This window comes from Oncorhynchus mykiss, chromosome 7 (genome assembly GCF_057628025.1).
Source record: "Oncorhynchus mykiss isolate SJ-2025 chromosome 7, ASM5762802v1, whole genome shotgun sequence".
NCBI lineage: Eukaryota > Metazoa > Chordata > Actinopteri > Salmoniformes > Salmonidae > Oncorhynchus > Oncorhynchus mykiss.
The window spans coordinates 24,600,943-24,672,497 of record NC_143028.1 but is presented as its reverse complement, the minus strand read 5'-3'; the positions used below and the strand labels follow the sequence as shown (position 1 = coordinate 24,672,497).

The 71,555-nt window shown below is 41.6% G+C and overlaps 3 protein-coding genes across 3 annotated transcripts in view; all 3 read left to right on the top strand.

Moving 5' to 3' along the window:
* LOC149982482 (uncharacterized) overlaps positions 1-2,008 on the top strand; it is an 11,857-nt gene extending 9,849 nt beyond the window's left edge. Inside the window, exon 2 of the mRNA XM_021609029.3 lies at positions 1-2,008. This exon is cut by the window's left edge and continues 798 nt beyond it. Within this exon, the coding sequence (XP_021464704.1) occupies positions 1-80 (80 nt within the window). The 3' untranslated portion in view covers positions 81-2,008.
* A 31,081-nt stretch (positions 2,009-33,089) lies between these two features.
* Positions 33,090-38,209, top strand: LOC118965278 (uncharacterized). The gene is made up of 2 exons (XM_036983135.2): positions 33,090-33,576; positions 36,221-38,209. Exons 1-2 carry the CDS (start codon positions 33,342-33,344, stop codon positions 37,036-37,038), a joined length of 1,053 nt encoding a protein of 350 aa, XP_036839030.1. The 5' UTR covers positions 33,090-33,341; the 3' UTR covers positions 37,039-38,209.
* A 2,670-nt stretch (positions 38,210-40,879) lies between these two features.
* On the top strand, positions 40,880-56,034 carry LOC118965281 (uncharacterized). The gene is made up of 2 exons (XM_090240567.1): positions 40,880-41,291; positions 51,980-56,034. The coding sequence occupies exon 2, from the start codon at positions 53,728-53,730 to the stop codon at positions 54,916-54,918; it is 1,191 nt and encodes a 396-aa protein (XP_090096693.1). The 5' UTR covers positions 40,880-41,291; positions 51,980-53,727; the 3' UTR covers positions 54,919-56,034.
* The last annotated feature ends 15,521 nt before the right edge of the window (positions 56,035-71,555 follow it).

Here is a 71,555-nt window from a genome sequence, read left to right as displayed (position 1 = left end):
AACCCCATAGCTGTGATCAATGTGACAAGAGGTACTCTGATAAAAGATCTCTGATCAAACATCAGAAAATACATACATGAAGGAGTTGTTTCATGATATCAATGAAATAAAATCTCAGTGTAGAATGTTTAAACATTGTAGTAGGAGTATTTGAATAACGTATAACCCAAATTGTTTGCCTCCTGTTCTATTGATTTCAGCATGATATGGGTATTAGCCTCATCAATGGAAATTGTTTTGTACTTTGCTGCATTCATCTTTCCCTTAATCTTGATCAGTCTGCCAGTCCCTGCCATTGAAACATATCCCCACTGCATGATGCTGCCAACAACATGCTTCACCGTAGGGATTGGGCCTGGTTTCCTCCAGACGTGACGCTTGACATTCAGGCCAAGAGTTCAATCTTGGTTTCATCAGACCAGAGAATCTTGTTTCTCATGGTCTGAGAGGCCTTTTGGCAAACTCCAAGTGGGCTGTCATGTGACTTTTTTATTGAGGAGTGGCTTCCGTCTAGCCACTCTATCGTAAAGGTCTGATTGTTGGAGGGCTGTATAGATGGTTGTCCTTCTGGAAGGTTCTCCCATCTCCACAGAGGAACTCTGGAGCTCTGTCAGTGACCAGTGGCTTCTTGGTCACCTCCCTGACCAAGGCCCTTCTCCCCTGATTGTTCTGTTTGAAATGGATGCCAGCTCTAGGAAGAGTCTTGGTGGTTTCAACCGTCTTACATTTTAGAATGGAGGCCACTATGTTCTTAGGGACCTTCAATACTGCAGAAATGTTTTGGTACCCTTCCCCAGATCTGTGCTTTGACACAATCCTGTCTCGAAGCTCTACGGACAATTCCTTCGACCGCATGGCTTGGTTTTTTCTCTGACATGAATTTATGGCAGGTGGGCTCCAATGAAGTTGTAGAAACATCTCAAGGATGATTAATGGAAACAGAATGCACCTGAGCTCAATTTTGAGTCTCATAGCAAAGGGTCTAAATATGGTATTTCTGTTTTTCACTTTGTCATTATCGGGTATTGTGATGTCATTATGGGGTATTGTGTGTAGGTTGATGAAAATATTTTTTAATCCATTTTAGAATAAGGCTGTAACGTAACAAAATGTGGAAAAAGTCAAGTGGTCTGAATACTTTCTGAATGTTCTGAATATGCTGTTGGTTTACTGTTAGAATAAGTTGTATGACTACACCAATACTGTTAAAGCAACGATGCAGAGACCTAGAAAATACATGGCCAACCTTGCTGCTAGAGATCTAGCTACTGGGTGTGCAGGTTTCTGTTCCAGCCCTGCACTGACAGCTGACATTGTGCTGATTATTTGGATTAGACACTATTCAACTATTCAATCATGTCTTGTTTTGGAGTCAGATGGATGTCTATACCCACTGCCCATTTCCACAGGTGTTCTTTATGATAGGAAATAAAGGGCTGATTCACAGAATTAACTATAGTGTCTTTTTGAGTCATTGAACATTCCCTGTTTGTCCGGTTTATTGAGTTACTCTAATTTAGTCTGATATTGTACAATCATTATTTAATTCTGCTACATTTAAAAATTATTACATTATTTTAAGCTTTATTTAGCTAGGCAAGACAGTTTAAGAAACAATTCTTATTTACAATGATGGCCTACCGGGGAATATTGGGTTAACTGCCTTGTTCAGGGGCATAACGACAGATTTTTACCTTGTCAGCTCGGGGTTTCTGGCCCAATGCTCTAACCACTAGGCTACCTGCCGGCCCATAGGCGTGTCCAATGCAGACATGATGGATTAGTATTGACCTCATAGACATGTCCAATGCACTTGTTCATGTGGTTTGTAGTTTCGAAACTGAAACAGGATTTGCTAATCCTCCCACATTGTTTCCATGTTGCTGAGATGTTTTCTCCATTTGAAATTATACTGTTAGAAATAGGTAAAGCACTCACACATCTGAGAACTTGTGTGTGTTCATCATTAGTTAATAACTTGAAAGAAAATAAAATGCTGATTGATACTGATCAGTGTGTGGGTTTTCTTTTTCATCAGACAATTGAGGCTCATATTGACCATGTTGAAGGAGACCAGATTATACTCGTGATCAGTGGTGGAAAAAGTACCCAATTGTCATACTTGAGTAAAAGTATAGATACCTTCATAGAAAGTTACCCAGTAAAATACTACTTGAGTGAAAGTCTAAAAGTATTTGGTTTTAAATATACTTAAGTATCAACAGTAAAAGTATGAATCATTTCAAATCCCTTATATTAAGCAAACCAGACGGCAACATTTTCTTGTTTTTTTATTTACGGATAGCCAGGGAAACACTCCATCACTCAGACATCATTTACATCCGAAGCATTTGTGTTTAGTGAGTCCGTCAGATCAGAGGCAGTAGGGATAACCAGTGATGTTCTCTGTTTAGTGAGTCCGCCAGACTATAGGCATTCGGGATGACCAGGGATGTTCTCTTGATAAGTGCTGAATTGGACCATTTTTCTGTCCTGCTAAGCATTCAAAATGTATTAAAAAGTACATTATTTTCATTTAGAAATGTAGTGAAGTAAAAGTACATGTTGTCAAAAATAAAAATAGTAAGTACAGATTCCCCAAAACAACTACTTCAGTAGTACTTGAAATAACTTTTACTTAAGTACTTTACACCACTGGTACTGTGTTACAGCTGCTCTCTCCTCTTCAATGTCATGAACTAGACCAGGTACTGTGTTACAGCTGCTCTCTCCTCAGTGTCATGAACTAGACCATGTACTGTGTGACAGCTCCTGCTCATTGCCATAAAATTAGGTCCAAAGCCCTCTCCTCCATGGTTTCCCCAACCTAAACTCACTGAGATGAGGTCCAAAGCCCTCTCCTCCATGGTTTCCCCAACCTAAACTCACTGAGATGAGGTCCAAGGAGGTGAAGTCTATTAGAGGTGGTTTGGTTAACCACATTAGTTACTTTGCCTAAAAACTTATTAGGTTCCCAAGCACTTTAATTTGGCATCCATGTTTCATGGAAAGAGACTAAGTTTAGCCCAGAGTGTACCAGGTGGACATTGGGTTTGATTCAGACCCTGCCAGTGTGCCAGGTGGACATTGGGTTTGATTCAGACCCTGCCAGTGTGCCAGGTGGACATTGGGTTTGATTCAGACCCTGCCAGTGTGCCAGGTGGACATTGGGTTTGATTCAGACCCTGCCAGCATGGCCAGAAATGTATTCTAAGGTCAGTAACTTATAACCATAGAACCACCACAGACCTTTCATGCATGACTAAAAACACCTAAGTATTCGATTTACTGCCATGGTCTAGTATGTCACTGCATCAGACACCATTCACAATGCTGGCTGAGGTACGAGTAAAACATGACATATTATTTCCTAACCATTCACAATGCTGGCTGAGGTACAAGTAAAACATGACATATTATTTCCTAACCATTCACAATGCTGGCTGAGGTACAAGTAAAACATGACATATTATTTCCTAACCATTCACAATGCTGGCTGAGGTACAAGTAAAACATGACATATTATTTCCTAACCATTCACAATGCTGGCTGAGGTATGAGTAAAACATGACATATTATTTACTAGTCATTCACAATGCTGGCTGAGGTATGAGTAAAACATGACATTATTTCCTAACTGTAAAAAACTCCCCACTCCTTAATCAACTAGTCTCCCAGTGTTTAACCAGAATAACATGAGTTGTGTCCTTCAAACTGTTAGTCCATAATCATATTCAGCTACTTAGATGTCATGTATTGTCATGTTATGTTCTCTATAATGAAACATCACCAAGTGAAATAAAGTTGATAAGATACTCTTAATAAACATTAAATAAAAAATGGTTGTTCAGAAAACATTCATTATCTTGTTCTCTCATGAAATGTACAAAATATTTGACTATTTGCAAGGAACATTGCACATGGACCGTAAGAAATCCTGAATGTATTGAAATGCCTGGAGGGGATGTGTTAATTCATAACCCATCATTTATACCTGGGGTGGCAGGGTAGCCTAGTGGTTAGAGCGTTAGACTAGTAACCGGAAGGTTGCAAGTTCAAACCCCTGAGCTGACAAGGTACAAATCTGTCATTCTGCCCCAGAACAGTTCAGTTCACTGTTCCTAGGCCATCATTGAAAATAAGCATTTGTTCTTAACTGACTTCCCTAGGTAAAATAAATAAAAAACCTGTTCATAACCCATCATTTATACCTGTTAATTCATAACCCATCATTTATACATTTTGCTGGAAAGGGGCGTTTCAGGCAGGCTGGCACCCGCAATAACATCTGCTAAACACGTGTATGTTACCAAAAATAAGTGATTTTGATTTGAAATAAACATCCTATTTATCAAAGGTGCTATTGGCTGGGGTCAAAATTACTCCAAAGGATTTTAATTTGTTAAAAGTCCATTTTGATACAGAAACCCTAAACCATGATTTAGATTTATTCAGAACAAGTTGATTGACAAAGTCATGAAAAATTGAATAAACCACATTTTGGCTATGATAAAAGATATGCCTCTGTGGTCAAAATGATCCATGTCAGAAGTATGGTTCAAAGTTTGTTTTAAATTCTCCCTCGTTAAACACGAATCAATCAACACATGCTTCTCTTTGAACGACTTAATATTATATTACACTTTTATGAAATAAATAATAATTTTGCACGCCCAATTTTTCAGTTTTTGATTTGTTAAAAAAGTTTGAAATATCCAATAAATGTCGTTCCACTTCATGATTGTGTCCCACTTGTTGTTGATTCTTCACAAAAAAATACAGTTTTATATCTTTATGTTTGAAGCCTGAAATGTGGCAAAGGGTCGCAAAGTTCAAGGGGGCCGAATACTTTCGCAAGGCACTGTATATTATAGTTGAAAATATGTATTTTCGGTTCATTTTTTCAATGACTTGAAAACAACCTAATTTCAATTTACTTGCAGTTAGCCTTGTGGTTAGAGCGTTGGGCATTGTAAATCAGAATTTGATCTTAACTGATGTCGTGTCTTTTGCTATGCCGGATCAAGTGATATGACATGCTATTCTATAAAATCACTTCTCTGTAATTAATATTACCTGACTAAGCTAATCAGGTAAATGTAATTAACTAGAAAGTCGGGGCACCACGAAAGAGTGTTAATAGAGCTGTTATCTTCTGAATAAACACTTAATGACCTAGTAATATCTTACATCAATAGCAGTCAATATTTAATCCTCACCTTATTCAGTCTCATCTAAAAGTTGTAAATTCTTGGTTATCTTCACGAACCCTGGCTAACAAGTTGAATCAGCGATACAAAATTTGGTTTAATGATTTATTTACTAAATACCTAAATAATCACACAGAATTACACATACACAAATCAAATCAAATCAAATCAAATTTTATTTGTCACAGACACATGGTTAGCAGATGTTAATGCGAGTGTAGCGAAATGCTTGTGCTTCTAGTTCCGACAATGCAGTAATAACCAACAAGTAATCTAACTAACAATTCCAAAACTACTGTCTTGTACACAGTGTGAGGGGATAAAGAATATGTACATAAGGATATATGAATGAGTGATGGTACAGAGCAGCATAGGCAAGATACAGTAGATGGTATCGAGTACAGTATATACATATGAGATGAGTATGTGAACAAAGTGGCATAGTTAAAGTGGCTAGTGATACATGTATTACATAAGGATACAGTCGATGATATAGAGTACAGTATATACGTATGCATATGAGATGAATAATGTAGGGTAAGTAACATTATATAAGGTAGCATTGTTTAAAGTGGCTAGTGATATATTTCCCATCAATTCCCATTATTAAAGTGGCTGGAGTTGAGTCAGTGTCAGTGTGTTGGCAGCAGCCACTCAATGTTAGTGGTGGCTGTTGAACAGTCTGATGGCCTTGAGATAGAAGCTGTTTTTCAGTCTCTCGGTCCCAGCTTTGATGCACCTGTACTGACCTCGCCTTCTGGATGATAGCGGGGTGAACAGGCAGTGGCTCGGGTGGTTGATGTCCTTGATGATCTTTATGGCCTTCCTGTGACATCGGGTGGTGTAGGTGTCCTGGAGGGCAGGTAGTTTGCCCCCGGTGATGCGTTGTGCAGACCTCACTACCCTCTGGAGAGCCTTACGGTTGAGGGCGGAGCAGTTGCCGTACCAGGCGGTGATACAGCCCGCCAGGATGCTCTCGATTGTGCATCTGTAGAAGTTTGTGAGTGCTTTTGGTGACAAGCCGAATTTCTTCAGCCTCCTGAGGTTGAAGAGGCGCTGCTGCGCCTTCTTCACAATGCTGTCTGTGTGAGTTGACCAATTCAGTTTGTCTGCGATGTGTATGCCGAGGAACTTAAAACTTGCTACCCTCTCCACTACTGTTCCATTGATGTGGATAGGGGGGTGTTCCCTCTGCTGTTTCCTGAAGTCCACAATCATCTCCTTAGTTTTGTTGACGTTGAGTGTGAGGTTATTTTCCTGACACCACACTCCGAGGGCCCTCACCTCCTCCCTGTAGGCCGTCTCGTCGTTGTTGGTAATCAAGCCTACCACTGTTGTGTCGTCCGCAAACTTGATGATTGAGTTGGAGGCGTGCGGGCCACGCAGTCGTGGGTGAACAGGGAGTACAGGAGAGGGCTCAGAACGCACCCTTGTGGGGCCCCAGTGTTGAGGATCAGCGGGGAGGAGATGTTGTTGCCTACCCTCACCACCTGGGGGCGGCCCGTCAGGAAGTCCAGTACCCAGTTGCACAGGCCGGGGTCGAGACCCAGGGTCTCGAGCTTGATGACGAGCTTGGAGGGTACTATGGTGTTGAATGTCGAGCTGTAGTCAATGAACAGCATTCTCACATAGGTATTCCTCTTGTCCAGATGGGTTAGGGCAGTGTGCAGTGTGGTTGAGATTGCATCGTCTGTGGACCTATTTGGGCGGTAAGCAAATTGGAGTGGGTCTAGTGTGTCAGGTAGGGTGGAGGTGATATGGTCCTTGACTAGTCTCTCAAAGCACTTCATGATGACGGAAGTGAGTGCTACGGGGCGGTAGTCGTTTAGCTCAGTTACCTTAGCTTTCTTGGGAACAGGAACAATGGTGGCCCTCTTGAAGCATGTGGGAACAGCAGACTGGTATAGGGATTGATTGAATATGTCCGTAAACACACCGGCCAGCTGGTCTGCGCATGCTCTGAGGGCGCGGCTGGGGATGCCGTCTGGGCCTGCAGCCTTGCGAGGGTTAACACGTTTAAATGTCTTACTCACCTCGGCTGCAGTGAAGGAGAGGCCGCAAGTTTTCGTTGCAGGCCGTGTCAGTGGCACTGTATTGTCCTCAAAGCGGGCAAAAAAGTTATTTAGTCTGCCTGGGAGCAGGACATCCTGGTCCGTGACAGGGCTGGATTTCTTCCTGTAGTCCGTGATTGACTGTAGACCCTGCCACATGCCTCTTGTGTCTGAGCCATTGAATTGAGAGTCTACTTTGTCTCTGTACTGACGCTTAGCTTGTTTGATAGCCTTGCGGAGGGAATAGCTGCACTGTTTGTATTCGGTCATGTTACCAGACACCTTGCCCTGATTAAAAGCAGTGGTTCGCGCTTTCAGTTTCACACGAATGCTGCCATCAATCCACGGTTTCTGGTTAAGGAATGTTTTAATCGTTGCTATGGGAACGACATCTTCAACGCACGTTCTAATGAACTCGCACACCGAATCAGCGTATTCGTCAATGTTGTTGTCTGACGCAATACGAAACATGTCCCAGTCCACGTGATGGAAGCAGTCTTGGAGTGTGGAGTCAGCTTGGTCGGACCAGCGTTGGACAGACCTCAGCGTGGGAGCCTCTTGTTTTAGTTTCTGTCTGTAGGCAGGGATCAACAAAATGGAGTCGTGGTCAGCTTTTCCGAAAGGGGGGCGGGGCAGGGCCTTATATGCGTCGCGGAAGTTAGAGTAACAATGATCCAAGGTCTTTCCACCCCTGGTTGCGCAATCGATATGCTGATAAAATTTAGGGAGTCTTGTTTTCAGATTAGCCTTGTTAAAATCCCCAGCTACAATGAATGCAGCCTCCGGATAAATGGTTTCCAGTTTGCAAAGAGTCAAATAAAGTTCATTCAGAGCCAACGATCTGCAAACGTCTGCTTGGGGGGGATATATACGGCTGTGATTATAATCGAAGAGAATTCTCTTGGTAAATAATGCGGTCTACAATTTATTGTGAGGAATTCTAAATCAGGTGAACAGAAGGATTTGAGTTCCTGTATGTTTCTTTCAACACACCATGTCACGTTAGTCATAAGGCATACGCCCCCGCCCCTCTTCTTACCAGAAATATGTTTGTTTCTGTCAGCGCGATGCGTGGAGAAACCTGTTGGCTGCACCGCCTCGGATAGCGTCTCTCCAGTAAGCCACGTTTCCGTGAAGCAAAGAACGTTACAGTCTCTGATGTCCCTCTGGAATGCTACCCTTGCTCGGATTTCATCAACCTTGTTGTCAAGAGACTGGACATTGGCAAGAAGAATGCTAGGGAATGGTGCACGGTGTGCCCGTCTCCGGAGTCTGACCAGAAGACCGCCTCGTTTCCCTCTTTTTCGGAGTCGTTTTTTTTGGGTCGCTGCATGGGATCCACTCCGTTGTCCTGTTTGTAAGGCAGAACACAGGATCTGCGTCGCGAAAAACATATTCATATTCTTGGTCGTACTGATGGTGAATTGACGCTGATCTTATATTCAGTAGTTCTTCTCGACTGTATGTAATGAAACCTAAGATGACCTGGGGTACTAATGTAAGAAATAACACGTAAAAAAACAAAAAACTGCATAGTTTCCTAGGAACGCGAAGCGAGGCGGCCATCTCTGTCGGCGCCGGAAGTCGGCGCCGGAAGTCAATCAGATCTACACAGAATAGATCATACATTGAATACTAATTGTCATAAAGGAAACAGTCTCTAGCGGATGGAACAGATATGACGGCTGGTTACACAAAGAAAGGGGGTTGGGTTTGAGTGAAAGAGCGGGAAGACTGAGGAACAAAGGGAGAAGCTATGCTATCGTATATACAGTATCTCATGCATTCTAAGTAACCACCCATTTGAAAAATGCATGGATCAGCATGGATCACTTGTCCTCTGAAGAATGTAGCGGTGAACTGGAGCGTGGTAGAATGGATATTTTGTCCGTCCTCTCCTAGCCCACATTTAAAGCTGCTGTTGCTAACGCAACGGCTAGGAGGTATCACTTCGTTAGTGAATAAGAGTTCAAAGTTCATACCAAGTTGCCATGCTATATGCTCATGCTATATTCTGGCGGGTATAGTCGAAATTCATCCGTCCATTGTCGATCGTCATCGTCACATTGAAATTCGATGGTAATTTCATTAGGTTATTATCTTAGCCCTTTCAACGTGGGGACCGTCGTCCTCTCATCCTTGGAACACAAAGTTGGATTTTCGTCAACGGGCTTATATCAGGTTGAAGAGAAGGGCGTGTTTCATAGAAGCTAAAATTACATTTAATCTTTTCACAAATAGTTTCATATTTAAACATTTAAATTGCACAACAATTCCACATGAATCTGATAACTAGAATGTGTTAACTTTCCAAGATACAGTTAGTAGTAATGTCTCAGACAACAACTGATCTGAGATCATATTCATTAAGTACCAACGCATATTTTCAACTGGTTGGATTACCGAAAGGAGAAAGGTATTTTTTGGGGTCATAAACCTCCCCCAACAGGCCAAGGCCATGACACTGACTTATTTACAATGACGGCCTACCGGTTAACTGCCTTGTTCAGATGCAGAACGACAAGATGTTTACCTTGTCAGCTTGAGGATTCAATACAGAAACCTTTTGGTTACTGTTAAATGAAGGTTAAAAAAAGTCACATGGACGCAGTATAATAAATTGGCCTATAATCAATTTTATTAACAATCTTACATCACTCCAGTATTTCTTGACAACATTCAAGTGCTAATTGTCTTTATTGCACGACTGAAGAAGCATGACTCAAATCCCCTCATAATTCAAACATTCAGCCTGACATTTTTAATTATTCCAAGCCTCACTATTAAATGAATTATTGTCAATACATATTAACAAAGGGGTGTACATTTAGTTTTGATATTTACAATTCATGTAACATTTTGTATTCAAAATGTTTTATGCAACCCACTAACAACTCTTGGGTACAATTATATTGACATTGTTGCCCTGCTTTAATAACATCAGGATTAATTCTCAGATGTGCCAACCCAAATGTACTAGAGCATAACATCGGGGACTGGGCCCCGATCCAACAACATGCCTATCGAGTGAAACCTGAAAAGAGAGAGAAGCTCCGCAGTGAGGTGGAAAGTTACTACAGATATTGCAGGAGTTTCCACTTGAAATCAGACATGTCCGTGGTAAAGACAACTTGGATGTTGATTGTCTCAAGGGTGGGAAGTCAAAAATATTTGTGTTTAGCCAGTGAGTTACCATGGATCACAATTTATTTTGACTGCGTTTTTCCGTATTGGAGATGAGTTTTGTTTGGGCTCGTTCCAAGTGGGGCGGCAGGTAGAAGTTGTACTTAACTGACTTGCCTAGTTAAATAAAGGTTACATAAAAATTATACTTTTGTATATTATTATTTCAAAATATGTGTTTTTTTTTCTTGTTTTTAATTGTTGACAACCAGTAGACAGCATGTTTATATTGTAGACGGTGAAGCATTGTAGTTGATTATAATGTGAAATGGATGTTGTTTTCTGTTGGTGGTGAGCATACTTGTCCATCAAAAATATGGGATATATTTGTTGTCTTGAAGGGGAAGGTTTTACAGGCTTTGGTTTTTTCATTTATGTTTTCAGGTTGGACTTTAGCTCGTCAGCCCGTAGGACGCACTGATTGGTGTCACCTCGTTAGTCAGTATGTGTTACACCTGTGCTGGCTTGTCCATCTCGTTAGTGGGAAGGTGTTTCACCTGAGCTGGTCCAGGTTCTATTTAAGAGTGTCTGGCTGATAAAATAATATGTTTAAAGTTAATGATTAAATAATTCCACTCTGAAACCATATAATTGTATGAAATGTATTAGAATCATAAAACTATAATCTGATGATGTGTGTAGTTTGAATCAGAATTAGAACAAGGACCTTTTTAGTATGTAAGCAGGGTGCAAGTGTGAAACAAATAAGAGGAGCTATCGACAGACAAGCTGTACTACTGTGTTCCTTACTGTCTCCACCTCTGGAGAAACTGTTAGGCTTGCAGAAAATTATGAAACATGTTGCAAATTAAACAATGTATCTGTGTAGTGGAAAAACACCAACTGTCTGATCAAGGCATAGCTTAAGATTTGAACTTGTTTGCATTCTTGACTTTAAAACATTCTTGTGAATAAACATTTTGACTATTGTAAGTTGGGACTCTTCGGTTTCATTCAACCAGAATCTTACAACTCTGGGTGGCAGACCGAGTAGATTAATTGAAGTTTATGAACATTGATAACAAAATTCTCATAACACTGGCTCATAAACACCTTTAGTTGCACCACTGTCTTGAAGTTTGGTGTGGGTTTTTCTTTTGTTTGCCTCTTCTTGGGCAGATTTAGTGGATCTCATGGTGGGTGTCTTTTAGGTCCCAGTTGTTACTAGTCAACTTCCAGCAGACACCCCATAGTGTATTTCAGAGCCCCTCTTAAAAAAAAACAAGCTTATCATTTGGGTTGGATATTGCATCCAATTCATATTTTAATCAATTGCATTTCCTTAGGGTGCCAATTAGTCTTTGAATTGTTAATCTTGTTTGTTGTGTACTAAATAGTTATCTTTTTATTTTTTAAATGTGTTTTTTCCTTTGAAGCCATTGTGTTGCATCCATGTCTGAAATGTGCTGTATAAATAAAGCTGGATTTGATTTCAACAAATTAACCCAATGACCGACCAATTAACAGACTCTTGGTCCCTCTTAGTATGAAAAACAGTATCAATCCCACTTTTCCAGCCTGCTGAAGGAGTGGTGGAGTGGTAAACACCACCCTCAGCTCTACCAGAGGCTTGAGGTGGTCTCCCAAACCTCTGCGTATGTCATGCTCTGTGGCCTTGCTGTTCCATTTCTTGACTGCAACACAGAAACACATTTAGTCATTAAAACACTCAAAAGTAATGGATATGGAGCATCTAGTTACATTTAGGTGCCAGGTGTGACTGTCATCTGATCACTCCAAGCAGCATTAGGTTCAGATCTACCAGGATGGACCTTTGACATAGTCTGGACGCAGTCAGGCCACCAAATATGCACAAGCAATGTAAAGAGATGTGGGGAAAAGTACATTCTATACAAATTACTTTCATAATATCAAAGAACAAATGTGTCTGAGGGGAAATTAACTTTAATACAGCCAAAAGGGGTGATAAATTACACCACTGTCAGTGGACAATTTGCACTAATGGAAATAAGCATAGATGTTACGAATCCCTTTGGCCCTACAGTCTAGGGGGAATGGAAACAAGACCCGTAACATAACTCAAGCAAATCATAATAGTGAAAAACCACAGACAACTTAAATCTACCATCAAACACTCATGGTTTATTTTAAACACACGGTAAAGGGGGGCGGGAAAAGGGGCTGAGCTGGACCCAAGGAAAGAAGTAATAAAATATCAAAAAACACCCCTAAGCTAGACTAGCCTACTCCAATACAGTTAACTAACTAAACAATAATACAGTGGGTGGTCCGCCCAGTTCTAACTAGGGTATTTAGACAAAGGTTTTCCTACAGGTAATGTATGCCCATGGGTGACTTGTCTTGGTACCCCCTTTTCCCACCAACAAACATTAAGGAAGCACAACAATACATACTCACATAATTTCGGACAAATGTGACATGTAGGAACAAAAACCAAAAGAGAGCTCAATCCAAGGAGAGAGTGAGAGAGATTGAGCTGCAGAGAAAACAACTGACTGGGTTTTTAAACCAAGGGAAAGGGGATGTGATTGGGTAAGGTAAAAGGAGCAGGTGTCTTCTGATTGCCGACTGATTGGCGACACCTGTGCATAGGGGAGAAGGAAAGAAAATACACACAGGATACCAATATCCGTAACAATAGATGATGGAACATATTCCCTTCTGCTTACGTGATGAACCACTAAGGGAACAAACATATATACCCTCTAAACCATCTGTGACCTCTCACCTCTCTGGCTGTAGAAGTGTTCTTCCTAACCAGTCCCTCAACAGCTCTCTGACTGAGCTCCACCTTCACTGGGTCTTCAGAGGAGAGGAAGGCTGAGGAGGGATGGAAGGATGAGGAGGGATGGAAGGATGAGGAGGGATGGAAGGATGACTGGATCAATCAGTCAATCAGTCAATCAGTCAATCAGTCAAATCAATCAATCAATCAATAAAGTGTAGAGCTGTTGTCTGACAAAATCACAATTTTAGTAGTTCATTACAGTAAATAAGGCTTTATGACTGCTGAATACGAACTATCAATCACTTAGATCATATATTTTCAGGTAGAGATACATCCTTGGGACGTCCCTAGCCCATTGAAGTTGACATTTAAAATGGTTAAGGTAGGGGTTAATGTAGGGTTTAGGGTAGGGATGTCCCAAGGATCCTGGATAGCATTGACCATTGTGCATTCTTCTGTCTCTTTTACATAGCAGGTGATGGGTTCTGACTTCTGAACTTGAAAATATGAAATATCCTTATTATGTGAAATTGAATGAAACAATGTATGTTGATGCTAATATGATGTACAATATTCACTGATGTTTCTTTATGATAACAATAGAGTAATATATTTAATATTCCATTCTCTTTTTTTAACAGTTTCACTAATTAATTTTAATTAACTTAATCATTATGATTCAACGTCAGTTCACCGTCTCACCTCATACTGTATTGGAGCAGCAGCATCTGACTTGATCGTTGATGTTAATCATCATGTTTGAATCTGAGAGTAAATAGATCCGACTACCACTCTAAAAATGAAGGGTTCAACACACAGATGGATTGTATTTATCATCATTAGTCATTTAGGTCAACATTGGATCATTCAGAGATCCTCACTGAACTTCTGGAGAGAGTTTGCTGCACTGAAAGTAAAGGGGCTGAATAATTTTGCATGCCCAATTTTTCAGTTTTTGATTTGTTAAAAAAGTTTGAAATATCCAATAAATGTCGTTCCACTTCATGATTGTGTCCCACTTGTTGTTGATTCTTCACAAAAAAATACAGTTGTATATCTTTATGTTTGAAGCCTGAAATGTGGCAAAAGGTCGCAAAGTTCAAGGGGGCCGAATACTTTCGCAAGGCACTGTACATATGAACTGACAGTTTTCGTCGCATTTGCACTATCAAATTGTTCACATGCTAAAATTGTCACTCTGGAGTCAGGGGTATAGGCCATTGAAGCGATTCTTAGGGCCATCAGATCACTTCGTCCGCAGACCAGTTCTTCCAACGCATATCCGGGTAGGCTTGAAGCGCTCAGGGCCTGTTCAATTTGACACAGCGCAAGTCTTATCTTAAGCCATTCTCTTATCCTTAGCGCTGGAGAAAAACTCCCTGGTTCTGCCCGATAAAGGGGTTTGGGGCAGCTGTCTGTGAATATCTTAACCGTAGAAATACCCCAAAACGCACATTCTTAATTATCCAAATGGCAGAACCACAGGAACAAGTTGAGACAGTTGAAAGCTTCTTAGCACAGATACCGCCAGAACTCCTAGAAATTATTGAACGTATGAACGAGGCGGGGGTAACAGACATAATACCGATAGATGAAAGCATATTATCACAGATTCCAGCCAAACTCCTAGAAATGATTAATCGTATGAACGAGTCAGGGACGCCCGATGAAAACCTGTTATCACAGATTCCCGAAGCCCTCATAACCCTAATTAATCGGATGAACGAGAGCCGGACATTTTTGGCACCCGCTACACAAACAGCGACATCCCAACCTTTAACGCCCATGTCCGTAGAGTCTGAAACGCAACATGATGTTTTTGTGGAATTGGAAAATTGTCTAATAAATCAGGAGGGAGATGGTATTGATAGACGTGTCCGGGTTGTGTACCGGAATAAATTCAACAATACAGAGATTCTACAGTTTTTCAATTTCCTATGGGTGAATCAGAATCTTGACTATGCTGTGTTTTACGTAATTATATTGGACACTCTGAACGATCTGTTAGACAGGGCAAGAGATTATGGCGAACCACGTGATGTCTTACAGTTGGAAATTTGTGGAGATAGCCTGCATAACACAGTATCTCTTATTTTACCCAATGGCGAAGCAGATCTTGAACAATTTATCGCACTGCTAGAACGCCTTGTTCAGTCAAATTTAGCCGTCATAGCAGATCGGACCCTCGAGCTTGTAGTGCAAATAATACGTCAACCCCAGGGTGGTGGTGGTCAGAGAAGGAAGCTTGATAGCCTAATGCAGTCAGAAATCATAAGCAAGTTTAAAGGGCCTACCTCATAAACGTTCACAATCCAGGTAATAAGCTATGTTTTGCAATAGGCCTAACGCATTTACTTAACCCTGGATGTACTGAGCTGACGGCATTGCAAAAGGCTAGAGAGCTCCAAATGGCCGTGGGTCTCGGTATACAGGATGCTGTGGCTTTCTCTGACATAGTCAAATTTGAAAACTTACTGAATATCAAGATTGTGGTTTTGTACCACAGTAGAGCTAATGCAGCTCTCTTGAAGTTCCAAAACAACCCCCAACCGCATCCTCAGATTCTGTACTTTTATGTGCAAAACGAACATTACTACCCGTTACCAACATCAATGCTTTTTTAGGCGCACCATATGTGTGTCCATCCTGCCATACCGGCTACACCCGAAAGGGGGGGCACTCGTGCCGTTATAACCGTTCAGTATGTCAGGATGCAGATTGCCCAAATGCAACCCTTAAAATTGACACCCTGTGAGGATTGCCACCGCACATGTCGTTCGACCTACTGTTACGAAAAACACAAAATTGAAACATGGCACCCCAAGGCATGTAAATCTGTAAGCAGTTGTGACATTAAACAAGAAATGCCCAAAATGTCATTGCAATTACAACCTTAAAATAGATAGCCCTAAACCGCATGTGTGTGGAATCATACATTGTCCAATCTGTAAAGGGCCTTTGAAAAGCAGAGACGCTGAAGTGGTTCAAGAAGTGCCACACGAGTGTTATATTCAGCCCTTGGCAGTTTTATTCAACATGCTTTGAATCGGGGGAAAAGGCGTTTGGCTCTTATCATGTAGATGGATACACCCAGATTGACGGGGTTGAGACCGTGTATGAGTACAACGGTTGTTTCTTCCACAGTTGTAAATCTTGCTTTGTGCCCCAGGCCATGTGTGTCCTAACCCAAAATACTTTTGGGGAAATGTACCAAGAGTTTCAAGACAAATTGGATTCTTTACAGGCTACTTACGGGCTAAAAGTGGAGGTTTTGTAGGAGCACGAATGGGCCGCCCTCAAAAAGTCTGATCCTCATGTTCAAGCCTTCCTTTCCAGCTATGACACACCAGAACCACTGGAACCACGACAGGCCTTGTATGGAGGCCGCACCAATGCTTTGACCTTGCGGTATGTAGCGCAACCCGACGAGACAATAGGATATGTAGATTTTACATCCCTTTATCCTCATGTAATGAGTTCCTCATGCTATCCTATGGGGCATCCGGAAATTATTAATCACGATTTTGACTTACCTAAAAACTATTTTGGTCTGATCAAAGCAACTGTCTACCCTCCTAGGGGTTTGTTTATACCAGTGTTGCCTTAAAGAGGCCCTCAAAGGAAACTTTTCTTTCCCCTTTGTCGCACCTGCAGTGAAAACAAACAGCAAACCCCATGTGATCACTCAGATCAAGATAGAGCCCTGACAGGGGTTTGGGTCACAGTTGAATTCTCTAAGGCTTTAGAGATGGGGTATCGTGTGGCCAAAATCTTTGAAATCAGACCTTCTTGAGATGCAAACAAATGGCTTCAGGCTATCCTGCATCGGTCACAGATCAAGAGAGCAAAGACATTCAAGACTATCACGACAGAGAAGTTATACTTCTTGACCCTGACAGAATAGAGGTCAACAAAACAAAACGAAATGTGTCGAAATTGTACTTAAATTCGCTTTGGGGGAAATTATCGCAGAGATGTAATATGCTAACAACGTCGATTATTAAAGACCCCGAAGAATTTTTGGAATTTGTTTTTTCAGACCAATACGAAATTTCAAATTTTTCATTCTTGAGTCAAGACATTGCCCTGGTGCAATGGCGACGTAACAAGAAGTGGGTTCTACCCCTGGGTAATGTAAATGTGTTTCTTGCAGCATTTACCACGGCCTATGGCCGACTTGAACTGTACACGCTCATGGAGCAGCTTCAGAGGCGGGTTCTTTACCACGACACAGACTCTGTGGTCTATGTAAGCAAACAGGGGGATTGGAGCCCCCCACTCAGCAACTATCTGGGTGGCTTAACGAGTGAACTCGTAGAGGGTGACCATATCACAGAATGGTCCCCCTGTGGGCCCAAAAGCTATGCTTTTAGGACTAAAAAGAATCACGTGGTGTTGAAAGCCAAAGGCGTGACTCAAAACTATGAAAATGCCCCGCGTGTAAACTTGGAATCAATCACACGCTTGGTCGAGGGGTTCATAAATGACAGGAATAGTGACTTGGAGATTTTGAGCTCCTACAAAAAGATTGTTAGGGATAAAAAGGGCTTCCATCTGAGGAATGCCCCATTTACTAAAATATTCAGGGTAGTCTATGACAAGAGACTGCTTTTGCCTGACGGGACCACATTGCCCTTTGGCTACTGACTTGTGCTACAAGCCACAGGGTGCCTTAAAGCTTAAGATATAATGACTGCTGTAGAAGGTTTTGACCCCAGGTTGCAACTACCATTTTCGGCCTTAATCGCAGGGCCGTCTAATAGTGGTAAAACTTGTTTTGTAAAAAGTATTTTAGAGAATTCTGAACATGTGTTATCCCAAAAGCCTGATAATGTTGTGTGGGGTTATTCTTGTTATCAACCTCTGTATGATGAATTGTTGAAGACAATAAAAATCAAGTTTGTTGAAGGAATACCTGAATCCCTGTTTGATGATGAACTTTTACCTCCTCATAAAAACAATCTGCTGGTTTTGGACGATATGCTATTTGCAGGTAGCGAACTCCCGAAATTGCCCAAGCTTTTACCCAATATACTCATCATAGAAACCTGTCCGTGCTTTACTTGGTGTAGAATGTCTTTCACCAAGGTAAAAATAGCCGCACCATCAGTTTGAACGCCAATTACATGGTTTTGTTCAAAAATCCTAGAGACAAACTAAAATTAACACTCTAGCTCAGCAGATGTACCCGGGAAGGAAATCCTGCTTTATGGAGAGCTATGAGGATGCTACCAAAGCACCATTTTCTTATTTAATCGTGGATTTAAAAGCAAATACTCCAGAACACCTGAGGCTACGAACAGGTCTGTTCCCGTGGGAGTGGCCGGCTGCGTACATTCCTAAAAAGTAACCGCTATGTCTCTGCGTTTAAAAAGAAACCTGCCCCTCTTGAGAAGCCTAGTTGGGGCTACAGCTAATGAATGGAAGGCCATCTTGGGTCACTGTTCTTCAGATCTCATATTATCCTTATGTGAGATTGCTTTGAATCTTCTCAAAGGACGCATTCCACTCACCCTGACAAAATTGAAAAAATTAAAGAGAAAAGACCGCAATCAAACTCTTTGCCAATAAAAGGGTCAGTCTTCAAAAGAAAATACAAAGCATACAACAGTCTGGCGGTTTTATTCTACCTTTACTAAGAATAGCCGTGCCCTTCATCACCAGCCTTATTGCTGCCAGACGTGGGGGTTGAACACAGAGGGTGATAGCCAATAAAATGTATCTGGTGCCACAACAAGAGTTGGACAGATTTATAAACAAGTGCAGGGTCCTGAAAATATCAGACAAACAGCGAAAATGATTTGGATACGGCCATGAAGGATATTTTGAATCAAAAAGGATTGAACCCCTATGATAAGTTCCAAAAATACACAAACCTCTTGCATAGGTATTTGGCCTTGGTGAAACAAGGGGAGAGAGAGACCGGCCATTTAACTATTTCCCTACCGGACCCTTTAAAAGATGACGAGCCTAGCGAGAGCCAAGCCCCTGTAATGCTTGTACCTGCGAGCTTACCGTCTGAAGATCAAATGCCTGTTGAAGATAAAGTAATGCATGACTTGTTAACCCATGTTCCGGCACGTAATAGAAAAAATTTTAGATACATTATGAACAAGATAAAAGACCCAAATGGGGCCGCTACTTGGAACGACAAAGGAGAGTTTATCCTTCAGGGTTCTGTTGTCAGGGGTTCACATATGCATGACTTGCTTAAAAGTACCACATCGGCCCACAAGGTTGCTGATGACAGAAGACCACCAGGGTGGCTTCAGTTTCTTAAGGCCCTGGCCATCCTCAACATTCCCCTCTCGAGTGAACCCAACTATACGCTTTGTCAACAGATTCACTCTTTAAAACAAAAACCTTCAACGAGATACAGCACCCCTAAAGATGCCCCAACAACCCGCATCCCTATGAAATGAATGATGATAACTCATTTACCCCCCTGAATGCCTCCGGACCTTTCCCTAATCCCGATCTCTCTGGGTGGTTAGACTTTTGAATGACTTTTGAATGACTATGATTAAATTCAATACATTTTATTTGAAAAATTAAGCAATTTAACATTTGTGGCATTCTTGAAACATTTGACGTGAGCATACGCATTGATTACATGGTCTTAAAGGATACACATTTGAACACTTTTGATATTTTCTAACAAAACAAGCTACAACTTTATCATTACTTCTTAAATCATCCTTATAAAGAGACATAACATCTTCAAAAGAAACTCCCCGGCTCTTTGGCATAGGTAGAATACACAGTGGTGACCGCATGTAGTGGAAAGGTTATCTTGCACTTGTTTGATGCTGTAGTATATCTTTGAGCCGTTTTTGGTCAAAAATTCTTTAATAGATTTGGGGAAATGTGAAAAACCGGGGGGAAAGCCATAGGAATTTAAAAAAAGTTGAGATTTTTCTTCCTCCTTCCTCTTATAATGTCACAGCTAGCCAATGTTCACCCGGCATGTGTTTAGGATGGGTATTGACAATAAACATGGCAGGCCGCTCCGTCCATTTCTCCATAGGTAATTCATCACAAGCCAACACTCCACAAAATTGTTTTCCAATCAGTCGGCTCATGAGCCCTTCCAACTCTTGGGTATTCATGTCTTTGCTCAACGATCCTTAATAATAATCCACTAAGACCTGTCTTCGGCTATTCACTTCCAAGATTGAATCAGAGCATGCATAAACAATCATGCTAACGGTACAGGCTAAAGGTGTACGGAAACGCATTTCCAGCCTGAGGTTACCTTGGGACACCACCGAAAGATTTCCTGAGGTGTCATCATCAGGTGATAAATGGGGACATAGTCACTGTCACCTACGACAAGCCACACTACGTACCTTTACACGTATCGTGGTAAAGGGCCTAGAAATAGGTTTTCCTGACTGCAGATTCTGCTGCTCACACGTATGCTAAAGGTTTTCATGGTAATTATTTGGAGAGGGTTAAGGGCATTTCCTTTCATCAAAGCCTGTGAGTGACCCAGACGAACTGCCGGAGATACAGACACTTTTTTAATAAAAAGCGTGGCCCCCAACACTTTTAAACTAAAGTCCCCGTCCTGGGCAGACATTAGGCAAAACTCATCCTTGGCCCTGGTTAATTTTAGTCTTAAATCAACTGCATTTAAGAGTAAACGTTATTGAAAGAAAATGTCAGAGTGTATAGGGCCTAGCAGATGAAACTCTCGAGATTCGGCACAGTAGCGAGCCCGTGCCTCCAGTCCTTTGTTTGCACCGGTGGATGGGTCTGTCAATTCCATAGAGACTCCTGCAGTATCCTTGCTAAACAGCCCGGCGCTGAATTGGGTCTTGAGAGTGTCTTCAGAGTAGTTGAGTAAGCACTCCAAGATGGCCCTATATTGGTATGTGGCACTGCTTTGACTGATTAGACGTTCACCCAAAGTCACATCCACTTAGGAGAAGATGGTGGCCACTGGGTAATTAATGAGACTCACTTTGGCATCGTTTGCAATATTAATATCATCTCTTTTGGTCACTTTTAGACGCAAATGCACCAAGCTGTTGTTGAGGTCCAGATAGTTGTCACCGTGGCCTGGTATGAAAAACTCTATGGGACCATTGTCTGTAATGGCACAGAGTGGGCCTATCTCCACATAACTGGACCTCTCTACTGAATGTTGGGTTAAGGGGGCCGTGAAAAGATCAAGCTCAGTCTTTATAGCTTCAGAGGACATGCGGTGTAAAAGAGCCATGGTGCTTGTTCTTTTAGAAAATACTTCCGAGTATTTTTTTGACCGTTTTTGGTCCAGACCTCCTCACTTTACCCCGTCTTTGACTAACTGAGTTTCTTTTAACCGTTAACATCCGTTTTTTAGGCGCAAGCCTGCGCCTTATACCCGGAGGTCTCTTTTTTGGTCTTCGAGACAACATCATCAGCCCCGAGCCTTCTTGACGCTCGACATCTGGTGACGCCCTTCTGGTCATAGCAATGGCTACAACCTCACTTACTATATTTTTTGCTGCTGATTTTAAATGCGGTTTGGCTATGCTGAGGCCTCTCTTCATAAACGGTAAAACCATCCTAAAGAAGTTACGAAATATAGCTCCTATCCCCGAACAGTACATGGTTGGGGATCCATAATAGCCGGGTAACCCATTACCCACTTGATCAACATAGTATGAGACATAACGGTTAGGGTCGAGATGTCGGTGTTCCATAACCCTTTTTAATTTATTTGTATTATGTATATAAAATATATATTACTAATATTATATATGTAGAGAGGTTTTGGTTGGTCTAAAGTGGATTTTTACAATCGTTTTACCATAAGTAAATTTGATGTTTTCGTTCTGATCCGTTTTAAGCTCAACAAGAATGTTTTCAATATATTTCTTGCTACAGGTACGTAGTGTGGCTTGTCGTAGGTGACAGTGACTATGTCCCCATCCTTTCCGTCTATATGAATCGTTCTCAGGAGTGGCACACAGCTGTCTCCGACCCTTTGATAGGATATGATGTCGGTATACACAAATATGTTGTAAAATCCTGCATGTATATCCGCAGGGAATGGGAATAATTTATCTTTCACACACGTCCATTTATTGGGACCCATCCCCAACATGTAGGCTAAATTACCGCCGGTCTTTATTCCCCAGGCAGCATCTCCTGAGATTTGTACACGTTTATGTATAGGGTTGTACATCAGGAATATTTCCATATTGTTCAGTGATAGGCGTTCATTCAACTCGGAGACGATCCTGTCGACGATTCTATAGAACCCTTTTTTAACCTTAATGGCTTAATAACTTTTTGCAATAAAAATCACAGTCCTTATCTTTGATATTCATCGCTGTAGCCTTGCTCATATTTTTTGTCGAAAACAACCCTCAACTTGGATATACGCACCAAGTCCCCCACAATTAATAAATAAATAAAAAGTCAAACCATACAGATTTTTAAAGACTTGAAAAGAGTTTTCAGAAGATACCTCGGAGGATTTCATCCGTATACTCTTATGGTAACTATTGTTGTACCCCATTACTAAATCTTGAACTATATCGATATATTTATGCGTGTTGTGAGCTGTAAAATAGCGCCACATCCGATCCTTCAGAGTTCTGTTAAAGGGTTCAACAACTGAAGCTTTCAAATGCGAGCCTGTAGCAAAATGTACTATATTGTGCTTCTTCATGAGTTTCTGAAAAGTATTGTTAAAAAATTATTTGCCGCCAAAAGTCTGCACTTTCTTGGGGGCTCCTCTTTCCTTCAAGATAGAGTCAAAGGCCCGGGTCACCTCTGCCCCGCTCCTATTTTTTAAGACCCTGACAAAAGCTATTTTAGAGAAAATATCTATAACTGTTAGCATGTAGCGATTTCCATCATTTTTATCTGCAAGGGCCTGCATGTCACATAGATCCGCCTGAAATTGGGACAATGGTTGGGTAGAAAAAACTATATTTCTTGGAAATTGTTTTCTTACGGGTTTATGTAGAGTATGTGCATCCTGCTCTGATAACCACTCATTCACTTTAGCATCGCTTAACCGGCTACCTGTTTCTTCGGCTATAGCTCGCTGTAAACGTTCCTTACCCCCATAAGACCCAGGGTTAGAGGGATTATAATAAATGTTTTTCAACATCTGCTCCGCCATCCTTCTTGCCTCTCTGAGGTACAATAACATTAATGAGCCACTTTCGAATAACGACAACATTTCATTTTAATTTTTTTGATTTTTATGAAAATGAGGTTATTAGTTCCAGTACCAACCCGTCTCTTCTCTCTCCCTGGTACAAAGGCAGTATCTCAAGCCTTCCCACATCGTCACCCTACCAATTTGATATAATTTATGAGCCAAGGTCTTCTTGTGTAGATAAGCATTCTAGCCAGTCTGAAGATATAGTTCATTCATTTCTACCAAGGAACAGACAGTCATTGTTCTAATTCTTGATTATATTTACACACATTATATTCAGTACTAGGATTAAGAAAGAAAATTCATACATATACAGTAACATAATAGTATTCTGATTAGTATATATACAGTAACATAATAGTATTCTGATTAGTCAGTCCTGATTGAAATGTATACATAATTAGTCATTATTGATCAAAATTCCCTTAACAGATACCAATTGTGTCCATTGTAGACATGTCCGTATTTCGTACATGATTCATGATTTGTTCCATTTTCAGCACACACTCTACATTAGTCCCGGAATTGTGAGTTGTGTAGAACATTGTTACATACATTGTTCACTTTATTTTCAATAATTTGATGCATAACATTTGTAAGTTCTCTCAAAATATTGTATTTATTTATTCTTTCCAACATCGTATACACATTGCTTTACATCTAAATAACAAAAATGTCACTCGGTCTCTTGGAGTTTATTGAGCCAGAAAGTCATCAAATCAGCCACCACAGCTTCCCTGTATTGTTACGGTTTTCTTCTGGTGAAAGAGAGGCGGACCAAAATGCAGCGTGGTCATTTATAAACATCTTTAATAAAGATGATAACGTGAACAATATACTTCTACAAAACAAGAAACCGTGGAAACCCGAAAACAGTCCTAACTGGTGCAAAACACAGAGACAGGAACAATCACCCACGAAATACTCAAATAATATGGCTGCCTAAATATGGTTCCCAATCAGAGACAACGATAAACACCTGCCCCTGATTGAGAACCACTCTAGGCAACCATAGACTTATCTAGAATACTATACTACACACAACCCCATCAATCTACAAAACCCCTAGACAAGACAAACACATCCCCCAAAGGTGCGGACTCCCGGCCGCACACCTAAACCCATAGGGGAGGGTCTGGGTGGGCGTCTATCCACGGTGGCGGCTCTGGCGCGGGACGTGGACCCCACTCCAACTTAGTCTTTGTCCCCCTCCTTAGCCCACCTCCTTAGCGTCCTTAGATTGGCGACCCTCGCCGCCGACCTTGGCCTAGTAACCCTAACAATGGGCCCCACTGGACTGAGGGGCAGCTCGGGACTGAGGGACAGCTCTGGACTGAGGGACAGCTCGGGACTGAGGGATAGCTCTGGACTGAGGGGTAGCTCGGGACTGAGGGGTAGCTCGGGACTGAGGGGTAGCTCGGGACTGAGGGGTAGCTCGGGACTGAGGGGTAGCTCGGGACTGAGAGGAAGCTCGGGATTGAGAGGAAGCTCAGGCAGGTTGATGGCTCTGGCAATTCCTGGCTGACTGGTGGTTCTGGCAGATCCTGGCTGACTGGCGGCTCTGGCAGATCCTGGCTGACTGGCGGCTCTGGCAGATCCTGGCTGACTGGCGGATCCTGGCTGAATGGCGGATCCTGGCTGACTGGCGGATCCTGGCTGACTGGCGGATCCTGGCTGACTGGCGGCTCTGGAGGATCCTGGCTGACTGGCGGCACTGGCGGATCCTGGCTGACTGGCGGCTCTGGCGGATCCTGGCAGACTGGCGGCTCTGGCGGATCCTGGCAGACTGGCGGATCCTGGCAGACTGGCGGCTCTGGCAGATCCTGACTCTGGCGGCTCATGACAGGCGGGAGACTCTGGCGGCTCATGACAGGCGGGAGACTCCGGCAGCGCTGGACAGGCGGGAGACTCCGGCAGCGCTGGACAGGCGGGAGACTCCGACAGCGCTGGACAGGCGGGAGACTCCGACAGCGCTGGACAGGCGGGAGACTCCGACAGCGCTGGACAGGCGGGAGACTCCGACAGCGCTGGACAGGCGGGAGACTCCGACAGCGCTGGACAGGCGGGAGACTCCGACAGCGCTGGACAGGCGGGAGACTCTGGCTGCGATGGAGGCGCACTGTAGGCCTGGTGCGTGGTGCCGGCACTGGTGGTACTGGGCCGAGGACACGCACAGGAAGCTTGGTGCGGGGAGCTGCAACCGGAGGGCTGGTGCGTGGAGGTGGTACTGGATAGACCGGACCATGCAGGCGCACTGGAGCTCTTGAGCACCGAGCCTGCCCAACCTTACCTGGTTGAATGCTCCCGGTCGCCCTGCCAGTGCGGCGAGGTGGAATAGCCCGCACTGGGCTGTGAAGGCGAACCGGGGACAACATGCGCAAGGCTGGTGCCATGTACGCCGGCCCAAGGAGACGCACTGGAGACCAGATGCGTAGAGCCGGCTTCATGGCACTTGGCTCGATGCACACTCTAGCCCGGCCAATACGAGGAGCTGGTATATACCGCACTGGGCTATGCACCCGCACTGGAGACACTGTGCGCTCCACAGCATAACACGGTGCCTGCCCGGTCTATCTAGCCCCCCGGTAAGCACAGGAAGTTGGCGCAGGTCTCCTACCTGGCTTCGCCATACTCCCTGTGTGCCACCCCCCAATACATTATTGGGGCTGACTCTCGGGCTTCCATCCACGCCGTCGTGCTCGTCTCTCCAACTCCATTCTCCTATAACCCTCCTCGCACTGCTCCAGCGAATCCCAGGCGGGCTCCGACACTCTCCCTTGCTCGACCGCTCACCTGTTTATTTCCTCCCAAGTCGTATAGTCCCGACTTCGCTGCTCCTGCTGCCGCTGCCTGTCACCACGCCACTTGGTCCTGTTGTGGTGGGTGATTCTGTTACGGTTTTCTTCTGGTGAAAGAGAGGCGGACCAAAATGCAGCATGGTTATTTATAAACATCTTTAATAAAGATGATAACGTGAACAATATGCTTCTACAAAACAAGAAACCGTGGAAAACCAAAAACAGTCCTAACTGGTGCAAAACACATAGACAGGAACAATCACCCACGAAATAATATGGAAGATGGAAGAATATGGCTGCCTAAATATGGTTCCCAATCAGAGACAATGATAAACACCTGCCTCTGATTGAGTTACACTCTAGGCAACCATAGACTTACCTAGAATACTATACTACACACAACCCCATCAATCTACAAAACCCCTAGACAAGACAAACACATAATCACCCATGTCACACCCTGGCCTAACCACAATAATAAAGAAACACAAAATACTAAGGCCAGGGCGTGACATGTATTTGTTATCGTCCACCAGGGTGTGCCGGATTTCTTTGAGTTTCTTGTGGATGTAAATCGCCTCTTTCAGTTCATGTAGGAAAGCCTCGGTTACCCCGTAAACTCTGGGAATAGACGGCACAAGACCCACAGACTCCAGGGCTCTGACCAGCGATGGTATAAACCTGCAGGACCAAAGTATTTTCACCAGCGCCTCAAAATGGTTGAATAAGTAGTATCTTAGGGGTTCGTATAGGCACGTGATTGATCTCACAACCGATGCATTTTTCTCGTATATACTCTCCAATCACCACGTCTAAAAGCGTGGCTACAGAGGCCTTGATGGTGTCCACAAAAATAGTACTGACCACCCCATCAAACACGTCCTCAGGCTGTGTACATGTAGGGGGTGTCGTGGGTCTTGCCGGGGGGGGAGTAGAATGTTGGGCTGCGAGGCATACAATCCTTAGGGTCGGGCCCCCATGACGTTTCGGAGTTCTGGTATGCGGTAGGAATATCCATGGTTAATGCGTAAGTGAAGAACTGTAGGTTTTAAGGACCCTCCTTTTATTGTTGAACCAGCCCTCTGGGTATCAGGGCGTGGTTAACGCAGCCGCGTACTTAGTTTTCTTCGGGGAGTGACCCTTCTGACGATGTACCTTCCTGGGTCTCCTTTGAATCATAATCCTCGGGATTCGTATATATTATGCACTTCTTTAGCCGAACAATGCTCTGTCGCTGTTGGCTCTGTACAAACAGAGCGTCCAACAACTCCAACATTTTCAATTCCATTAAATTCCAACTTTTAAAAGGAATAAGCATGCAATTATTGCAATTATTCAAATATTTTGTACATTTCATGAGAGCAACAAGATAATTAATGATTTCTGAACAACCATTTTTTTATTTAATGTCTATTAATAGTATCTTATCAACTTTATTTCACTTGGAGATGTTTCATTATAGAGAATATAACATGACAATACATGACACCTAAGTAGCTGAATATGATTATGGACTAACAGTCTAAAGGACACAACTCATGTTCTTCTGGTTAAACAGTGGGAAACTAGTTGATTAAGGAGTGAGGAGTTTTTTACAGTTAGGAAATAATATGTCATGTTTTACTCGTACCTCAGCCAGCATTGTGAATGGTGAGGAAATAATATGTCATGTTTTACTCATACCTCAGCCAGCATTGTGAATGGTGTCTGAGGCGGTGACAAACTAAACCATGGCAGTATATCTAATTTCTTAGGTGTTTTTAGTCATGCATGAAAGGTCTGGGGTGGTTCTGTGGTTATAAGTTTCTGACCTTGGAATACATTTCTGGCCATTGGCAGGGTCTGAAACAAACCTAATGTCCACCTGGTACACCGACAGGGTCTCAACCAAAGCCAATGTCCACTTGGCACACTGACAGGGTCTGAATCAAACCCAATGTCCACCTGGCACACCAACAGCGTCTGAATCAAACCCAATGTCCACCTGGCACACTGACAGGGTCTGAATCAAACCCAATGTCCACCTGGAACACTGACAGGGTCTGAATCAAACCCAATGACCATCTGGCACACTGGCAGGGTCTGAATCAAACCCAATGTTAAGGGGAGGGAAGATTGGTCAAGAGGGTGATGATTATTGTTGTTCTACTGCCTAATTGTTATGCAACAACACTGTTTACAAAAGCTTTGTTAAAGAACAAGTTGTTGTTTGTGTCTCACTGCTTTGCTTTATCTTGGCCAGATCGCAGATCTTTTTTACCACATTAACAATGTCTACACAGTATTTCTGATCAATGTTATGTTACAGTTTTTCTCAGTCGCTTTGGTGCATTTTTCACATCATCCCTAACATGTGCAAAATAATACGTGCATTTCTCAGAACAATTTGTACAAACTGCAAAATACAATAGATATGTTTCTAAAGCTAGTCAGTCACTAAAAATCCTTAGCACATCTCTCAAAAGTAAATATTCATGCCAATGATCATGTCAGTGCCATCAGAATGATAAGTCATTGAGTCATTGTTCACAAACAAGGTCGTCAAAATGTTTAGGCATGTTGTCAATGTAACTGTGTACTTTGACAGTATTACCTGATGTCAACTTAGGCTACAGTTTGGATGACAGTTACTGTATTGAAAATGCACAAGGCTGCACTTCTATGGCATATATCAATTTCAACAGTACTATTTACATATTACTGTATGTGGGTTATTGATTGAAAGAGACTGGACAACCCAAGGGGCACAAAGGAAAAAAAACTAAATTAGAAAGAAACACAGGAAACCACCCCTAAGGCACAACTTTGCCCGAAGCACTGCTGTGCTGTCTACACATCCAGACGTTCCTGTCTGTCGACCCACATATTCTCATCCACATCACACCGGATATTTTCCCTTCCAATGCAACGTGGAAAGAATATTTTGGAATGCCTTATCCATCCTCTGCAGGCGTCTACTGTGATGTCCTCACATGCTGCATCCATTGCAGCCAGCAGGGTCATCTGTGTGTGTGGCTGACGATCGTACACCTTCCACCTCCATGCTGAAAATAACTCCTCAATTGGGTTAAGGAATGATAAATATGGTGGGAGGAATTCTATGAGCATCCTCGGGTGGGTCACAAACCATTGCCTTATGTTTGATCGATGGAAACTCACATTATCACAAATGACCACATACTTTGGCAAATCCTCTCTAAACAGACCCTTCTCATCATCAGGGATGAGAGCCCTGTAGAGAGTCTCTAAAAAGTTGAGTAGATGCTGGGTGTTGTATGGCCCTGTAAGGGGGATATGGGTTAGGACACCATGCTCCGAAATAGCAGCACACATGGTGATATTTCCTCCCTGTTCGTCTGGCAAATCCACAGTAGCTCTGTGACCGATGATATTCCGACCCCGCCTTCTGCATTTGGTCAGGTTGAAGCCAGCCTCATCCACGTATACAAAGTTGTGAGAGGGTTCACTTGATTCCAACTCCATTATACACTATATTCCAGAACACACAGTTGAATTTGTTTTGGTAAGGAAGAGTGACATAAAATGTACATATATTGCAAGTTCCTTCCACAGTAATGGAAATGTGTGCAGTTTATGCTTACTGTACTATGTATCACTATAAAATGTTGCTGTAAGGTAGTTACATAGATATATGTTTTACCTGTAGATACTGGTACCGCAGCTCCTTAACTCTGTCCTCATTCCTTTGGAATGGTACACGGTACAGCTGTTTCATACTCATCTGGTTTCTATGGAGCACCCTGTCAATGATTGAGATGCTAACCGTATGGATGTTTTCAAAGACATCGTTGTCTTCTATAATGGTCCTTTGTATTTCCCTGAGTCTCATGGCATTGTTTGCTAGGACCATGGTGCAAATAGCCTCCTCCTGTTGAGGTGTGAAAAGGCGTCCTCTGCCACCGGTTTGAGGTAATCTTGCAGTCCTATGTGTGGAAAAATGCAGGGATGCATCGCACACTTTCACATGGACAAAAACTATGCGAACACACATTTTACTGTAAAACATACAGGTGGGTGCATGTAAGGTGCAGCATGTATCTGTATAGAGTATATTTCTGTATGCTGTGAAATACAAGTGGACTACTGTAATATGAAGCATTGTAGGAAGTATACAGTATACTGCCTATATACAGTAACAGTGCACTGTACATTGGTGGACATACCTGTTCTCTCTCCGAAACGTTTGAACTATTGAGGACACGGTTGATCTCCCAATATTCGGCTGCACCCTTCGACCCGCCTCAGCCATTGTAAGGCCATGATTGATAACATGGTCTACAATAGTGGCCCTTATGTCATCATAGCCTATGTCCTCTTCTGCCTCTTCCTCTGTTTTGCCTTCCACCACGCATCCTTGCTCCTCTTCTTCCTCCTCTTGGCTGTTGACCCTGTTCGTTTCCTGGTCCATCCATTATTGAAAAATTGCAACTCTGTGTTGTGGTCTGTTTATATATGCTTGCCAATTGATTCTTCATGAGATGCACCTTTGAGTAATTTAGACAACTGGTTGAGTGTTGGTTGAACTAACACTTTACATTCCTTCATGAGTGAGGGTCAATTTCACCTGCATGATTCATCAATTCACGTTTTTGTATCAAAGGTCTAATAGAAATGTGTAAAACTATGCTTGACAGTTTATGACAAATAGTTCAACATTTTGCATGTAATGGCTTATGCAAGGAACTAATGCCTAGATGTTTTGAGGGGTAAGACTATTCAACAGAGATCCATCTACTATATTTTGATCAACATGACATGAGCAATTTATAAAAAAGCTGACACTTGTACATTATCAATTGCAATTTGTTCAAAGGAATAAGAAATTGCTTTAATGATGTGCACAAGTGACTAGATGATTTGGAATTTGTACAAGTAGTATCAAGAATTGCACTTTTGATCTAAGAAATGCACCAAAGCGACTGAGAAAAACTGTATTATAATGGACAAAAAAGTGCTTTCTTTAAAAAACAAGGACATTTCTAAGTGACCCCAAACTTTTGAACTTTTGTATGTAGATGTACAGTGGGGCAAAAAAGTATTTAGTCAGCCACCAATTGTGCAAGTTCTCCCACTTAAAAAGATGAGAGAGGCCTGTAATTTTCATCATAGGTACACTTCAACTATGACAGATAAAATGAGAAATAAAAATCCAGAAAATCACATTGTAGGATTTTTAATTAATTAATTTGCAAATTATGGTGGAAAATAAGTATTTGGTCACCTACAAACAAGCAAGATTTCTGGCTCTCACAGACCTGTAACTTCTTCTTTAAGAGGCTCCTCTGTCCTCCACTCGTTACCTGTATTAATGGCACCTGTTTGAACTTGTTATCAGTATAAAAGACACCTGCCCACAACCTCAAACAGTCACACTCCAAACTCCACTATGGCCAAGACCAAAGAGCTGTCAGAGGACACCAGAAACAAAATTGTAGACCTGCACCAGGCTGGGAAGACTGAATCTGAAATAGGTAAGCAGCTTGGTTTGAAGAAATCAACTGTGGGAGCAATTATTAGGAAATGGAAGACATACAAGACCACTGATAATCTCCCTCGATCTGGGGCTCCACGCAAGATCTCACTCCGTGGGGTCAAAATGATCACAAGAACCGTGAGCAAAAATCCCAGAACCACACCGGGGGACCTAGTGAATGACCTGCAGAGAGCTGGGACCAAAGTAACAAAGCCTACCATCAGTAACATATTACGCCGCCAGGGACTCAAATCCTGCAGTGCCAGACGTGTCCCCCTGCTTAAGCCAGTACATGTCCAGGCCCGTCTGAAGTTTGCTAGAGAGCATTTGGATGATCCAGAAGAAGATTGGGAGAATGTCATATGGTCAGATGAAACCAAAATAGAACTTTCTGGTAAAAACTCAACTCGTCGTGTTTGGAGGACAAAGAATGCTGAGTTGCATCCAAAGAACACCATACCTACTGTGAAGAATGGGGGTGGAAACATCATGCTTTGGGGCTGTTTTTCTGCAAAGGGACCAGGACGACTGATCCGTGTAAAGGAAAGAATGAATGGGGCCATGTATCGTGAGATTTTGAGTGAAAACCTCCTTCCATCAGCAAGGGCATTGAAGATGAAATGTGGCTGGGTCTTTCAGCATGACAATGATCCCAAACACACTGCCCGGGCAACGAAGGAGTGGCTTCGTAGGTCCTGGAGTGGCCTAGCCAGTCTCCAGATCTCAACCCCATAGAACATCTTTGGAGGGAGTTGAAAGTCTGTGTTGCAAATCAACAGCCCCAAAACATCACTGCACTAGAGGAGATCTGCATGAAGGAATGGGCCAAAATACCAGCAACAGTGTGTGAAAACCTTGTGAAGACTTACAGAAAACGTTTGACCTCTGTCATTGCCAACAAAGGGTATATAACAAAGTATTGAGATAAACTTTTGTTATTGATCAAATACTTATTTTCCACCATCATTTGCAAATAAATTAATAAAAAATCCTACAATGTGATTTTCTGGATTTTTTTTCTCATTTTGTCTGTCATAGTTGAAGTGTACCTATGATGAAAATTACACAAAATTGCACAATTGGTGGCTGACTAAATACTTTTTTGCCCAATTAATAAATTATGTATTGTTACACTATGTAGGAGGAGCAGTATAGACCTTGTCTGTTCATTATATACATCTACATGATGTATTGTTACACCATGTAGGAGCAGTATAGACCTACAGTAGCTAGCTACTTATTTAGATTTAGTATGACTTAAATTAATCTGCTTTAAATGTGCTGTAGTAAACATTTTTTATTCACACTAATCAATCAACACATTCCTGTCTTTGTATGTCTCAATATAATAGTATTATTTAATTAAATCCATTTAAAATAATCTTTGTCTGAAAATAAAACATGATCCTTAACTGCGTTTCCCCTCCATTCAGCAGACGGCGATGTGCGTCTTTCAGGCGATGCTGCCAGCATGACGTATAATCTAGTGGACGGGTCTTCAGAAACAGCTCGTCAACCACCTCTGTAGCTTGCTAGCCAACAAAGCCGAAAGATTCAAGCTATTTATAAGCTTTCGGTGGATATTAGCTACTGTGTTTTAGACACACTACTGTTGTATCTACTTGTTAACCTATTTAATGTAATATTACGTTATTTTGTATTAGTCAGCTATAGTAGCTGGCTGGTTAAGTTAGCACTAGTCTTGTCGCTAATGATAAACATCACCGACCATGAGTTCCCTAAACTTCTCCCCTCCTGTTAAAGTAGAGGAGGTCTGCTGGACGGAGAAAGATGCTCTGGGGCTGAACATTGTTGTGAAAGAGGAGAAGGAAGAAGAAGATGTTACAGTAAAACAAGAAGAGAAAGACGTTTTTGGAATGAAGGATGAAGAGGGGGAGATTACTGTCACATTAGAGGAGGACGAAGAAGAGAAGACTGGGGAGCTGATTAACACCAGTAAATACAGTGAGTACTATCTTATAAAACAGGGACATTGATCTGATTAACACCAGTAAATACAGTGAGTACTATCTTATAAAACAGGGACATTGATCTGATTAACACCAGTAAATACAGTGAGTACTATCTTATAAAACAGGGACATTGATCTGATTAACACCAGTAAATACAGTGAGTACTATCTTATAAAACAGGGACATTGATCTGATTAACACCAGTAAATACAGTGAGTTCTATCTCATAAAACAGGGGCCAAAACTCTGCAGTTGTTGAACTAATGTATGATTTTTAAAAGGGCGTTCTACACTTGAATATGTTTTTGTACTGTATGAATTGTTCATGATGTCCTCCAGTGATTTTTCACATTTTCCTGTTGAAAAGTGACATATAAATACAGTAAAGTATAAACACACTAAAGGGAAACAAATAAATGTTTTGAGCAAAATAGTGTTTTTTTTAAACAACTGGAAACAAGAAGTTGTGAGTGATGTCATAGTAAGGTATTCAAGGAGTTGTCTTGATGGGAAGTCGTGATGTCATCCAATAGGCGACTGATTTTCATGTGAATATTCATTATTCTTTTTATAATCCTTCCTGTTCGGTCAAGTTGGTTGTTGATCATTACTAGAAAGCCATTTTCAAGTCTTACCATAGACTTTCAATATGATTTAAGTCCAAACTGTAACTAGGCCACCCAGGAACATTCAATGTCATCTTGGTAAGCTCCTCCAGTGTAGATTTGGCCTTGTGGTTTCGGTTATTTTCCTGTTAGTACAGTTTTTTTGTATTCAGATCTCTGAAATGCACTCTAACTACATACCATTTAGTGTTCGCCTTATATTATGCTGGGAAAACAGTTTTCATGGACACAGAAATCCTAAATCATTTGAGTTTGCAAAATCCAATGGTTCTAACCGAGAGTCACCTTAACTTTATTGACAACACCCAAATGGATACTGTCATTAATGCGGTTCTTCAATAATTACACATAATATTTAATTCTGTAGCTATTTAGTTACAGTCACATGTTCAACTATCATCAGCTGATCCAGGAAATCGTTTTCTGAATGACAGTCACATGACAAACATCACGACATGCAACAACAACCAAAGTGCTTCTTCATTCATTACTCTGGTAAAGACAGTTATGCCGTGCTCCACGTTGGATCAAACATCCTTAACAAATTGATGTTTATAATGTGTTATTGTCTGCTTGATTTACAGTAGTGTCTCGTTAGTCTGTTTGCGCACAGAGATACTTAGCTCATAATGTGTAGAGAACGGTTCCTTGATGGATAGGCTATTGAACAACACACAGAGCTATTTTCCTTTATTCAGGACATTTAGAATGACAACACATTAAAGAGTAGTCTAGTGGGATTATTCACAAAATTATCTGGTGATCAGGTTATAAAATGTCGTGACAAAGACATTTTAGATTCCATGTTTCACCTGAAATATTAAATGATTTATAGTCCTTGGTCTATGGTGTTTGGTGAAGTTATGGGTCCTACAGTAGGTCTATGTTATTGTTAGTGAAGTTATGGGTCCTACAGTAGGTGTATGTTATTGTTAGGTGAAGTTAGGGGTCCTACAGTAGGTCTATGTTGTTAGGTGAAGTTATAGGTCCTACAGTAGGTCTATGTTATTGCTAGGTGAAGTTATGGGCCAATTTGGCAAACACTTAGTTTAGAAACCCTCATTGTCAGGCTGATGGAAAAGCTAGCCAATGAGCATTTTACTGGTGTAAGTGTTTATTAAGTATGAAGCACTTGATTTGAGACAAACACAAACATTACACAAAGCAGGAGATTCAAGCGAGCCTGACAATTATAATCCAAAAGTAGTGTGAAATGCACTCATATTCAACCTGTAAATGGAGGCTATTTTTGCTGTCAGCCTATGAGACCTCCCCTGAGTTTTCCCCCACGGTGGTGAATTAGTAAATAGCGACACAACGCTTAAAATTAGTTTCCTTGAGTAGCACTCCTGATCTTGCTCTGATCTTGCGCTGTAATATTCAGAATACATTGTGAAAAACTGAAATCTTCGCTCACCATTTTTGCTCCAACCATATATACTACATCCATAACTAGTGGTTTCCTCATTACCAGATATACTACATCCATAACTAGTGGTTCCCTCATTACCAGATACACTACATCTATAACTAGTGGTTTCCTCATTATCAGATATACTACATCCATAACTAGTGGTTTCCTCATTACCAGATATACTACATCCATAACTAGTGGTTTCCTCATTACCAGATATACTACATCCATAACTTGCGGTTTCCTCATTAGCAGGGAGGAGTTTCTGCAACCAAATTGTGTGTGCTCCGCCCTCGTGCGGCCATTTTTAGCAAACACAGAAAGGGGCCAAAATTGGAGACCAAAAGTCGTCTGGCACATTGCTTAGAGTTTCAGCAACTTTAATAACTTGTTTCTAGCCTCCAATCATCGATTTTACTACTAATGTGAAAACAATATAAAATTGTTGCTCACTTGAAGGTTTTAAGACATTTGTCAAATAATTTAACAGACAACTTCATGGGTACGCTCTGGGCATCACCTTTTAACTCAAATAAACAGTGGATTTCTGCTGTTTTGAGCCTTTAACCATCTGTCTAACTTTGTTGTTCACACAGGAGAGAGACAGGACTATCGTGGATCCTCTGGTGATCCTCAACAACATCATGATGCTGACGAGGCAGAGAAGTGTCTCTCCAGATCAGAACACCTCAAGAAACACCTGCAGAGACCCACAGGGAAGAAATCTCACCACTGCTCTGACTGTGGGAAGAGTTATTCAAGATCAGATTCACTTAAACTACATAAGAGAATACACCAGCGAGTACACACAGGAGAGAAATCTCACCACTGTTTTGACTGTGGGAAGAGTTACTTAAAATCAGATTCACTTAAACTACACCTGAGAATACACACTGGAGAGAATCTTCATTGCTGCTCAGACTGTGGGAAGAGATTCACCTCTTCAGCAGACCTTAAAATACATCAGAGAATTCACACTGGAGAGAAACCTTTTGGCTGTGATCAATGTGGGAAGAGTTTTACTAAGCCAAGCAACTTGAAATCACACCAGCGAATACACACTGGAGAGAAACCTTATGGCTGTGATCAATGTGGGAAGAGTTTTACTCAGTCAAGCGGCCTGATATCACACCAGATATCACACACAGGAGAGAAACCATACAGCTGTACTCAATGTGGGAAGAGTTTTGCTACATCTGGCTATCTGAAGATACACCAGAGAATACACACAGGAGAGAAACCTTTTAGCTGTGATCAATGTGGGAAGAGTTTTGCTACATCTGTCTATCTGAAAATACACCAGAGAATACATACAGGAGAGAAACCTTATAGCTGTAATCAATGTGGGAAGAGTTTTACTCAGTCAAGCAGCCTGAAATCACACCAAAGAATACACAGGAGAGAAATCCCATAGCTGTAATCAATGTGGGAAGAGTTTTACTCAGTCAAACAGCCTGATATCACACCAGCGGACACACACATGAGAGAAACCTTATGGCTATGATCAATGTGACAAGAGATACTCTGATAAAATATATCTAATCAAACATCAGAAAATACATACATGAAGGAGTTGTTTCACGATATCAATGAAATATGGTCACAATGTAGAATGTTTTAACATTGTAGTCTGAGTATTTGAATGAATTTCACAATGTAGCACCCTAAATGTTTGCCCCCTGTTCATTTGATTTTAGCATGATATGGATTTTAGCCTCAGGGGAAAAATCCAGGCTCTGAATTGAGAGTATTATTTATGTGATTTAACAAAAATGTGCTAACAAAAAAAGAGTTGTGTTACACTTACCACGTTGGTGACCCTCTTGAATCAAAATGCAACACTTCAAAATGTAGCCATCTGTTTACATCTATTACTATTATGTAAATTAACAAAAAGTGACTAACAAAAAAAGAGCAGGTGTGATGTTGTTTGTATGATGATGTCGTGTTTTGTTTATAAAATAAAATAAAAATATTTTCAGGTCTTTTTTCAATGACTTGATAAATTAATTTCAACGTACTTGTCGCCGATTCACATGGATGCAGTATAATACATTATATTAACAATCCTACATCACTCTAGTATTTCTTTACAACATTCAAATGCTAATTGTCTTTATCCAACGACTGAAGAAGTATGAATCAAATCACCTCTTATTTCAAACATTCCGCCTGACAAAGATACATGTTTTATTATTCCATGCCTCACCATTCATTAATTTAATTATTGCCAATACATATTAACAAAGGGGTGTATATTTGATTTTGATATTTCATATTTACAATTCCTGTAACGTTTAATTTGACTTTAGTTTTTTGGGTTTCTTGATGGAGAACGTTAGAACAAATATTGGAGTAAAACAAGCTTATATTTTGTGTTGGATGTTGCATCCAATTGTTAATATTTTAATCAATGACATTTCCTTAAAATGCTCAGTCTTTCAGTTAAGTTTCTGTTTGTTGTGTACTAAATATTTCAGTTTATTTTTATTTGTTTTTTTCCTGTGAAGCCATTGTCTTGAATCCATGTCTAAAATGTACTATATAAATAAAGCTTGATTTGATCATATTGCAAAACAAATGAACCAATCAACAGACTCTTGCTAAACCAATGAACAAATATGTGCAAAGGCATATCTTGGTCCATCTCAGACTGAATTTATACTGTTTTTCATGCTATCTTCTACCTTGTCAATATAGTGCATGGTCCATCTTAGTATGAAAAACAGTATAAATTTAGTATATCTTTCAATATGTCAATATAGTGCATGGTATGTAAGTTTAGTATCACTTTTCAACCAACCCAGTGCATTTGTTGAAAATGAAAAATGTTGAAATGAACAATACATCACAGGATTCAACTACTGAAAACTGAAACAAACAAATGGATCAAACAGATCAATTCCACTATTCAAGCCTGCTGAAGGCGTGGTGGATTGGTAAAACACCACCCCCAGCTCTACCAGGGGCTTGAGGTGGTCTCCCACAGCTCTGCTTATGTCATGTTCTGTGGCCTTGCTGTTCCATTTCTTGACTGCCCCTGTAACACAGAAAGAAACACATTCAGTCATAGTATATAAAACACGCAAAGTAATGGATATGAAGCATCTATGGCCTCAGTTACACCTGGTACCTAAATGTGACTTCTGTCATCCGATCACTCCAAGCTGCATTAGGTTCAGATCTACCAGGATGGGCCTTTGACATAGTCTGGATGCAGTCAGACCACTCAATATAAAGAGGTGGGGTGAATGAGTGGGGAAAAGTACATTTGACACAAATTACCTTCATAATATGAAAGAACAAATGTGTGTCTGAGGGGAAATTAACTTTCATACAGCCAAAAAGGGTGAGAAATTACACCAATATCAGTGGATAAATTGCACTAATGTAAATAAACATAGATGATGGAACATATTCCCTTTTGTTTACGTGATGAACCGCTAAGGGGAGATAAATATTTACCATCCAAACCATGTGTGACCTCTCTGGCTGTAGAAGTGTTCTTCCTAACCAGTCCCTCAACAGCTCTCTGACTGAGCTCCACCCTCACTGGGTCCTCAGAGGAGAGGAAGGCTAAGGAGGGATGGAAGGATGAATGGATAAGTCAGTCAATAAAGTGTAGAGCTGCTGTCTGACAAAATCACTATTTTAGTAGTTCATTAAAGTAAATTAGGCTTTATAACTGCTGAATACCAACTATCAATCACTTAGATCACATATTTTTAGGTAGAGATACATCCTTGGGACGTCCCTAGCCCGTTGAAGTTGACATTTCAAATGGTTAAATTAGGGGTTACAGTTAGGGTTTAGGGTAGAGATGTCCCAAGGATCCCAGATATCATTGACTATAATGTATTATTTTGTTTCTTTTACATAGCAGGTGTAAAAGAAACAGTGGTGTAAAAATTACCCAATTGTCATACTTGAGTAAAGAAAACATTTAAAATGCGCAATGGATTATGGTCTTTGCAGTTTAAAAAATAGCATCTAATTAGGCCAATCTGTATGTGGGGTTGTTTGAGAAGAACGTAATTATCAACACTAAAAATCAATTCTAGCACCTCATCAGGCTCTGTAAATGGCTTCCTTTGATGACGTGTTCCTTCTATTCCAGAGGACAGCAGAGGAACTTCATCGATTCCACTCCTTCATCAATACAAGCAGTGAACATCTGAATTTCACCCTCACCTTTGATGTCCATGAAGCAAGTTACCCGATGGTTGGACGATACTTTTCTCGTCAATCATCTTAAATACTTAAACTGAAAATCAACCAATCCTCCATTGTTAACACAGTGGAAAGGTCAAATGCTTTATTATCTAAAAATGTAAAGTGAGTGGGCTACGGAGATAAATAAAATGGTTAAGTTTAAAAGAGCAAATAAAATATATAAATGTTTTAAGTCCCATTGCAAAGTTACACCTCACAGTTCTATTTTTGGAGTTGTTACATAAAACCAATCAGAATTCAGAAGAATGATAAAGTCAGGTGTGAAGTAATATGGAGGACCAGCCTATTCCCTGTGATGTAAACTACAACAGAAATAACTTAAAATGTAGAACTTCATACTAAACCAATAATTTGCGCTCATGACTTGAGTGATTAAAGTAAACCAATGTTTTGGAAATACATAACACCATCTAACCAACAATCAAAGAATGTTAGCTATATGCAGTTATCTTAGCCAGCCAGCTAACATCAGCTATTTAGCCAACTAGCTATTAGCCTAACCAGTGTAGCCAACCAGCACGGTTATGGTCAGCGAGACCAACTACCGGAGACCAGTTAGAATCCAACTAACAGTAAGCCAAGGTGGAAAAAGTTACAAAACTCCTGTAGTCTAATTCACTGAAAACATGCTGAAAAGCAGTGATGGGGAAACAAAGCTTCCTGGAGCATTGGCTCTTTCCAGCCAATTGTGTAAAAAAAAAAGGTTAATTACTCAAAGCTTTGAGCGACACAGAATTTCGAACAGCCACATTGTTATAGATGACATCCCCCACACGTAGCAGCGAAGCCATTATGTCATATATTAAACCACTGGCCGTGATCGAGAGCATCAAATCCATGCTGCGTTGTGGGTAAACGGTGACTGGCTGACTGATTTATAAATAATAACAAGTAGTTATTTATGATGCAAGGTGATTTGTAAATTAGTCAGGTAGCAGCCACCTGCACTGTCGGCTGCAATGTCGAACGAGCCCAAGTCCAAACCAATCAGGTGTTCGAGGAAATGATTCTTCAGACTTCATTGATCACGTGCTGCTGATAAAGTGACACTACTTTGAATTATACCGTTTAGCGACTTCAGTACATGCCTCATAGCTCCTGTCTCAAACTTAACCCCATTCCTTCTGAAGAAGAGGAGATCTGCTAGATGGAGAAAGAAGCTCTCGTGAAAGAGGAGGAGGAAGAGGAGGCTGTTACAATACAAAAACAAGTAGAGGTTGAGGCTGTTACCGTGAAAGAAGAAGAGAAAGACGTCACCGTTAAATAAGAGGAAGACTCGTTCAGAGTTAAAGAGGACGACGACGTTTCAGTGAAAGAAGAGGAGGGGGAGGTGACTGTCACATCGAACAATGAAGAAGAGGAGGAAACTGGATATCTGGGCCCGGTTTCCCAAACGCATCTTAAGGCGTCCGATAGTTCTAACGATTAACACTAGTAAGTACTGTCTTCAAACAGAGGCACAAACTCTGCGGCTGTTGAACTGATGTTTGGTGTTAAAGGGGAAATTTGCAATTGCTACATCCATATTTGGACTTTTAAATTATTTATTTATAGGCATTGATTCTTGAAGAATATAGCACATGCCTCATGAGCTTAGTTCAACTGGTTACCCCATCAGAACCCCAAATAAACTTTTTTTACTCCAATGTTTAGAAACAATGTAAACCAACACTGTATAGCCTCATAACATGGTTAAAACTATAATGTTGATATCATGGATGGTCAGTCCTTGCATCCATAGGTCTGTCTATGAATTTGAGAGTAGTTACATTTCTCCAGCCCCATCATCTTATTACCAAAACAGTGGTGTAATTACAGCTTTGTTATTGGTTGAACTGCAGATTGGTTGATTGATTGTGTGGCTTTTTTAAAGGGGCAACCTAGTTTTTAAACAAACAAAATGGCTGCCCAGAGTCCTGAGCTGTGTTAGAATACTCATACTAACCGCACTATTTGTGATGTTAATAGAGTATATGGCATGCTTATTGGTCATAGTATGATGTAGTTAGTATGCCAACAGTTCCCGGATGTCGTACTAAATTTGCCAAAATATGACGTATACACGCAGTACTTTAGGGCCCATAATGCAATTCTTCAGGAAATGGGCGTGGCTTCACATCGTTTTCAGATTTGAAGAAAATGGAGGAAAATATGCAGCCGAAGTCCAACGAGAGCGGATACAAATTCATTGCTTTAAATAATTATGACAAATGTTGAGCAATGTAATAAAGTAATGACTTTTCAATTAAGTTATGTTACACGTTATGTTAGCTACACTATCCTTACAAAATGCATAGCATATCTTTACAGCAGTATGTATCGTTATGTGAGCTAGCTACCTAACGTTAGTTGGCTACTTATACATCAAACTTGCCAGTATAGTAACTATATTTTAACTAACTACCCAACGTTTATTGACCTGATTATTCATGTTATCCAAGGGGTCGCGCTCAATGGACATTGTTAATTCGGGGGCATAAATTCTAATTCATAAACTTCTACTCCAATTTCAGAGCACTCTCGTCTGAGTGTACTAAATGTTTATTGACTTGATTAGAGCGCAGAATTGATTAATTTAATAACGCTCAACACCCGTTGAATATGTCCAGGTGTCAGTAAACGTAGGCAGAAAAAGCTCAAATTAAATTGTTGCCAGCAGCACAGTTAGTCACCAACGCTCTGGATAACATGAAAACAGCCTAACCAGCTCTGCTAGGGCAAGTAAAATGTTAAGAGTGAGGTTTTCTCTCATTTGTGTCTAGCAAGCTATCCAACGTTAGCCAGTTAGCTTGGGTGCTTTACTGTCATTGTGAGGTCAGAACGCTTGAATCGACCCTACTCCTCAGCCACATAGTATTAGTTTACAAACAGTGGCGTTATACAAGCTTATGTTTTGGTTTCTGGTGGGGTAATATGGTTGAAACATTTGAGGCATTTATAAGTTATATTCTTCAAGAATCAATGGTTATATAGTAAATGGCTCTTTCTATAATTGCCAGTGTCGATTTCCTGTTGGGTCAAATTGTTAGAGCTGTTGATAAGTCATTGTATAATATTCTGGCAATTCTTTTCATGCCATTACATTAAAGGCGAAAGATTGTGTTGGTGTTGTAAAACAGGAGAGTGAGACCAAATCATGGACGCTAGACAGAGTGTAATCAAGTATAGCAAAAAGGTAGTTTATTGAGTCAAAAGATATCTTGTCCTGCAGTTTAACATGCACGGACCCTATTCCTTTGGCTCAGAAGAAGTCAGCCCAGAAAGGGGGTGCTTAGCCAGAGTTTACAGCAGAACGTATACACAGAATAATGTAGGTGGAGTCTCGTCGTGTTGGTCTTCTGACTGGTCCTGAAGAGTTGGAGGCGGGCCTGCTCTAGCCAGAGCAGGAGCCCCATTGGTGCACAGCAAAGTCTTTTGCTCTTGGCACCCGACCAGTAGGGGGGGGTAGAGTGTCGAGTGTACAGTGCTCATGAAATGTATGTGTGTCAAGGAAGCGTGGATTTAGGGACTGGTAATGTCTGCTTTAGGCTCAGGTGTTTCCTGTCTTTGCAGGAGTGCATGCAAGGGTCAATGTCAGTGAGATAGTTTGGCACTCTAAGCTCGTTAGTGTTGCAGGATGTTCTTTGTAGTTTACAGGGGAGTATATTTGCGTGATGGCAGCTGTGTGTCCTTCGGATAATCATGTTATTGCACGTAGGCTCTAAACTTGACTGAGGACACTGGGCCCAGAGTTATCTGAGGGCATCCGGTTTAACCAGAGCTTTGGTCTGCTAGTAATGCTTGATATTAGATTATTTATATAACAATTGTCTTTTCTTAGCAAGGTGTTGCTCAAATAATGTTAGCTGCTAATCGCTAGTTAGCAGGCTAGCTAGCTTGCTAAATGTAATAATTATTAAGAGTCAGAGCAAACGTAGCTAGCAAATACTGCCTGGTACCAGTGCTTTTGTAGGCCTAGATAAGCATGTTTGTGCAGCGGTATCTTATCAGCGAGGAGTAAGCGAAGTATGAATATGTTAGCTAGCTAGCAGGCTACATGAAGTAAGAAAACAATATGTAATGTAACATCTAATTAGGGTCAACTGGAAACACTGACCAACACTTTGGTTCCTACCATGTCTTCTTCTGAGGTTTATAGTCAGACGACACTCATCAGGTGTATTGCTGCCACCTACTGTACGGGGTTTTAAAAAATAACCAAAACGCAAAAAAAATTGGGATTAACAAATCATGCTAATTACGTAAAATAAAAAATAAACACAAACAAAATTCACTACACTACCCTGAATTTCAAACAAAAATGGTACTATTCATATCCCTACACAGGTTCAGGAACCTGGGAGGTATGAGGATTCTGTGTTATGCAATATAGCCCGTTACCATATATGTAATTTAATATTATCTGCTGTTGGCTTGTGTGGATGTATGTGTCATGCAACATAGCTGTCTTGAGACATTGTTAACAGTTTCAGTGCCATGGGCCTTTCTCATGATGGAAAAATACAGAATAACATGAAGACAGGAACTGTGCAATGAGTTGGGGGGGCACATTCAGAACGTAGTGTTGCGAGAACAAATGGTATTTTGTTAGATAACAGGAGCCAGGTGCCTGATAACTGTATATTCTACACAGCTACAGTGACTGACCGCTGAAGGGCTTAGGGGGCTGGGACCAGCCTCTGCGCCAACAATCAACGATAGGCTGGGTGAGTCTAAACCACGCCCGGTCTCTACTCTGACAGGCCGGCTCGGAAGCAGGAACTACTTCTGTCATCAGAGTATATTATAATATCTTTGTCAGGAACAAGTCAGTTCTCTGTTTTGCCCTGCGAGTTGGGACAGAGAGCCCGTATATACGAAAATTGCATTTACCATTTATTGCTTAGCTTATAAAAAATACATAGCATACAATCGGTGACTCATTGTCATATTTAACCTGATACCAGATTCGAATTGACGCAACCCTGACAATTGGTGACCCTGAACGTATCTGGTGAAGGACTTTGCTGGACATTGGCGTGCCAGCCAATTGGCCGTTACTGTCGTCGGACGGTGTCTCACACAAAAAGACCGGTCTACCAAAAAAAGGTAAGCAGACACCTATTGTGGAATAACTAAAGTTCTGCACATTGGCATTATCCAAATTCATTTTGTGAGAAACCCTGTCTGATGTAAGTTACCAAATTATAATTCCCTATACCTAGTATAAAAATATTATAACAATATAGACAAAACTGTGGTGAATGCAATTTTAATTGATCATCCCTATTTTGCAATGTGTAAATGAAATATACTGAATGAGTGGATAGTCAGGGACTACATGTTATGAATGTGAATACATGGAAATAGTCAGGGACTATTGGGGGTAAATTACCATATGATAACGAATGCAATGTACTAGATAGGTCAGGGACCTGTTGGTTTGCCTGTGGTTGGGTAGGTGTACCTACTAGTGTGATTGTGGGGGAACGGGAATATAACAGTTAAATACAGGTCAGGGACCTGGGTTATATTGGAAATAAGCTAAGTTTGCCGAGTGACTGTGGTACATTGGGTATTAAGTCAGGGTACTAATACCATGTGTGAATGACCTAAGGGGTTAAAGAAGTGTCGGGGACACAGTTCATATGGAATAATTTACCTAGCGTATGATAGTACATTGAATATTGCAGTCAGGGACTGAATATTCCTAGGGGACCCACATTGCAGGATTGAGTGTGTTGAGAAATAAGGTAGATTTATTTTGCTTTTTTAAATTAATTTACACGAGTATACACATAGACATATGTACTAAAATGTTATTAGAAATAGAAAAGGTACTGAAAACGTTGAATTCCACGTTTGCAGGTTTGAGTGATTCAAACTGATGTATGTTTGCAGGTTTGAGTGATTCAACCGTGTATGTTTGCAGGTTTGAGTGATTCAACCGTGTATGTTTGCAGGTTTGAGTGATTCAACCGTGTATGTTTGCAGGTTTGAGTGATTCAACCGTGTATGTTTGCAGGTTTGAGTGATTCAACCGTGTATGCTTGCAGGTTTGAGTGATTCAACCGTGTATGTTTGCAGGTTTGAGTGATTCAACCGTGTATGTTTGCAGGTTTGAGTGATTCAACCGTGTATGTTTGCAGGTTTGAGTGATTCAACCGTGTATGTTTGCAGGTTTGAGTGATTCAACCGTGTATGTTTGCAGGTTTGAGTGATTCAACCGTGTATGTTTGCAAGGTTTGAGTGATTCAACCGTGTATGTTTGTAAGGCTTGAGAGAGTCGAACCGTATGATTATAGTACATTAGGTATTAAGTCGACATACTAATACCAAGTTTGTATGACCTTCGGGTAAATAACAGGTGTGAGACCTAGGTTATGTTTTGAAACGGTAAACGAGAAGTGCAAGGTATTTACTAGACAGTGGCTAGATTGGGACACATTCTAAGGCAGCACACAATTGAACCTGATAATTGATATTGTATTCAAATTAAAACAAGTAATTGAAATACATTAGACAATAGCTAATCAGGAGGCAGAGAAGGTGTTGAAAACATTGAAATCAGCATTAGAGACCAATGGAGGAAAAGATTGGAGAAAGAAAGGAGAACAATTATACAGATGATGGATAGAAGAGGGCAGTATTGCCGCACCCAACGGGCTCCTAGTCGACGGGGAGCCTGGTAGAATGCTGGAAGCGCTGAAGCGTAAAGCATACAAAACCTGTTCCGAGTGGAAACAGGGAGGAGAGCCGAGTAAGGGTAAAATCAAGGAAGAAATGGAGAAGGCTAAATTGAAGGAACGCATAGGACTGGCTATGCTGGAAAAACTCAAGAAAATGTGCACGGATGAAAACCCACCAAAAACACAGGGAGGTAGACTATACCTGGAACTCCCTAAAGTGCCACCACCCTATGATAGTCCACGAATAATGGCACCTGTACTGGATCTCTCAGCGACAGTAAACTACCACAAAAGACCAGAGGATGGCAGCAGTGGACAAGAATGGTGCCTGGCGTCAGAGGGAAGAAAATAAGAAATACAGGCTCTGGTGGAAGCTGTCAGAGAGCTGAGCAGAGGAGTGGCTGAGCTAAGTAAAGTACAGATGGAAGGAGGAAATATGAGCATATACAGCAGGAGTGAAAGTGGATCCTCTGATAATGGAATCAGATGGACTGAGAGAAGCCTGACAAATACCCAAGAGGAAGAAGAGGAGCCGAGGAGAGTATGGAATGAACCCCAAGACAGAAAGGAGGAGGGAGCAGTGAAAATACTGGAACGGACTATGAAAGACATGGAATGGATTGAAATAAGGCGTAAAGAACAGACTAAGCTGAATCAATGCACACCGACATCAGGGCCAGGTGTACATTTCATCAGGCTTGGTACGCAGAGCCAAGGAACCAAGGAATATGAAGATGGTGAAGACACCCCGGGTTGGGCCACCACAGTGTGAACTTGACCAAAGATTCATCTGTGGCGTATTTGAGGGGGGCCTATGGGCTCAACAGTCTGCTCCCGCACACCACACCAGGCGCAAGACCAAACAGGGTGGTGCTTACATGATGCCACTAAGACAACTAACTACCTGGTGGACAAACAGTATACAAACCTTGGGCTCACAGGGACTTGCAGACTCTAGTAGAAGCTCTGCCGCTACCAGAAGAGTCTGGATGTAGGTGGGTGAAGGCCTTTGAGAGCCTGACTGCAGCGGATGAACTGACAGTAGGAGACTGTTAAGGGAATTTTTATCAATGATGACTAATTATGTATACATTTCAATCAGGACTGACTAATCAGAATACTATTATGTTGCTGTATATGTATGAGTTTTCTTTCTTGATCCCAGTGCTGAATATAATGTGTGTAAATGTGGTCAAGAGTTAGAACAATGACTGTCTGTTCCTTGGTAGAAATGAATGAACGAGATCTTCAGACTGGCTAGAATGCTTATCTACACAAGAAGACCTTGACTCATAAATTATATTAAATTGGTAGGGAGACGATGTGGGAAGGCTTGAGATACTGCCTTTGTACCAGGGAGGGAGAAGAGACGGGTTGGTACTGGAACTGATGATGTCATTTTCAGTTTATAACCTGTGGTAACCTGTATCGTGTTCAGTACTCTCGTGAATAAACTCTGCTGATTGACTTTAATTCCTTTAACACAGACATGGTGGCTGTCATGAATAGATGCATGGGGGACCAGGAATGTCATGAACTCATGAATGATGCAGGGATGAGAGCGATGTTTGCCATAAAGAGTCCATTTGATCAATACCGCAATGGGATGTGGACTGCCATCAGGAGGAAATACCCCACTCAACCCAGGCCTCAGTTGATGAAATAATTGACCCTAAGCCAGATAAGCTTGAGATGAAACATCTATTTCTGGAATAGTACATGAAAGGGCTGCCGGATCAGGTGCGCACAGAGTGTGGAAAAGTGGTAGGGATCACTGCGAAGAATGTGATGGAATTCACTGAGATGGAGAGAAGGAAAAAGGAAGGAAGAGGATGAAATAAAGCAACTACAGAATAAAGTCTTTAAGCAACTGGCAGAGTGCCAGCAAAACAGATGCCTCTAACCAGCACTCCTCAACCTGCACCACAACCTTCTGGAGCCAACACCAGTGACACTGTTACTGCTGTGGTGCAGACTATGGCGGGATTGATGACACCCCAAAGGAATGTGTATGGGGGGCAACCACCTTCTACAGGATGGCCAAGCTACAATCAAGATCCAGACAGAGGGGCTAACCTCACCTGTTATAGATGTGGAGGCTATGGTCACTGGGCATGGAGTTGTGGGCAGTCATCAGGAGTAGTCCGGAGAAGAGGTAGGGAACCTTTTGAACCCCAAAGGGGGAGTGGCCAACACGCAGGAACTCGGAGAGCTGGCAGGGTCAGAGAGGGGGTTCACAAGGTCAACAATACCAACAACCACAATGGATTGCAGGTTGAGTTTATTTGGAGAAAGATTTAATGAGTTACATGAAACATCGAGTAAATTTAAAACTAATGATTGGAGGGAGTACATTTCCATTTTCCCAGAGACTTGATATCTTAAAGGGGTACACTCACATATGAAATATTCGTTTTTATTTTCTGAGTCGTCTTAATTAAATAGGTGGAATATTTTGCTAAAGGAATGTTGTTTAATATAGTAAGAAACACTTCTTTGGAGGGGTGGTATGACTTATGACCTCCATTGTAACTGCTTGAAACATATTGGTATTAGACTTCGACAGGGGATGAAAATGTCAGTGAAGACCCTTGCCAGTTGGTCAGCGCATGCTTGGAGTACACGTCCTGATAATCCGTTTGGCCCTGTGGCCTTGTGAATGTTAACCTGTTTAAAGGTCTTACTCACATCGACTGCGGAGAGCGTGATCACAAAGTCGTCCGGAACAGCTGATGCTGTCATGCAAGTGTCAGTGCTACTTGCCTCGAAGCGAGCATAGAAGTAATGTAGCTCGTCTGGTAGGCTCGTGTCACTGGGCAGCTATTGGCTGGGCTTCCCTTTGTAGTCTGTAATAGTTTGCAAACCCTGCCACATCCGACGAGGATTGGAGCCGATGTTCAAGGGGTATATCAATCTCCCCAGGGTAGCAGTAATACGTTGAGAGATTTGTCCACAAAGGGTTACCCCTCCCATATGTGGCTCATTATTGGGATTCATTGCTGATTCCTACCTATAGCTCACTATGAAGTGTCTAGTGATACAGGTAAAGGGCCCTGTTGGAGATTGGTGATTGGTAGTGGAGTCGAGGGAACAAGCAGAGTTGGACAGAGCCATGTTATTATCTCACACAGTCTCTGTGGTTCATATGAACCCCGTTCCTGGGAATTAGATTTGATTACAAATCGTCCCAGTCTGTTACCACAGAAGGGGTCCGTTTGTCCCATTTCCAGCAAGGTTACGAGACGCTTTGTCATTTCCAGAGTCAGTTTATTTTGGTACTGTCCATATGTAGCTTTTTTTTGGTCACAGAATGGCTGAATAAGTGCAACATTTTACCTGGAGCTGACTATTTAGCTTCCCTCCAGGCCTGAGGGCACACGCTCTCTAGTAGGCTTAAATGAAATATACAGAAAATAGGAGTGGCAATATAGTCCGCTATTATCCTCAGTAATTTTCCATCTAGATTGTCAGACCCCGGTGCCTTGTCATTGTTGATAGACAACAATACTTTTTCACCTCTTCCACACTGACTTTACAGAATTCTAAATTACAATGCTTTTCTTTCATAATTTGGTCAGATATACTTGGAAGTGTAGTGTCAGCGTTTGCTGCTGGTGTGTCATGCCTAAGTTTTCTAATCTTGCCAATGAAAAAATCATAAAAGTAGTGGGCTTTGTGATGAATGAGCCATCTGATTCAGTTAATGATGGAGCAGAGTTTGCCTTTTTTCCCAAAATTGTATGTAAGGTTCTCAAAAGCGTTTTACTATCATTCTTTGTCATTTATCTTTGTTTCATTGTGTCGTTTTTCTTTTTATTCAGTTTGTCACATGATTTCCCAATTTGCAGGACGTTTGCCAATCGGTTGTACAGCCAGACTTATTTTCCATTCCTTTTGCCTCATCCTTCTCAACCATACCATTTTTCAATTCCTCGTCAATCCACTGGGATTTAACAGCTTTTACAGTCATTTTCTTAATTGGTGCATGCTTATTAGTAACTGGAATAAGACATTTCATAAATGAGTGCAGCGTCTGGTTGCTCCTCATTACATACCACAGAGCAGCAAATATTCTTTACATCATCAACATAGGAATCACCCTTTTTTATTAAATAATTGAGACACACAAATGACTTGAGTGAACCAGAGATCAAGATAGCATAACCATAAGAAAACAAAACTTTTCCTCCTCCCGCTGCTGCTGGCCTTCGAAAATTCTGAACTTATGCTCCTGAAGTTTCCAGTAATGGGCTACAACAGCAGTCGGCATCCTTTTCCATTTGTAGTGCCAATTTATCTGACCATTTCTACTGATCTGGTGCCAGTTATGATTTTCATAATCACATTTTACTGGAACAGTTTCATTTAATTTATAATAGTCACAATAATTATAAGTCTTTATCTCAATCATTATCTGTGATTAATCTATATTCTATATAAATCAAAACGAAAATGATACAAATCTAAATAACTTTTATTGCCATTGCCAACTATGTAAAAATAGCCTACATAAAGCCAACAAATAAAAACAGCTAGAAAATATCCAGATAAATTTAAATCACATTGGATGCGCCTGTCTACATAGTTGATACAATGTTTCAAGTTCTATCACCTGTCGGTCCGAAACTTGATTTAAAATATTCTGGGCCCTCAGTTTCCCGCGCCAGTGAGTTTGGGACAGACACAGCTGTAGGCTATTTATGTAAGGGATAAGATGTAATCAGGTATTTTATGACATTTCCACTGGATCAGAGTATTACATTTTTCCTTTTCATGTCGAGTGGTAATCAAGATTGAGAGCTGGAAATATTTTACAGATACTTTGAGGAACTATTGTCATTCGCCAATTTATTTTAGTAAGACTTTGTTTACTTGCTGTTTGAGGTGAAGAAAAAATTACTTTGAGAAGCTCCACAAATCATTAGTGGTGGTGCGTAAATACTATCAGACATCCCCAAATAGGTGCATCCCTCTCTGCATCGCTCTCTGCCCTCTGTTTGCTAAAACGCAATTTGGTTGCAGAAACTCCTCCATGCTAATGCGGAAACCGTTAGTTATACCAATACCATAGACCTACTGTAGGACCCATAACTTTACCTAACAACAACATAGACCTACTGTAGTACCCATAACTTCACCTAACAACAACAGAGACCTACAGAAAGGTGCCTATATTGGAGACCAAAAGTTGTCTGGCACACTGCTTAGGATTTCAACAACTTTAAAAACGTATTTCTAGCATACAATCGTCAATGTTACTACTAATGTGAAAACAAGACAAAATATGACTTGTTCTTCACTTGACTGTCTTAAGACAAATGTCAAATAATTTACATTCATTACAGACGTCATTGTTTGTACAACATGATGGCTACGCTGTTGGCATCACCTTTTTACAGTGGATTTTTGATGTTGTGAGCCTTAAACCACCTGTCCGACTTTTTGTTCACACAGGAGAGAGACGTGACTATCGTGGATCCTCTGGGGAGCCTCAACAACCTCATGATGCTGATGAGGCAGAGAAGAGTCTCTCCACCTCAAAACACCTCAAGAAACACCAGCAGAGACCCACAGGGAAGAAATCTCATTGCTGCTCGGACTGTGGGAAAGGTTGCAAATCTTCATCAGAACTTAAAATACACCAGAGAACACACACAGGAGCCTTATAGCTGTGATCAATGTGGGAAGAGTTGTCCTACATCTAGCCAGCTGACTTCACACCAGAGAACACACACTGGAGAGAAACCTTATAGCTGTGATCAATGTGGGATGAGATACTCTGATAAAAGAGCTCTGATCAAACATCAGAAAATACATCCATGAAGGAGTTGTTTCATGATATCAATGAAATAATGCCACAATGTAGAATGTTTTAACATTGTAGAAGTATTTTAATGATGTCACAATGTAGAATGTTTAACATTGTAGTAGGAGTATTTTAATGATGTCACAATGTAGAATGTTTTAACATTGTAGTTATCGTTTGCCCTGTTCAATTGATTGCAGCATGATATGGATATTAGCCTCAGGGGAAAATCCAGGCTCTGAATTGAAAGAGTATTATTTAACAAAAAGTGACGAACAAAAAAAGAGCTGTGTTACACTTACTGCGTTGGTGACCCACTTTAATCAAAATGCAGCACTTCAAAATGTAGCTAGCCGTTTTCTACAAGTTGAAAAAAAATACATGGAATATGATAATTGTTGCAGATGTTTGTGTATATACACATGGACACAGTATAATAAATTGGTATATAATCATTTGTATTAACAATCTAACATCACTCCAGTATTTCTTAACATTCAAATGCTAATTGTCTTTATTCCACTACTGAAGAAGCATGACTCAAATGATATTTCAAACATTCAGCCTGACAAAAGATACATGTTTTATTATTCCATGCCTCACCATTAAGTTAATTATTGCCAATAAATATTAACAATTTGGGGAACATTTGGTTTTGATTTTCATATTTACAATTCATGTAATATTTAGTAATCATAATTATTTATGCCACCAGCTGACCATTTTTGGGTACAATTATATTGACAATGTTTTTAGATATTATATTGTTGTTGTTACCCTTCTTTTAGAATATCAGGATTCATTCTCAGATGTGCCAACCTAAATGCATGACATTGGGGACTGGGCCCAGATTCAACAACATGCCTATCGAGTGAACCCTGAAAAGAGAGAGAAGCTCAACAGTGAGGTGGAACATCCTACCGATATTGCATTGTCTCAAGGGTGGGCAGTCAGCAACTTTTGCGTTTAGCCAGTGTTTTTCACAATTTATTTTGTTCCTAGGGGACGAGAGTTCTAGAAAAATGTGGGGGGAAAATATAGCATATATTTGTTGTCTTAAGGGGAAAGGTGTTGCAGGCTGTGGTTTTTCCATTCATGTTTTGAGGTTGGACTTTATCACGTTTCGCTCGTTAGCACGTAGGACGCACTGATTGGTGTCACCTCGTTAGTCAGTATGTGTTACACCTGTGCTGGCTTGTCCATCTCGTTAGTGGGAAGGTGTTTCACCTGAGCTGGTCCAGGTTCTATTTAAGAGTGTCTGGCCCAGTGCTCCAGTTGTCTTGATAGATGTGGAGAGGCAACACCTTTAGTTGCTCCACCTTTTTGGTTTAAAGATGTTTTCACTTCAGGTTGAAGCTTCTTTCTGAAGAGAGCTTTTATCTTAAAAAAAAAAAAAATGAATACAAACAAGCAAACCTGGTCGGTTCCGGGGATTGGTATAGCAAATACCGTAAGATTTTCATGGACTGAAAAGGAGATGGAACCTTGGGGCAGGGAAACTTTTGGAAGGACCATATTGATGGGATGCCTCAGGATAGAGGTGAAGGAAGTACTCTGCCTTCAAGGCAACCCAAATGAAAAGGGTTTTGATGTGACGTTTCACAAGCAAGAGAAACATGATGATGTATTGAAGATGGCAAAGGAAGCGGAAAGAAAAGGACCCCTGTGCCATTATGCGGTGACCAGCCTGGCAAAGAACAACTTCAGGGTGGTCACCGTAAACATGTACAATCCGCACGTGAAGGATGAAGAAGTGAGGGCCTTTCTGGGGAGATACATGGACAATGTCTCCTCAGCGAGGTACCTCAGGGACTCCCTGGGTTTCTGGAACGGGAGGAGAGGGTTCCAGGCGTTACTCAGGGAGTCCCCGAAGAGTGTGGATGGCTACCTCCATCCTCCGGCGATGTTCTCCCTGGGGGCTGACAGGGGAACACTCTACTATGCACGTCAGCCCCCGTTCTGCAGGCGTTGTATGGCCTACGGCCATATCCTGGCCTCGTGCAGCGCCAAGAAATGTCGTTTTTGTGGGTCGGAAGAGCACGAGGCCAAGGAGTGTGACGAGCCCAAGGCTTGCCACGGGTGTGGCCCAAGAGCACACCTGTGGCGTGATTGCCCGGCTCGTCACAGGTCATACGCGTCTGCAGCTGGGGGGGGAGCGGGGGATGGGGGGAGGAAAGAAAGGACGCGTGCGGATTGCATGGATGGCACAGGGGAAAAGACGGCGCAGGAAGAAGATGGGAAGAAGAATGAGGTGGGAAGAAAGAGGCGAGGAGAAGAAAAGAATGGAACAGAAGGAGAGAAGAAAAAGGGGACGGAAGAAGGTGGAGGAGCTGAGAAGAGGGAGAAGGGGACAGTGGTACGAGAAGGAGTGGAAGAGGGAACGGGGACAGTGACGGAGAAGGAGGGAGGAGAGGGGGTGGGAAGGGGGGGAGATGGGGGTAAGGAGTGGGGGGACAGCCTGCCAGGCTTCCTCGAGGTCGAAATGAGGGATTTGGTGGAGGGGTTAGTGGGGATGGGACGTTGTGTCTCCCCGCTACCTCCTTCACCAAAGAAGAAAGGGATAGAGGGGGAGCTTGGCAGGAAGTGAGAGGGAGGGGGGCATAGAGAGGTTAAAATAGAGAACACTTTTGTAATAATGCAGGGTAGAGTTTTGGGGATAGATGTTAAGTTTAGAGAAAATAGATATAGGTTAATTGGGGTGTATGGGCCACAGGTGGCGGCAGACAGGAGGGAGATGGTGGACTGTCTGGCGCCCCTGTGTGTTACAAACAGGCACTTGGTGATAGGAGGAGACTTTAATATAGATTTAGGGGTAGGCGGTGATAGCAGTGCAGGTGCCATCTCTGGGCTAATGGCTTGCCATGGTCTGGTTGATGGTGGCCTGCACACTACTCCGGCAATGGTCGGTCCTACATGGCGCAACTCCAGGAGGGTTGCGCGGAGGCTCAACTACATTTTTGTATCCAGGTCTTTGGGTCAGTTGTCTGGGCGGCTGTTGCCTGTTTTCTTCACGGATCACGACGGGGTGTTCCTGCAGGTGGGGTCGCCAGTCTGCCTCTTCGGTAGGGGGTACTGGAAGTTAGATCGGGATATACTGGAGGAGCAGGCTTTCGTTGATGCATTTTTTTGTTTCTTTCGGAGGCTTGACGGCCTCCGGTCCATGTGCGAGGGGGTGTTAGAGTGGTGGGATTTAGTCAAGGGGAGGATAAGGGCTTTTATAATAGGATATTGTAGAAGGAAAAAAAGGGAGGAAAGGAGGGAGGTGGATCGTATCCAAAGGTTAATTGAACTCGAGTACGAGGCAGGCAACCTCGGCGGGTCGATTGACTGGGAGAGATTCGCAGCCCTAAAGGCGCAGCTCAGGGAGCTGCAGGAGCAGAAGGCTCGAGCTTTCCTGGAGCGTGCGCATAGTGGCTTTCTAGAACATAATGAGACTTGTTCCGCTATGTTCTTTAAGTCGGTTAGGGCCAGACAGAGTAGGAAGGTAATGAAGGGAGTTAGGGAAGAAAATGGTAGTATAGTAAGTAAACCAGAGGAAATGGTCAGGGTGACAACTGATCATTTCCAAGGTTTATTTAAGGAAAGGGAAATAGATGTAGAGCAGGGAAACGTGTTTTTAGAACACTTGTCCCGGCGGTTGCCAGAGGACATTAGAGACGTGATGGAGGCCCAGATCTCACTGGAAGAGGTTGAGAGCGCTCTTAGGAGGATGGGAAAAGGGAAGGTGCCTGGGATGGATGGGCTGCCGGCTGAGTTTTACCTCAAGTTTTGGGATATACTTGGACCAGTGGTTCTCAAAGTCTTGAAGGCCATCCTTGAGACGGGGGTCCCGGGGGGATCAATGGCTGTTGGTGTGCTGTCACTTCTTTATAAGAAGGGGGAAGCAACTGACCTTGGCAACTGGCGGCCATTGACCATGCTGTGCGTAGATTACAAGATTCTTGCAAAGGTTTTAGCAGACCGGTTGCGCACAGCCCTTCCCTACGTCGTCCACGAGGATCAGACGTGCGGGGTAGAGGGCCGCTCTATAAGATGGAACCTACAGTTGATCAGGGATTCCATTACTTGGGTTAAAGATAGAGGGCTGCCTTTAATGGTAGCAGCGCTAGATCAGGCGAAAGCTTTTGATCGCGTGAATAGATCTTTTCTATTCAGGGTGTTAGGTAGATTAGGATTTGGGGAGAAGTTTATAGGATGGATCTGTACTTTATATGTCGGAGCGGTGTGTCGAGTTAGTGTAAATAGTCACTTAGGTGACGTTTTTGACCTCTCGTCTGGGGTCAGGCTGGGATGCCCACTCTCGGCTCTCCTCTTCGTTCTGTACATAGAGCCTCTGGGGGCTGCCATTAGGGCAGACACAGGGGTGGAAGGCTTGTTGATCCCTGGAAGCGGTGGGCTGCGTGTTAAGATGACGCAGTACGCCGACGACACTTCCTTGCTGTTGTGCAAGGACTCGTGCCTGATAAGGTCCCTTGCCATCTTTGGGGATTTCACCCGAGCGTCGGGAGCGGTTCTGAACCATGCAAAGTCTTCTGTCAAGTTTTTCGGAAGATGGCGCGGTAGAACGGATGTGCCTGGGGGGTTATCTCTCTGTGAAGGGGCCCTGAGGATTCTCGGGGTTCATTTTGAGACCTCCGGCTCAGCGACGCTAAACTGGAACATGCGTATCGCAGTGGTACAGAGGAAGCTAGCAATGTGGAAGGCTAGGTATTTGTCTTTTATGGGCAAAGTCCTGGTCCTAAAGGTGGATGTGTTGCCGTCTCTTTTGTATGTGGCATACATCTACCCATTGCCGGCTTGTCTGAGGAGGCCTCTAGTGAGGCTTGTGTTTCAGTTTATGTGGAGTGGCAGGTGCGAGTGGGTCGCCAGGGCACGCATGATCTGTCCCATCGGGGAGGGAGGTAGGGGGGTACCACATTTCCCCCTCAAGCTGGACGCCATTTTTGTTTCTTTCTTGTTGACGGAGCTTGCTCGTCCGGTTATACACCCGTCCGGTTACCTCCTGCGGGTGTTCTTCTCGTATAAGGCGAGAAGCGTAATGGTGTGGTCTAACGCGGGTCCTCGGGCGGAACAGCTGCCGTGGCATTTTGGCCATGCGGCCAGGTGGCTGCGTGCGCACCCCGAGGTTGAAGTTGCCCGAGTAGGTTTAGACCACAGGCACCTGTACGAGGAGGTCAGGCAGGCAGGGAGTCCTGCGCCTGTAGCGGGCATCTCGTCAGTGGTCTGGGAGGGAGTGCAGGCGCGGGGCCTGGACAACAGGCTCAAGGACCTGAATTGGTTGGGCCTCCATAAGTGCTTGCCGGTACGTGCCATCTTGTACCGGTATAGTTTGGTGCAATCCCCCACCTGTCCAAGATCCTCTTGTGGCAGGGAGGAGACTGTGCGCCATGCCTTCTGGGACTGTGCCTTTGCCGGACTAGTCTGGGCTAGGGCACGGGTAATGCTAGGTGTGGTTAGGAGTGATTTTGTTTTGACATGGGCTAGGCTAGAGAGAGGCGTAGGGAGAGCAAAGGGAACGGATAGGGACGGGTTTCTGCTCTGGCTTCTCATGAGTCTCTTTAAAAAGAGACTGTGGGAAGCCAGGCAGAATTTAGTCAAGACAGGGAGGGATTGGGGGGTGGAAGGGATAGTGAGAAGGGTGGAAGGTGATTTGAGGGGGAAGATGAAGAGGGAGGAGAGGAGAGGAAGTGGGGGAAGCATGCGGCACGGGAGAGGTGGAAAGGGGGTTTAGGGCTGGGAGTGTTAGAGTGAGTTTGGTTGGGAGATAGGGAAAGGGTTAGGTATTGGTTAGGTATGACGGGGAGGGACGATGCTCCCCTGAGGTTTGTTTTTGTTTGATGTTTTTGTAAATATAATTAATTAAGAATGAATGAGAATTATGGTTTTGTAATAGTATGAATGGTATTGATTAATAAATTATTTTAACCACCACCTTTTTGGTTTACTTCCGCTCTTTTAGTTTGGAGTGGGTTTTTCTTTTGTTTGCCTCTTCTTGGGCATATTTAGTGGGCCTCATGGTGGGTGTCTTTTAGATCCCAGTTGTTGTTACTAGTCAACTTTCATTGTACACCCCCATAGTGTCTTTCAGAGCCCATTCTAAAAAAACAAGCTTATATTTTGGGCTGGATATTTTTAATCAATGGCATTTCCTTAGGAAGCTCATTAGTCTTTAACTTAATGTTTTTTTATCCTCTTATATTTGTGTACTAAATATTAGTTTTTTTTCCTGTGAAGCCATTGTGTTGCATCCATGTCTGAAATGTTTTGTGTAAATAAAGCTTGATTTGATTTGAACGTTATGCAAAACAAATTAACCCAGTGACTGACGAACAGACTCTTTGTCCGTCTTAGTATGAAAAACAGTATCAATCCCAATTTTTCAGCCTGCTGAAGGCGTGGTGGAGTGGTAAACACCACCCCCGGCTCTACCAGGAGCTTGAGGTGGTCTCCCACAGCTCTGATTATGTCATGTTCTGTGGCCTTGCTGTTCCATTTCTTGACTGCCCCTGCAACACAAAAATAAACACATTTAGTCATATATTAAAACACTCAAAGTAATAGATATGGAGCATCTATGGCCTCAGTTACACCTGGAACCTAAATGTGACGTCTGTCATCTGATCACTCTAATCTGCAATAGGTTCAGATCTACCAGGATGGGCCTTTGACATAGTCTGGAAGCAGCCAGGCCACTGAATATGCATAAGCAATGTCAAAAGATGAGTGGGGAAAAGTACATTTTACACAAGTGACCATAATAAATCAAATCTTATGTCACATACAGATGTTATTGCGGTTGGAGCGAAATGCTTGTGTTCCTAGCTCCAACAGTGCAGTAATATCTAACTAAATGCTTGTGTTTCTAGCTCCAACAGTGCAGTAATATCTAACAATTTCACAACAAATACCTAATACACACAAATCTAAGTGATGGAATAAGAATATATAAATATACGGACGAGCGATGTCAGAGTGGCATAGCCAGATACAGTAGAATAGGATAGAATACAGTATATACATATGAGATGAGTCATACATAGACTAAGATACAGTAGAATAGGATTGTAACGGTTCTGACTTGAAGTTATTATTTATAGGGGTGTCAGGTAGGTTGTGCCTACCAGAGAAAACATTGGTTTCTCCTTTTGGTTTGGGAGGGAATGAGTCCCATCTGGTCCGGCAAGTCTACACCAATACAAAGGACTTATTTAAAAGTAAGGATGGAAATACACTTTTCATAAACCCTTAAAACATTGGAAAGAACTTCAAAAACAACTGTATTCTTTTGCATGGGTTGTATTACCAACATAAATGATCACACACACACATAACAATACAACAAATAATGAGCTCTGGTTCCTCCAGAAATGTCCTGTTCCTCGGGCCTAAGAGTCGAGGCCGGTAAGGGAGTTCAGGGAACTCAAGTGACCTTTGTCACGCAATGTTTGTCTGTTCATTCAAGTGTAGCGTAAACCCAGTATTAATCATACAATCAAAATAACAATTATTTTACCACAACTATAAAGCATATCAAATACTAAAACGTCCTCACTTTCAGCTAACTACAAAAATCATCACGGTCTTCATCACATCAAAAACAAATGAAATACCGTATACAAAAAGGTGGTGGTCAGTTAGACAATCCAATCCGAAAAAGATCTCCAGCAGAGAAAGGCCACTAAGAACAACGGAGAGGTGTAGTCCATGGACGCACAAAGTGGATCCGATCCTGGGTAAAAATCTATTAGGCTACAAAATACACTTTTATAGGCAACAAAACAAACGGAATTGAGAAGCTTCGGAACTGAGGGTTGAACACATCCTCATTCACGTCTCCATCACAACCCCCTTTTTGCGCAGCTGATGCTGGCTATTTAATTGGGAATCAAAGGGGAAGCGCACTATTGGAAGGAGAAGCACTGAAACGGTTCAGAAAAATTCAGGTCCGTCACAGTATATATGTATGAGACGAGTAATACATAGACGAAGATACAGTAGAATAGGATAGAATACAGTATATACATATGATATGAGTAATACATATACTAAGATACAGTAGAGTAGGATATAACCTAGTCTGTTCATTATATACATCTACATGATGTATTGTTACACCATGTAGAAGCAGTATAGACCTAGTCTGTTCATTATATACATCTACATGATGTATTGTTACACCATGTAGGAGCAGTATAGACTGAGTCTGTTCATTATATACATCTACATGATGTATTGTTACACCATGTAGGAGCAGTATAGACCTAGTCTGTTCATTATATACATCTACATGATGTATTGTTACGCCATGTAGCAGCAGTATGGAGGTCAGTGGGGGACACAATTGTTGACACCCTTGATAAAGATGAGGTAAACAACTCTATAAAATAAAGAATTCAAATATTGAGCTATATTGTATGTAAAAAAAAATAAAGGGAAATTATATTGTTTTATACTAATACAATTGCTCAGAGAAAGAGATATAGTTTAACCTGTAATTCTCAAAAGGTAGGGGTCTGAAATATTGGCACCCATGTTTTCAATACTCCAGCACCCTCCCCTCAGGAGGATAATGACACCGAAATGTTTTATGAGAATAGAGAACACATTGGGTGGGATCTTAGACCATTCCTCCATACAGAATCTCTCCAGGTCCTTGATTTATTTTGTCTGCGCTTGTGGACTGCCCTGTTCAATTCAAACCACAGGTTTTCAATGGAGTTCAAGTCCGACGACTGAGATGGCCATTGAAAAGGTTGATTTTGTGCCCAATTCACCATTTCTTCTTTGTGGATGTTGATGTGTCTTGCTGGAAGATCCACTTATGGCCAAGTTTCAGCCTCCTAGCAGAGAGGAAACCAGGTTTTGGGCTAAAAGATAATGGTAGTGGGTAAAGTTTATTTATTTATTTTATACAGTAATTTTTGCTCATCTTTATCAAGGGTATCAATAACTAGGGGCTTATTTTGATATCTAGTTATTTGACTGAATCAGGAATACAGATTTAGAGTAGATGTAGAGTTTGTTTTGAATTCTCATAAAAAATCTGAACTAATCAAACACTTGTTGCTCTTTGTACGTGTTGATATAATATTCCTATTTAATGGAGAGGGAAAAAACGTTTCCCTAAACTGCTTTATAATATTATAATTCAATGAAGAAAAGAAAAATAATTGTTCCCCCTCAACTGCGTTTCCTCCCTCCAGACAGCAGATGGCGATATGTGTCTTTCAGGCGATGTTTCTACTGTGACGTATTAAAACAGTAAATACAGTGAGTACTATCTTATAAAACAGGGACATTGATCTGATTAACACCAGTAAATACAGTGAGTACTATCTTATAAAACAGGGACGTTGATCTGATTAACACCAGTAAATACAGTGAGTACTATCTTATAAAACAGGGACATTGATCTGATTAACACCAGTAAATACAGTGAGTACTATCTTATAAAACAGGGACGTTGATCTGATTAACACCAGTAAATACAGTGAGTACTATCTTATAAAACAGGGACACAAACTCTGCAGTTGTTGAACTAATGTGTGATTTTTAAAAGGGCGTTCTACACTTGAATATGTTTTTGTACTGTCGGAATTGTTCATGACGTCCTCCAGTGATTTAAAGAAAAAAACTTTTCCTGCTGAAAAGTTATATATAAATACAGTAAAGTATAAACACACTAAAGGGAAATAAACAAATGTTTTGAGAAAATTGTGTTTTTTGAGAGAACTGCAAACTAGAAGGAGTGAGTGATGTCATAGTAAGGCATTCAATGAGTTGGCTTGATGGGAAGTCGTGATGTCATCCAATAGGAGACTGATTTTCATGTGAATATTCATTATTCTTTTTAAAAACCTTCTTGTTCTGTCAAGTTGGTTGTTGATCATTGCTAGAAAGCCATTTTAAAGCCTTGCTATAGACTTTCAAGGCAATTTATGTCCAAACTGTAAATAGGCCACTCAGGAACATTCAATGTCATCTTGGTAAGCTCCTCCAATGTAGATTTGGCCTTGTGGTTTCGGTTATTTTCCTGTTAGTACAGTTTTTTTTTGCCTTCAGATCTCTGAAATGCACTCTAACTACGTAACATTTAGTGCCTCCTTATATTACACTGGAAAAACAGTTTTCATGGGCACAGAAATCCTAAATCATTTCAGATTATGCTAAATCCAATGGTTCTAAACGAGAGTCACCTTAACTTTATTGACAACACCCAAATCGATACTGTCATTAACATGGTTCTTCAATAATTACATATAATACTTAATACTGTAGCTGTTTAGTTACAGTCACATGTTCAACTATCATCAGCTGATCCAGGAAATAATTTTCAAATGACTTAGCTCATAATGTTAAGAGAACTGTTCCTTGTTAGGATAGGGTATTGTACAACACACAGAGATATTTTCCTTTATTCAGGACATTTAGAATGACAACACATTACAGAGTAGCCTAGTGGGATCATGAAATGTCATGACAAATACATTTTAGATTCCATGTTTCACCTGAAATATGAAATGATTTATAGTCCTACATCTAGGTTGTTGTTAGGTGAAGTTATTGGCCAATTTGTTAAATACTTAGTGGACAAACCCTCATTGTCCGGCTGATGGCAAAGCTTGACAAAGAGCATTTTACTGGTTGAAGTATTTTTTTAAAGTCTAAAGCAGTTGATTTGCGACAATAACACAAACATATTAAGCAGGACATTCAAACGAGCCTTACAATTATAATAATGTGAAATTCACTCATATTCAACCTTGAAATGGAGGCTCTTTTTACTGTCAGCCTATGAGAACTCCCCTGAGTTTTCCCCCACGGTGGTGAATTAGTGAATAGACACAGAGCTTAATGTGAGTTTCCTTGAGTAGCACTCCTGATCTTGTGCTGTAATATTCGGAATACATTGTAAAAAACTAAAATGTTTGCTCACCATTTTTGTTCCAGGCAGATATACTATATCCATAACTAGTGGTTTCCTCATTACCAGATACAGTGCCTTGCGAAAGTATTCGGCCCCCTTGAACTTTGCGACCTTTTGCCACATTTCAGGCTTCAAACATAAAGATATAAAATACAGGACCACCAAGTCAAGACCTGAATCCAATCGAGAATCTGTGGAAAGAACTGAAAACTGCTGTTCACAAATGCTCTCCATCCAACCTCACTGAGCTCGAGCTGTTTTGCAAGGAGGAATGGGAAAAAATTTCAGTCTCTCGATGTGCAAAACTGATAGAGACATACCCCAAGCGACTTACAGCTGTAATCGCAGCAAAAGGTGGCGCTACAAAGTATTAACTTAAGGGGGCTGAATAATTATGCACGCCCAATTTTTCAGTTTTTGATTTGTTAAAAAAGTTTGAAATATCCAATAAATGTCGTTCCACTTCATGATTGTGTCCTACTTGTTGTTGATTCTTCACAAAAAAAAACAGTTTTATATCTTTATGTTTGAAGCCTGAAATGTGGCAAAAGGTCGCAAAGTTCAAGGGGGCCGAATACTTTCGCAAGGCACTGTATACTACATCCATAACTAGTGGTTTCCTCATTACCAGATATACTATATCCATAACTAGTGGTTTCCTCATTACCAGATATACTACATCCATAACTAGTGGTTTCCTCATTACCAGATATACTACATCCATAACTAGTGGTTTCCTCATTACCAGATCTACCTCATCCATAACTAGTGTTTTCCTCATTACCAGATACACTACATCCATAACTAGTGTTTTCCTCATTACCAGATCTACTACATCCATAACTAGTGGTTTCCTCATTAGCAGGGAGGAGTTTCTACAATCAAATTGTGTGCGCTTTGCCCTCCTGCCGCAATTTTAGCAAACACAGAAAGTGCCTATATTGGAGACCCCAAAAATATTTCTGGTTACTACTAATGTGAAAACAAGACAAAATATGACTATTGTTGCTAACTTGACTGTCTTAATTGTCAAATAATTTAACAGACGTCAATTGTTATACAACTTCATCTGTATGCTCTGGGCATCGCCTTTTACCTCAAATAAACAGTGGATTTCTGCTGTTGTGGGCCTTTAACCATCTGACTGACTTTGTCATTCACAGGAGAGAGACGGGACAACCGTGGATCCTTTGTGGAGCCTCAACAACATGATGCTGACGAGGCAGAGAAAAGTCTCTCCGCATCAGAACAACTCAAGAAATACCAGCAGAGACCCACCGGGAAGAAATCTCACTGCTGCTCTGACTGTGGGAAAATATTAAACTCTTCAGTAAAACTTAAAATACATCAAATAATTCACACTGGAGAGAAACCTTTTGGCTGTACTCAATGTGGGAATAGTTTTATTCGGCAACAAACCCTGAAATCACACCAGAGAATACACACTGGGGAGAAACCTTATAGCTGTGATCAATGTGGGAAGAGTTTTACTCAGCTAAACAGCCTGATAGTACACTAGCGGACACACACAATTCTACACAAATTACCTTCATAATAGCAAAGAACAAATGTGTGTCTGAGGGGAAAATAACTGTCATATAGCCAAAAGGGGTGAGAAATTACACCAATACCAGTGGACAATTTTCACTAATGTAAATAAACATAGATGATGGAACATATTCCCTTTTGCTGACGTGATGAACCACTAAGGGGACATACATATTTACCATCTAAACCATCTGTGACCTCTCTGGCTGTAGAAGTGTTCTTCCTAACCAGTCCCTCAACAGCTCTCTGACTGAGCTCCACCCTCACTGGGTCCTCAGAGTAGAGGAAGGCTGAGGAGGGATGGAAGGATGAATGGATCAGTCAGTCAATAATGTGTAGAGCTGCTGTTTATGCTGTCTGACAAAATCACAGTTTTAGTAATTTTAGTAGTTCTTTAAAGTAAATAAGGCTTTAGGACTGCTGAATTCCAACTTTCAACTTTTCAACTTTCAATCACTTAGATCATGTATTTTCAGATAGAGATACATCCATGGGACGTCCCTAGCCCATTGAAGTTGACATTTAAAATGGTTACGGTAGGGGTTAGGGTTTAGGGTAGGGATGTCCCAAGGATCCTGGATGTGCATTCTTCTGTCTCTTTTAGATAGCAGGTGATGGGTTCTGACTTCTGAACTTGAAAATATGAAATATCCTTATGTGAAATTGAATGAAACAATAATGTATGTTGATGCTAATATGAGGTACAATATTCCATGATGTTTCTATATGATAGCAATAGCGTAATATATTTAATATGCCATATACAGTTTCAATAATTACTTTAAATTAACTTAATCATTATGATTCAACATCAGTTCACCGTCTCACCTCATACTATATTGGAGCAGCAGCAGATGACTGCCCGGTTCAACATCAGTTCACAGTCTCACCTCATACTGTATTGGAGCAGAAGCAGCAGCTGACTGCCCGGTTCAACATCAGTTCACAGTCTCACCTCATACTGTATTGGAGCAGAAGCAGCAGCTGACTGCCCGGTTCAACATCAGTTCACAGTCTCACCTCATACTGTATTGGAGCAGCAGCAGCAGCTGACTGCCCGGTTCAACATCAGTTCACAGTCTCACCTCATACTGTATTGAAGCAGCAGCAGCTGACTGCCCGGTTCAACATCAGTTCACAGTCTCACCTCATACTGTATTGGAGCAGCAGCAGCTGACTGCCCGGTTCAACATCAGTTCACAGTCTCACCTCATACTGTATTGGAGCAGCAGCAGCTGACTGCCCGGTTCAACATCAGTTCACTGTCTCACCTCATAATGTATTGGAGCAGCAGCAGCTGACTTGATCGTTGACTTGCTAATCAGCGTGTTTTGAATCTGAGAGTAAATAGATCCGACTACAACTGCAAAAATGAAGGGTTCAACTGGAGTTGTTCTCAGATTCCCCAAAAAACGTAGGGTTCTTGGTCAATGAAAAACAGCCCCTAAAGGTTCTTTGAAGAACTTGTTAGAAGGTGGGTTCATCGAGGAACCTCCGTTGTTGCTGGACTTCTTCCAGGAACTTCGCAACTTCGCAACTGAAAACGATGGTGACAAATTTGTATGCGACAACAGTTAAAAAGGATAAGTTGGGTAGATGTTTAGCTCTGAATATGTCTAGAAATAATTTATATAATAATAATAATAATAATAATAATATAACCTACTAATAATGAATAGAGAAGGCAATGATGGTTTTCTGTGAATATCTTCCATAACGTTACAATAGTTATTTACCGTAAATATTAGAAAGCCGGGTATGACCGTCGGCGTTGTATGAGCTACAGCACAGTACAGTGATCTAGCTAGATAACGTTATGTCCTAACTAGGCACAACTAGGTTTGGATTATTTACCTCAACTATATTCTTTCCCATATATTGTATATCGTTTCCATAAAGCCAACATGCCTTTACAGTCATTAACGTAAGTTTCCAATCTAGAGCAGTTCTCACTTTTGTGATAATGAACTAGCTAACGCTAACTAACTAAGGACGGTGACCTGTCCAGACGAGATGTTACAACGAACTGAATCGTCAATGGAGGTCTTCCTCTTTAGTTAGCCTGCTACAGCATGCAATACTATTAACTCACAAGGGGGCATAACGTTACATGTACAGTACTATCCCATTTTGGAAACCTTCCATGTACGTCCCCTTGTGGAGGGAAATTAATATCTTAGATGGTAGCTGTAGATGGGATTCAAATGCATAATGGTATTAATACAGTGTCTAGACTACCTCTTTTGTATAAATGCCCTTCAGGATCCAAACACAGTATTGCCACGCAGCAAAATGTTGAGTATAATCTTTCAAGTCAGACTGAGAAAATATTGAACAATTTGTGTACAAAGATATCTTGAAATGTGATATTAGGCCTGTATGGCAGTACTGTTACTGTATGGCAGTACTGTATTGGCTAGTGCTTTCTCCAATATGTTCTTCTATTTTACATTACATTGTATGTCGATGCCATTTATCTTTCAATATATATATAAAAAAAATGTTATGCTTGTAAGACTATTCTTTGACATTTTCTCTTCCTTTGAAATTCTTATAGGACAAAACATGGACGTAATGCGACTGGGATCAAGAAGGTACATACATATATGTTGTAGGACAGCTGCATTTGAAGTGTACATTAAACCTACACAGCAGTCAATACAAACTGAAATCTATTAGCATACAAATGTGTGCAAATGATCTTTTCAGATCTTCTCAGAAATTAATCAAGTCCATGAAATGAATGTAAACAAAAATATAATTCAAGGTCAACATAGGTGTGCAAAAAGACAATTCAAGGACTAGAGGTAGAGAGGCGAGGCAGAGGTGAGGACATCATCCTGCTATTTTGACAGTCCCTGATGGACAAGAGGTATTTGCTCTTATTCCTTCCCTTTCTCTAATGTATTTTGTAAAAAAATTAGCAAGTGTAGTAAGATCATTGCTTTACTGTACTAGGACTGGAGACCACAGCAGCGATTCTGCTCTTGCCCAGCCTCTTCAACGAGGACCCGAGTGGCCTTTATGTCCGTGACAAGGTATGCCAATGCACCAATCTGTTTCTTCATAAATATAGGTGTGCATGCTTATATAAAACTACAGCTGAACATTTGTTATGTTCTTTGTTAATTGTATGTGTATTAATCTTTTCTTACTTTTGTTGACACAGATTTCACCGCTCTTCACTCCTTTACTGCACATCGGCAGAAATCCATTTCACCATGAGAGTGAAATCCCGCTGGCCTTTAAAACCTGTTGATGCCAGGAGTTCCTCAATTTTTCAGTTTTTGATTTGTTAAAAAACTTTGAAATATCCAATAAATGTCGTTCCACTTCATGATTGTGTCCCACTTGTTGTTGATTCTTCACAAAAAAATACAGTTTTATATCTTTATGTTTGAAGCCTGAAATGTGGCAAAAGGTCGCAAAGTTCAAGGGGGCCGAATACTTTCGCAAGGCACTGTACCTCCTGGATCGCGTGCTATGGATGGGTGTTGCTATGGTGACCAGTGAGCTGAGTGAAGGCGGCCTAGCAAAGACATATAGATGACCTGGAGCCAGTCGGTTTGGCGACGAATATCTATTGAGGGCCAGCCGACGAGAGCATACAGGTCGCAGTGGTGGGTGGAATATGAGGCTTTGGTGACAAAGCGGATGGCACTGTGATAGACTGCATCCAGTTTGCTGAGTAGAGTGTTGGAGGCCATTTTGAAAATGACATCGCCAAAGTCAAGGATCGGTAGGATAGTCAGTTTTACGAGGGTATGTTTGGCAGCGTGAGTGAAGGAGGCTTTGTTGCGAAATAGAAAGCCGATTCTAGATTGAATTTTGGGTTAGAGATGCTTAATATGAGTCTGGAAGGAGAGTTTACAGTCTAACCAGACACTTGGGTATTTGTTGTTGTCCACATATTCTAAGTCAGAATCGTCCAGAGTAGTGATGCAAGTCAGGCGGCGGGTGCAGGCAATATCGGTTGAAGAGCATGCATTTAATTTTACTGGCGTATAAGAGCAGTTGGTGGCCACAGAAGGAGTTTGGTATTGCATTGAATGGCATTGAAGCTCGTTTGGAGGTTTGTTAACAGTGTCCAAAGAAGGGCCAGAAATATCCAGAATGGTGTCATCTGCGTAGAGATGGATCAAGGAATCACCCGCAGCAAGAGGAACATCGTTGGTATATACAGAGAAAAGAGTCGGCCCAAGAATTGAACCCTGTGGTACCACCATAGAGACTGCCAGAGGTCCGGACAACAGGCCAGGTTGATGAAGACAGCTGCACAGTACTGTCTTTTATAAATGGCGGTTATGATATCGTTTAGTACCTTGAGCGTGGATGAGGTGCACCTGTGACCAGCTCGGAAACAGAATTGCACAGCGGAGAAGGTACGGTGGGATTCAAAATGGTCAGTGATCTGCTTGTTAACCTCTCTAGGCTATGTGGGCTAGCGACCCATCTGGCCAACATCCAGTGAGGTTGCAGAGCGCCAAATTCAATTACAGAAATGCTCATTATAAAAATTCAGAAAACAAAACATATTTTACATAGGTTTAAAACTTCTTGTTAAACCAACCACAGTGTCATATTTATAAAATGATTTTCGGCGAAAGCATACCAAGCCCAGAACATACCTAGCCCAGAACATACCTAGCCCAGAACATACCTAGCCCAGAACATAGCCCAGTTGACAAATTTTTACAAACAGTAACCAGCCTAGCAGAAGCGTTACAAAACTTAGAAATAGAGATAAAATTAATCCCTTACCTTTGATGATCTTAATATGGTGGCAATCAGAAGACATTAATTTACTCAATAAATGTTCCTTTTGTTCGATGAAGTCTCTTTATATCCAAAAACCTCATTTTGTTAGTGCATTTTCTTCAGTAATCCACAGGCTCAGTCAAAACAATTAGACAAAAAATCCAAATTGTATCTGTAAAATTCATAGAAACATGTCAAACGATGTTTATATTCAATCCTCTGGGGTTTTTTTAGCCTAAATGATCTAGAATATTTCAACCAGATAATAAAGTCGTCAATATAAAAGGTAAACAAGAAATGCACATGCGCCTGAAAAAACTCTGTGTCACGTTTGGGTCCACTCGTTACAGATTGGTCTTACTCCCTCATTTATAAGAACACATCTATAAGAAGACATCTATTGGAAGGCATAGGAACTGCAAATGGAGTCCTAAGTCAATGGATACTGTAATGACAATGAATATAAAACTACAAAAACAAAAACAAAACGACTTCCTGAATGGATTTTTCTCAGGTTTTCGCCTGCTCAATCAGTTCTGTTATACTCACAGACACTATTTGAACAGTTTTGGAAACTTTAGAGTGTTTTATATCCAATACCAGTTATACCAGTTATATGCATATCATATCTTCTGGGCCGGAGTAGCAGGCCGATTCATTTGGGCATGCTTTTCATCCAAAATTCTGAATGCTGCCCCCTATCCTAGAGAGGTTAACTTGGCATTCGAAGACTTTATAAATGCAGAACAGGATGGACCTAGGTCTGTAACAGTTTGGGTCTAGAGACTCACCCCCTTTGAAGAGGGGGATGACCGCGGAAGCGTTCCAATCTTTAGGAATCTCGGGCAATACGAAAGAGAGGTTGAACAGACTAGTAAATAGGAGTTGCAGCAATGGCGGCGGATAATTTTAGAAAGAGGGTCCTGATTGTCGAGCTCAGCTGATTTGTACGGGTCCAGGTTTTGCAGCTCTTTCAGAACATCAGCTATTTGGATTTGGGTGAAGGAGAAGCTGGGGAGGCTTGGGTAAGTAGCTGCGGGGGGTACGGAGCTGTTGGCCGGGCTTGGGGTAGCCAGGAGGAAAGCATGGCCAGCCGTAGAGAAATGCTTATTGAAATTCTCGATTATCGTGGATTTATCGGTGCTGACAGTGTTTCCTAGCCTCAGTGTAGTGGGCAGCTGGGAGGAGGTGCTCTTATTCTCCATGGACTTTACAGTGTACCAGAACTTTTGGGAGTTAGAGCTACAGGATGCAAATTTCTCTTTGAAAAAGCTAGCCTTTGCTTTCCTAACTGACTGTGTGTATTGGTTCCTGACTTTGAAAAGTTGCATATCGTGGGGACTATTCGATGCTAGTGCAGTACACACAGGATGTTTTTGTGGTGGTCGAGGGCACTCAGGTCTGGAGTGAACCAAGGGCTATATCTGTTCTTAGTTCTACATTTTTTGAAAGGGGCATGCTTATTTAAGGTGATAAGGAAATTATTTTAAAGAACAACCAGGCATCCTCTACTGACGGGATGAGGTCAATATCCTTCCAGGATACCCGGGCAAGGTCGATTAGAAAGGCCTGCTCGCAGAAGTGTTTTATGGAGTGTTTGACAGTGATGAGGGGTGGTCGTTTGACCGCGGACCCATAACGGATGCAGACAATGAGGCAGTGATAGCGGAGATTGCAGAAGTGTATTTGGAGGGCAAGTTGGTCAGGATACTATCTATGAGGGTGCCCATGTTTACAGATTTAGGGTTTTACCTGGTGGGTTCCTTGATAATTTGTGTGAGATTAAGGGCATCTAGCTTGGATTGTCGGATGGGTGGGGTGTTAAGCATATCCCAGTTTAGGTCACCTAACAGAACGAACTCTGAAGATAGATGGAGGGCAATCGATTCACATATGGTGTCATGGGCACAGCTGGGAGATGAGGGGGATCTGTAATAGGTGGCTACATTGAGAGACATTTCTGTAGAGATAAAAAAATTTAAGCTCGAACT

What these genes read in the sequence shown, in the direction of transcription:
- LOC118965278 (XM_036983135.2), top strand. Translation starts at nt 33,342, where the DNA reads ATGAGTTCCCTAAACTTCTCCCCTCCTGTTAAAGTAGAGGAGGTCTGC. An exon ending in GATTAACACCAGTAAATACA is followed by an intron (nt 33,577 to 36,220) that starts GTGAGTACTATC and finishes TTGTTCACACAG; the next exon opens with GAGAGAGACAGGACTATCGT.
- LOC118965281 (XM_090240567.1), top strand. Translation starts at nt 53,728, where the DNA reads ATGAATACAAACAAGCAAACCTGGTCGGTTCCGGGGATTGGTATAGCA.